We start from the raw sequence: 72,089 nt of genomic DNA on the forward strand, positions 1-72,089 counted from the left end.
GACTTCACATTAATAACTACATTAATTACAGCAGTTGACACTCAAATTAACTTCAACAAAAAAATAACAACCACAAATTCAATCAGTCCTTTATTTAGGATGAGAATTTTCCAGTTAAGAATAGTAAAGATGTTAAATCCTGTCTGTGCATTTCTTCATGAGCTTTCTCTGCATTGTGTTTCTCAGAGCCACAAGTTTTTACTCATTTCTCTTTCTATTTACCAAATATTAAGCATGGAAAATGAATATCAAATAAAGTAACAGTGACTGGCATTTACTCCTAACTTAGTGACAGCAGAATATGGAAGTTCAAAGAAATGATTAATTAACTCAGTAAAGCACCAACCATGTACGGTAACACCAATTTGAAGGCATTTTTACCAGGTTGCTTTTTCTTGACTAGACTATTATCACTTTATTTTAGCTGAGATTTATGTCCAAATCAGGGAAAACTTTGATCCTGATATTTTTTTGGAGATCAAAGTTTCACAAGTAACACTGAGCTTTACAAGGTCTCAATGCAATGCATACTGCTGTAAAGTATTAAACTAACGCAAAAGAATAATTTGCATTGGTGCTGGGAAATGTACCTTAGATATATGCAGGTACTCCAGTGCTCTACTGTAAACAATAATCAAGTTGAAATATGGAAAGAAAAGTGAATCTTGTATGACAATACACCTCAATCCACTCTTTTTCTTTTTTTCTGAGCATTTTGCTCCTAGATTTTAAAAGACCAGTTTGCCTGTTTGTGTAAGTAAATTTGTTTGTGCATTTTATTGTTTTTTCTTAGTATTTGTTGGGGAAAAGGGAAATGTAAAAGCTATTTTCTTGGTCTTTCTTGTTCTTTTGATTGCTGAATGATGCAGAATATATATTACTATTTTTTTTACACAGGCTCAATTCATGTGTATGACATCCAAGCAGATGCTATAAACATTATGTCACTTCCAACCTCATAGGTTCAGCCAGCAGAATGACATTTAAAATCATGGTGATCAGAGCAGAACTTTGATTCTTCACTTGTGAAAGGAGATAGAGAAGCCCTTCCCATCTAAAGTAATTATAACTCTATCTGAACACTGATTTTGAAATAAAACTACATATGAAATGATACCTTTCTAATTAAAACGATTCTGTGGCCCTGCCCTTCTCTCTCCCCCTTTCCCCCTCTCTCTGTCTCTCTCCCTCCCTCCATTTTCTTCACTCTGTTCCTTTCTCTTCCTTGTCCTCCTTCTATTTCTCTCACCCTATATTTTTCCATCTTTTCTCCTTTTTCTATCTTTCTTCTCTCCATTGTGGTATAAAGTACTGGAGAAGCTTTGACAATTACAATGTTAAGTCTTTCATCAATGTGGTATATGTCTTCATTTATTTAGTTCTTTAATTTTATCAAATGCTTTATAGCTTTCTACATTTATATCTTATACTCTCCTGGTAGATTTATTCTCAGGTATGTGATAAATTTCATGCTATAGTAAAGAGTATCTGTTATAAAATTTTATTTGCTAACTTTTTGTTAGTGGTATATAAAATAAATTGTGTTGAGCAAACTTGTTAAGTTCAATAATTCATTTTAATACTGTGCTTGTGGATTTTTTAAAATTTTCTATACCCACTCATATCTTCTGCAAATAATGAGAGTTTTACTTTTTCCCTCTCTAATCCTTATACCATATGTCAGTTTGCTTGCTTGTTTGTCTTTCTTTACAGCATTACTGGGACCTCAAGTTGAGTATTGAAAAGGAATGGTGGTCCTGGGCACCTTGCTTTTTTTCCCCTAATTGAAAGAGAAAGTATTCAATATATCCAGTTAAATATATGTTATGGATTTTTGGTGTAGATTTTGTAATATGTGATACACATTTTTTTGTAGATTTTTAACCCATATCCAGGAAATTCCTTTCTACTCTTAATTTTGTATGCATTCTCATGTTCAGAAAAATATACCGAATTCTATCAGATGTTTTATCAAGCATCAGAACTGGACTCAGCCTGGAAATTTAAAACCTGATAGAAATTCCTACAGTAGCCACCTGTGCCTCAACTCTTTTTGTGTGTAAATATTCTAAATTAAAGAAACAATTTCTCTAATAGTTGTAAGATTATCCAGATTTACCCTATCTTCTAATTTCAATTTTGTTTATTTTCACTCTTAGGAATGTTTTTAAAATCTACATTTTAAAATTTATTACCATTAAGTTATGTATAATGTCATATTATGCTAGTTTTAGTAACTATAGTATTTTTAGTAATGTCCTTTAAAAATTCTCAATATCAGTCATTTGTATGTACCATCTCTTTATTTTTCAATGATCAGTATTCTTGGGAGCATATCCATTTTATTACTCTTTACAAATATCCAACATTTGTATTTGTTGATTTTTTCATTATATACTTTTTAAAATCAGTATTTTCATCTCTATTTCCTTCTTTCTTTTTTTTTTTTTTGCGGTACGCAGGCCTCTCGCTGTTGTGGCCTCTCCCGTTGCGGAGCACAGGCTCCGGACGCGCAGGCTCAGCGGCCATGGCTCACGGGCCCAGCCGCTCCGCGGCATGTGGGATCTTCCCGGACCGGGGCAGGAACCCGTGTCACCTTCATCAGCAGGCAGATTCTCAACCACTGCACCACCAGGGAAGCCCTATATAAGTTGTTTTGACGTTTAAAATATTTTATACTTTAGCTGTTATTGTTATCTCAACATTCTGAAGTATTTAAGAAATTGTAGTCATTGAATTAAAAGTTGGAGTTTTGTTATCAGAAATTTCCTCAAACATTTGTGATTTGAACATACCCTCTGGAGGCAAATAAATTAATGGACTTTTATATTATTATTTTTAGTATATTCTTGATTCTTACTTAAAAGTGTCTTCTCCCACCTTGATACTTTCCAAAGAATGCTACCATGTTGCTATTTTTTATTGCTTGGGGTTATTTTTGAAGACTTGGGTATATATTTCTTGGTTGGATCATGGCATACTCAGCTGTGAATGTAATGAGATCAATCCTAGGCATCCTCATATCAAGGATCCTCTTTTACAGCACCAGGTGTATTGGGATATCTACTCTACATCCAGACCATACTTCTGGTAACACACTGGCTTTTGATAAACGGATGTTGATAATAGTGAGTGTTGACCTGGGCCAACAATATTATTTTCAGCTAATTTTTTTCAGCTATTTGAACAAGATAAGGAGTGTGTGGCCACACATCAACAATAGCCAGAAGGAAAAAGATATGTTCTGTTTCTCACTAGAGTCACTTCAATGAGATGTCAATCAAAGTATGTTAGTCTAGTTGTCAGTACCCACACTAATACTGAAAGAAGCATTAAGCTTTACAAGACAATAAAGACAAGCTGGAGAGGTACCAGAAAGTCATTGGTTTTAATCTTAGTTAGATTAAATATTCAATTTGACAAACTAAAAAAAAAATACATCTTAAAAAAAATAACAGAAAAGCTGTTGATTTTCAGGTCATTTCTCTAAAGGATCAAGGGAGGAGGGACTGGCAACTATTCTCCTTAAATGCTACCTTAGTGTTGGTAGTTTGCAAATATGGAGCATTTATTGTTTGATTTTTGTGCCTTCCTTACAACCTAAGTTTGGCAGAAACCCTACAGCATATTCTCAGGGAAAAAGAAAAAAAATTTAGACATTTCAACCATCTGCCAGATATACCTATCAAATTATTCATTTCTCAGGCTGCTTAAGGTTATTTAAATTCATAGCTTTTCAAACTACTGACAAGGTTTGCACACTGTGAAGAAAATGAATATTGTTAAGGGTTAAATGGACAGCTTCACACTTTAAATGCATTATATATTCACCCCAGGCACTCTCCTACTGATTTTTCTCTTTATTGTTTTATTTTACGATCAGGAACTCTTCCTAATTGTGGACCATGCTGACAATCTGCATGACAATGGAAAGATTCAAACAAAAGTGACCCAGGTATAGGACAACAGTTGCGTTATACCTAAGGAAACAAGATTTCACATAAATTTTAGATATACAAACAGGGCTTTGAGAAAGAAAGGTACACAAAGTTGAATCCACATTCTGCCTTGCTGGGCATATATACCCTACTCTATGCAATTTGCATGACTTGACATGTAGACAGGCAAGATCACCTTTAGAAGTGGTCGTCATTAAAATGCAGACTGTCTATCAAGAGAAATGGTCTCCCAGAAATCAATACCTTAAAAACCCTTGTGGCTAACTGTTCTGCCAGGCACTTTCAAATTTTTATAACACTGAAAATAGTGTAGAGTAAGTAGAGGTTTCATTTCTTTGATTTCTTTTTATCACATTCTGTCAGTCCTCGATCAAATTTCATAACTCAAAGACATACATTTACCACCAGGGGTAGTTCAAAGGGATGTTGACCTTTGATTTACAAAACCCCTTAGATTTACTCTGTGCTTTTCCTGAGAGGTTCTCCCTTTCCACATACCACCAGAATTTCTTATACAAATAAGAAAAAGCCTGCTGAGTTCAGGACATGGCTAATGGCTGAGCTGGACCTTAGTCCCCCTGGTGGCCAAGGGGTAATACTTCATGATCCTGCTTTTTGTTGACTGGTTTGCAAAACTGGTTTGGGGAGAGATTGCAAAGTATTGTAGTAAACTCTGATGCAAAGGGGCAATCATGCTGTGAGTGTCTGACAAGTATTGCATGTTTGTAAATAATTACACTTGGACCACAAGATTTGGATTATGATGCCCTTATCATAAAACCTTGTTCTTTCCTGTTAGACACACTTGGCAAAAGACATTCTAATCCTCCTTCAGAACTAAATAAATCAGCTTAGGCCAGTTACTTAACTTTTCTGAGCCTTGATTTTTCTTACCTGTAAAATAGGGCTAATAATTCTCTCCAGGTCATAGAATTCCTGGGTACAATAAATGAGAGAATATATTACAAGGACTTGGATCCATGATTTTGTAGACTGTTGAAAATGAGAGCTGTGATATGATCGTTGATATGATGATATCATTTTTCAAAATAATTGCTATAATGATTACTGATAGTTGTAAGGATAGTTCTCATCAGTTTCATGTAAAATAGAGTTACATTCTTAATTTATGAATTATGAATATTGTTCATTTATTAGAAGTCCTCAAGTTCAGATATATAGAAAGTGGGAATTGTTTTTATTTTTCCTTTTGTCCATAGAAAGAAGATTACAATTATGAAGAGCCAAGTCTAGGCAAGCTCACACAAGTCTGAAACTAAAACAATGTCCCTTTGCACTGAAAACAATATAAAACTGTGTGGTTATGATAGCACTCATTAAACCAAAATACTCAAATTTTATATAAAATATGCAGTGTTATATTAGATATTGTTGTTTCAGTAAAATTTGCATTACTTAGAGGATAATAAATAAACAAAAATGAGATTTCTACAAAGATTGGGGACATTTGATTGCTTGCATAGACCTTGAAGTTCAGAGGCAGTAGAGCATACATGGGTTCTGGTGTCAGATGTTCAGAGTTTGAATTCTGGCTCCATCACTTGAAGGCGATTGTGACCAGGAAAAGATTCCTAAATATCTGTTTCCACATCTGCAATAGGGGGATAACAATAGCTTCCATCTTATAAGGCTTTTTAGAGAATTACATAAATTCATATGTATAAGTGTATGAAAGATAACTGACAGCCAATAATAATAATACTAGCTAACCCTGTATGTTCTTCCTCCACATGCATTGTCCGATGGATGTTTGATGACATTTTTAAAACTAACGAATATATCAGTTGAATATTCTTAAAATGCTTAGGCCTGGGATTATGGTTACTGATTGATCATCTTCAAGATAATGAGGAAAGAACAAACAGATGTTCTCTTCCACCCTTGAGCCTTAACAATAATCTTGATATAAGGCAATAAGGCTTCTGTTAGATACAAACAGGATTTCCTAAACCTGGAATACCTCGTACACTGAAATGGATTATTGAAGGAAGTAGTAAAATGTATTTCTTTGAAGAACTTAAAAAATGAGTTTGTTAAAGGTGAGAAGGATGCTTTAGAAGTTGATTATACCTGCAGGCCAGCAGATGAAAGATTAGACTATTTTACTTTTCTTTTTACAAGTCATCTTCAGCAACATGGAGCAGACTGAGAAGACTTAGACCCTAGACTATTCTCCCCTATATCCTAGGGCAGATACTGTGGACACAGACCTATGTGTAGATTCTGAAAACCAGCAGTCAGAGGAGAATGTATGGAGTGGGGAGCTTTCTCCCTAATGTAACTGGCATTACATGATTGCAGGCTGGAATGGGAAGCAGTGTTTCTATAGTACTTATCCATTTTATCCCTCCTTTATCCTCTCCAAAACTATAAACAGCTTATAAAAATACACTCAATTCAGCAAGATAAAAGCAAACTAAAAATAATTATGTGAGCCTTTCTGGACTTTGGGGAGGTGAACTTGGTAGAGAGTGTCAGGGATGAGATTACTGCAAACAAATATTGGCTGTGTGGTCCTGCATAATTGGTCGAAGTGGATGCTAAATTTTTCTAAAGGCTATCAAAAGGTAGAAAACACAGTTACATAATTCAGGTATTCAAAAAATACAAACAGACAAGCCGATAAACAAAAAATAATGAATTTCAAGTAAAATATAACGATTCCTCTTTCTAGGTTCAAACAGCAGCCTTCTGTTGCTCACAGAAATGGATTTCACAGAGTTGGCTGATTTTTATAATGCCCTTCAGTGTTGGCTAATGGTGGACAAAACAAGTGCAACATAAGCTACCAGGCAAGGGTTGGTCTGTCAGTGAGTACCAGGGCTCCAGTATGTGGCTGGGATCCAGAGGCCACACTCTCTTCCCTGGTTAGGGGACTATGATGAACAAAGCAAAGGTGCAGACCTAATGGCATTAGGGAATTTCTCAGGTGAAAAAATAGGGACTAAGGTAGAGGAAAGAAGACAGAAATCCAGTTATCCAAACTGGGGCACAAAATGAAGATGCTGTCTGAGGAACAATGCCTAATTCCAGTTATAGAGCTGAGAGACAAGGTCAGAGTCAAATCAGAAGTGAGAGATTCAGGATGTGTAGTTCCCAAACAGTTGGCTGGGAAGGATTTATTAAGTCCATTCTGATTCAAGTGAGAGTAGTGCTAGAATAAACTTAGAGGTTGAGGTACAGCAACCCTAGCTGGAAGGCGTGACAGAGTATTATTGTAAGATATTATGAGAGTACTTGTTCTGCCTTTCTTTCGAAACAAACCTAAAATCTCAACAGACTCAAATAGAGAATACTGTAAATGGACATAAACACATTAAAATTTTTCAGAAGGCAATTTGAAGTTATTCCTTTGTCATTAAGCTTGTTTTGACTACTTGTTTTGAGGCTCTAATAACTTTGATACAACTCCAAGATGTGCCACTATTTCAGAAACCCTATAACTTCTTCATTATCTACACTTCTATTATGATTCAATTTGCCTTCTAAAGCCCTTTAGTCTTTCTTTTTGCTATTTCATTGCTTCCCTTCCCTACTACTTATTCTATAAAGTATTGCTTTTTCACACTTTGACCATATTATTCCTGCTTACAGTATAGGACAATAAAATTTATTATTTAACCCAGGTGAAAATATTACTTCATCTGTTTTCTACCACATTCTATATAGTTATACTCAATATTTTAACTATCCTCTGTTGCTTTAGTGTATTGTGGCAGGCTGTGCAGAAATTAAGTAACACAGCCCAATAGGTACAGCGATAAAGAAAAATAAGTTTATCTAACGTATTGAAAAAATATTTATCTCTTCTGAGGACTGATCTAAAGAAAACAAAAAGGAAAACTCAAATATATATTTTTAAATTGCTGTCATCACATAGGTGGCACTGGTAGCAAGGGAAATCATTTTGTGCTTTAGAAAACAATGGTCTGCTGCTACTTTTTCTTTCTTGGGTAAGAAAATTCCCCTGAAGGTATACATATGAGGGTGAAGTTCAATAACATTTGGAGTTGCCTGACTTGGTGTCAGTTTGAAATTTCAGATTTCTAAATAAAATTGACAAAGTCATTTATAGAAACTTCACATTTTTATCCTTGGGACTAATAGCAGCAGGGAATAGAAGCATCTAACCAGCAAGATAGAAAGAAAGGTCCTATGATGCTTTGTGATTTTTAAATGAAAATAATAGAAGATGAAAGCAAATCTTTATTTCGTCTTGTTTGTGATGCCTAATAATTATGCTTGAGGGGATAAAAATACTCACTGAAAAAAGAAACATTTAAAAACTTGATAGGCTAAGCTATGCCGATTCAGGCTTGACTACAATTCTTTGTTAATCCTTTTAGAAAAGGACCTTCTGAAAATGGCTTGAGGTTGAGTTATTTTTATTTTCTGGTAATTCATTTATTCAATATTGAGCAACATTTTACAATTACTATATTCAAGGAAAGCAATGGAAGATACAAGAAAAAGATATGGTGTCTATTTTGTCCGTAAATGAGAAAATATATTCCTACCTTTGTAATCTAAGTACTTAGCATGCTATTTATAAAGTACGCACCCAAATTTTGTTGAATTTTAATGAAGAATCTCAGTCTGGTAAGAGAAAGGAATAGTTGCAATATGCTAAGAAAAGTCTGTAATAGTATGCATGGAACACAATGGATGCACAGAGAAAGAAGTTCACGCTCCTACTCAGAGAAGTCAGCCCAGGTAAGAGGAGAGTTGAGCTGAGTTTTACAGGAGGTGTAGGTGTTTATCCATGAGTTAAGGGAAGGGAAGAACAAGCCATGATACGCAAGATGCTTGTATTGTAAATCCATCTTGTGTTGTTTGTATCACTGACTTTTAAAATTTAGAAGGTATCTTCTAGAATAAAGTGAAAACAAATGATAACTTATCATATTTGGAAAAAGATGAAAGATGTTTAGAAAAAGTAAATGTGGGGCTTCCCTGGTGGCACAGTGGTTGAGAGTCCACCTGACGATGCAGGGGACGCGGGTTCGTGCCCCGGTCCGGGAAGATCCCACATGCCGCAGAGTGGCTAGGCCCGTGAGCCATGGCCGCTGAGCCTGCGTGTCCGGAGCCTGTGCTCCGCAACGGGAGAGGCCACAACAGTGAGAGGCCCGCGTACCACAAAAAAGGAAAAAAAAAAAAAAAAAAGGTAAATGTGCTTAACAAGTAATACAATATTCAAGGCATCAGGAAAACACAAACCAAAACAAATGAGATGGCATTTGCAAGTACTGACAAGACTTTTAAAATCATAAATCCAAGATTGGTTGAAAAAACCAATAAAATGGAAAACATTTCTGGAAGAAATTTTGTCAAGCTAACTCACGACACACCTTAAACATATTTGACCCAGCAATTCTACTTCTAGGGGTTTATATAACCCAGGTATGTACCAATATTTATATAACAATGGCATCATTAAATACTTATTTATAAAAAAGTAAAAGCACACCAAATATCCAACAATAACAATGGTCAAGAAACTTGAATACGTCATCTAAAGAAATACTACCCAGAACTTGAACAGTATGTCTTTTAAAACATTTGATGTCAGAGAAGGTTGCTGAAAATATAATATTAAGTAAATAAAAAGGATACACAACAGCATATTTGTAATGACATTGATGTATTCAAGCAAATGTATTTATTGCAACATCCACTCTATTCAGCCAACAGCAATGGTCTTGATTTTGGATTCATGAGTAAAGATTCAGTTCCCCCAGCAGCAAGATTATCTTGTGTTAAGAAAGGACATAAAACAGGCAACGCAATAAACCCTGTTTACCTAGAGACCAACGATTCTCCCTTCATTCCACAAATTATTTCCCTCCCTCTATGTACATACCATTTCTCCAATCAAGAGGTGGAGATATATCCTTTCTCCTTGAATTGGGCTGAACCTTTAACTGCTTTCTGGTATTCTGGGATTTTGAGTCTAAGCATCATGAAAGCCTGGCAGTTTATGCTTCTTCCTTACTGTGATGTGACTGCTAAGAAGCTACATGGATAGCTTCATGTCATGAATCAAGGTGCCAAGATCATAGCCCCAGCTGAGTTTCTGGGGAATATTAGCATCAGCCATGTGAATGTCAATACTCCATCCCCAGTTGAGCTGTCCAGGCTGATGCTACAAGGAGCAAAGTTGGGCTTTGCTCCTGCCCTGTCCGGATGACAAATAAATGGTGCTGATTTAAACCACTAAGTTTTGATACACAGCAGTAGAAAAACAAAACGAGACAACTCCATAGTGGAGCTGAGATCTGAATTCCCTTCCACGAGACTTTTGAATGTCCCATCCACTTCAACCACTTTGCATTTGGGATCCGCATGGATACAAAATTCTAGACTCGTTGGGTATCAACCACCTCAGTTCAGGGATGCTAACAGATCTATGGTGACTTCAGCTTTTGTGCCTTATAGTTATGTAGTCTCTTGAGGAATACATGATTAACTTCCATTTACTAGTACAACCACATTTCATAAATATCATTACTCAATAAACAATCTGGGCAACAAGTTTCAGGTGTTTGGAGATCCTGTACATGCTACTTTGGACAGCTTCTCATTTTTCTGGGATCTTAGTATATTCCAAAAAGTTCCTTGAATTATCATTAAAAGGAGTATTCAATCAAAGGACAAATCCTCAAGTGTCACGAGGTAAAGGAGGTAACTGCTGTTTATCCTTTCTTTCCATCTATCTAACTGTATTTATATTGGGCTCCTTCAGGCTTTCACTGAGTGACCTCTCTGTGACAGAAAGCCAGATTCATTTTTTCAGGAGGCAGTCACTTCTTTTTTGACAACTTGTGTTTCTACACTGATTACCATGCAACAGTAAAACCCTATTGGGTTGGTGTCCGGGCTATTCCTCCTATCTATAAATGGTGAATGGGTGACCAGATTGGTAGGTTAGGGAAACATGTCAGGGATGCTTCACACAGCCTTTCTGCCCCATTTCTCTAAAGAGCCAGAAGGACAGCAGGAAGCATTCTGCTCTGCTCCTCCTTGACGGCATTTGTCAGAATAAGCCATGCTACCTGGGAAGGCCTGTGGTGACACATTACTGCCTGTGACTGTATAGACATGTCTGTTTAATTATGGGGTTTCTTATTAGGAAGTCAAATATTGTCCCATATCTAGTCAACATTCTTCAATATAAAATTTATGGGGGTGACCATATATGTTGTTGTCTGTACTCAGAGACTTGAGAATGAGCGATGGTACCAAATAGAATAAACAAGTGTTATTGTTTAGGCAATACCAACTTTAGCACCAATAAAGCTGATATATATATATTCTGTCTGATTTGTTCTTGTGGTTTATCACTTAATTGAGTCAGGCCTTATGATGGGAAGAATAGTGTTATTTTTTTGATCCCTTAAAATCCTAAAATTGATAATTTCTTTAAATTTTCTAGCTTTCAGAGCAATGCCTTCCAAAAGTGAAATACTTAGTCAGTGTGAAAAAAAATCTGGAAAATTATACTGTCAATATTGCTTTTCTTCAAAGGGTAAGATTTTAGGCTAATTTCAGTATGAATTAACTATATATATTGAAATTATATATATATAAATATGTATATATATATGGAGAGAGATATTCCGTGTTTGAATTTTTACAAGTATTTCATTTTTACAAGTATTTCTTTGATAATCAGGAAAAAGAAATTAAAGAAAAAAGTCTCATGATAAGCAATGAGTATGCTTATTATGTAACAAGCCTTACATTATCTCACTTAATCCTATTAAGAACATATGAAGAAGATCTCATTTCCCTGTCTTATTAATAAGGACACTGAAGTTCAAAGATATTGTGCCCAGGTAATGATGAAACCAGAATTTGAATTTAGGCCTATTTGGGCCCACAGTCCACGTGGCTAATTGTGGTGTTACGCTGCCTTACTCTTCAGCTCATGATGGCTGATAATTGAGTTGGGAATTGATAGCTCATTTCTCATTTCACTCTATGTTATATGGTTGGTTCCTGTGTGAAGATAAGTGCACCTGAGCTCAGGTCTCAGATCAGCAGTGAGCATTCACTTCTAATTACCAAGAATATCTAGTATCATATTTTCATAGTCATAGAACAATTCCTTCACATCCTAACATACACACTCCAATCTCAGTGGAAATTTTACTATGTCTTGCTTTCTATTTAGTCCTCATAGGACTGATTTACATGTCTTGGATATAGCATTTTACATATTTAGCTGTTTCTCAATTTTGTAATATTCAGCACATTGTCTGTTGGTTTTGTTTTGTTTCATAACTTACTGTAGAATCAACAAATGTGTGGATGCACATGAGCACAAGATTGATTAAGCACAACGTACTACATTCAATCATGTGTGCTGACAATCGGAATTAAATTTCACACCAAATCTTGTTTTCCATGTAATAGCTCACTTATCTTTTTAAGGGAAAATTTACTTATGCTGAAAGATCAGCTGTGAATTAATTAGATTTAGAGAGGCCAGAATGAAGGCCTATGGAAGTAACTGTGTGATCTTTTACCTATACTACAGATGTTATTCATTCAACTCTAAACATATTCTTCTTAAAAACAGATGAGTTTTATTGAAAAGAAAATGAACCTACACTAGGAAAATATGTATTGATTTTTAAATATTAGTGTTTTAATTGGCATTGGAATACTCTTTGCTTTGGACTCAAAATAGGAAACTGATCTTACTCTGAAGTAAGTTGCTGTGTAGTGATCAGCTCTGAAAGAAAGTAGTGAAAATCAAGAAAAGCTGCTAGGAGGAATGAGGTTGAATGAACGCAATATCAATAACATGAATGCTGCCCATTGGAAGGAGGGCATTTGGGGTGCCTTTCTAGCTTACCTACTGAAATTCTTACTTAGTCATTCTACACCTTGATTTTATCCATTATGAAGTAAAGATGATAATAAGGAATGCATTCCGTAGGAAAACTTTAAAGAAAATAGAATTGTTTTGAAATTTCTTATAATCAAATATAGCACAAATCTTCATAAATATATTGATATTAATTTTTGAAACAGAAATATAATGATAATAGCCATCCAAAGATTGTCCCTTTAACTAATTTGTCTACTAAGTTTAAGTATGGCCACTTGTTATATATTTTAAAAGTTCACGTAAATTTCCACTAAAGATTATGACTTGCATACTTTGAAATATTATTTTTCTTTAAGTGACAACTTATTTCTCTAGTAAACAGATATTTAATGCACAGAGTACAGATAAAGAGAGTTACTTCTTACCCATAGGAGTTCATTATCTTGTTGGGGGGTATAAGCATCACCCTGTCAGGAAAAAAATGGATTCTTTATGAATGAAAATTGCTTAGGTTCTCTAGGTTGAAGCAAAATGAAATGCTTTTCTTCTAGAATGATTAGGCAACTTGTGAAAAATTGATAAAAGGTTTTTCTCTTGTGCAATTCCTATTTTTAAAAAACTCTAAGTTGCCTATGTTTAATATAAAACATCATATATTAAAGTAGTAAAAGTTCATCTAGTGCCAAACACTTAGAGGTTTACAAATATTTTGGCACAAAGAGCTAGGGAGTAGAGGGTTCACAGCAAGGGGTCAATTCTTTTTCCCCCTTGACTCAAATTGAGTTGGTGTTTATTGTTTAATGTAGAATGTTTTTAAAAATATAATGAAAAAATGAAAGCATTCTCTTTTCCAGAGCATTTTACTTTAGTCTTAGATCTCAACTTTAAAAAAAAACCTTGACATAAAAATTGTATTAATAATTCATGGACTACATTAATGGCTGAGTTAAAACTTTAACAAGTTGGTATTACAAAACTGTCAAAAACGTAACAGCCCTGCCTTCTTTAATTTCAACTGCTTCTGATGAAGCGTAGGGAAATGCCTTATTGGTGTGCAGTGTTACCAATTATCTGACAGAGCCAGAGTGTATTTCCAGCTAATCAGAAATAAGAGTGCAGAATTAAATCTCCCGTGTGAAACTCATCATTTACATATTTATGATTCAGAAATGATAATAAGGCTAATGAGAAACTCACATACTGCCTTTAAAAGTCAAGTCAATCTACAGTTAATTTTCAACAGATAAAGCTCCTCATACATGGTTGCAGAAAGATGATGTCTGTTGATAACAATTTATTTTAATTAAACATTACAAGTTGTATAGACATATCCATACATCATATAAGGGGGTTTGTTTTTTTAACTGCCACCTTTGGGCTAAGACTGAGATACAAGGTTAATGAAAATGGGTGTAACACAAGGAGTTTATACAAATAAAATGCTTTGGGGAAAATGGTGATAAAATATGCCTGCATGCACACACCTAACCCCAGCACTGCTTTATATGTGTCTGCGAGGGTCAGAGAGGAGGTGACCAGTTGTAGTTTGTGAGGGCTCTTTAAAGCCGTTGAAAGCTTGGAGCTGTGTGTTGCATACACATTTCTGAGTTGAGGCAATACGTCATATGCTATGATTATGCTCATTAAGTGACACTATCTTCAGAGCCAAGGCATTTGAATATGCTCACTGCTGCAACATCATTAACAAAAGAGATGACATGCTCCCACCCTTACATCCACTCTCACTAAGAAATTCCTTATACAAGTCATTAATTTGTTGATGCTGGCAGATGACCCTTTCTGTGTATAATATGGGTTTTAGTTCTCTGTGGGTGTTCTTATTTGTGCAAGTATTTGGGGGCACTTTAGCAGACCTTATTTTCAAAGCATACTTTTTTCCTTTGAGGTGGCTTTAAAATAAACTTGAATTGAAAAGTTTTAGTACCATAAAGTGTGCTTATTTCTATTTTACTCTCCTTTTAAGCTCATATCCTAAGAATTTTTGCATTGAATAACATTGCCCTGTGAGAAAGAATAGAGACTTAGTGTAACACTTAGTGTGTTAGAGTGCTGTGTAACACCTACTGTTTTCAACATCATTATGATGATAACAAAATAACAATAAAGAATAACAATAACAATAACTTATATAGTCATGGGAACAATAGAGGACAAATATAGCTCTAGAAAAGGAAAACATCATCATATCCACGTTGCTGTATTCGTTTTCTATTGCTGCATAAGAAATTACAACAAATAGTGGCTTAAACAATACACATTTATTATTTCAGTTTCTTTGTGTCAGAAGTCTGAGCACAGGCTAACTTGGTTCCTTGCTCAGGGTCTAATAGGCTGCAATCAAGGTGTCTATTGGACACCTCTGAGGCTCATTGTCTCTTCCAAGATAAAATAGTTATTGGCAGAATTCAGTTCCTTTTAGTTGTAGGACTGAGGCTGTAATCTCCTAGAGGTTATCTACGGTTCCCTTCTATGTGGTCCTGCTCCATAGACAGTTCACATCATATCAGCTTGCTTATTTAAAGTCAACAGAGGAGTCTACTGCTCCAGTCCACTAAGACAGTGTCTTATGTAATGCAACATCATCATAGGAGTGACATCCCATCATCTTTGCCATATTCTATTGGTTAGAAGCAAGTCATAAGTCTTGCTCTCATTCAAGAGGACAAGTTTGTGAATCATTGTGGGTGACCTTACAATGTGTCCAGTTGTCCATCACAGTCACTGAAAGGCAGCACAGAACACTAGTTAAGAATATAGACCCCTAGCTTACACATGCTCAAATATCAGCTCTATCATTTACTAGCTATGTGACATTTGCAAGGTACTTAACCATTGTGTGCCTCATTTTTTTCATGCTTAAAAGAAGGCTAATGATGAGATCTGTACCTAATCTTGTTGTGAGGATTAAGTGCATTAATTCATTTTAGACACTTAGAACACTGCCTGGTACATAGTAAGTTCTCGATAAATATTACTGTTGCTGACTATTATAGTGGAGTAAACAATTCTCATTTCCATATTCTTTAGGGAAGACATAACACTACATACATATATATATATGTATATGGAAACCTTCCAGTGAAATGACAAAAGTCATACTTTACCACTACATTATTTCCTTTGTGCCTACCAAGATATCTATGATTTTAATCATTGAGTTTATTATTTGTGCTATGCCCTTGTATCTTGACTTTTGGAGGTTACCCCATGAATAAAGTTTATGCCCTGAAACCTCATTTGCTCCAAACATAGCAATGCTAGATAAAATTAAAAACAAACAAACAAAAAACCAACAACAAAAAACAAAAACAAAATTGATCCAAGTGGAGTAAAAAAAAAAATTCATGCCTAAGATAAAAGACCTGGAAAATGTTAAGCAGCTGTCAAGGAAGAAATGACTCTATAACTAGAAGCAGGAAGAGATACCTAGAGTATGGCTATATGGACCAAAGGTGACTGAAAACATTCTACGTAAAACAGGGCTGAAGCTAGGCTAGGGTCTTGAAACTAGGGACTGAGTTTGGACTTCTCCTGCCAACCTCAACTATGATGGCAGGTGAGGAAAAACAAATCTATTTTTTATATGAGAAATGAACTAAAACATACACAGACACACACACACAAGCTAGACAGGCAAAAGGAAATATGGAGAGACCCTTTCCATCAGAATCTAAAAAAAACTGGCTTGATGTCTCTGCGCTTGAATCTGCAACCTTCCCAATAACCCACAAGGCAGTAGAAAACCTCAACTGGAATTATAAGGTCTGGTTATGGAAAGGGGGACTGGAAGAACTGTGGAAACAAATGCAGAATCACCTGGCCATTTGGAATAAGCACAGAGGAAAAGAGAGAGAAAAAATTATAAATAAAAACAAAGGCAAATAGCCTCCACCTAAAATGAATTTACAAACAAAAAATGTTAAAATACACTTAGAAATATAATACCAAAAAAGATAAGTAGAACATGAATTTACTACAGCGAAAATTAATTTCACATAAACTTTTTTTTTTTTTTTTTGTGGTACATGGGCCTCTCACTGTTGTGGCCTCTCCCGTTGTGGAGCACAGGTTCTGGACACGCAGGCTCGGCGGCCATGGCTCACGGGCCCAGCCACTCCGCGGCATGTGGGATCCTCCCAGACCGGGGCACGAACCTGTGTCCCCTGCATCGGCAGGCAGACTCTCAACCACTGCGCCACCAGGGAAGCCCCCACACAAGCATTTTTAAAAAGTATAAAAAAAGCATTTTATTGTGGCCAGTGAAATAAAAGTAAGACATGACTTCCATAAAAAATACAAAAGTTTGAAAAAAAATACAGATAGAAATTAGACTAGAAAAGGTTAATAGAATATGAATTAATTTAAAATATTTGAAAACAAAATTATTTATTTAAATAAAAAATAAAAAGGATAAAATTTAGAGTTAACACAGTAACAAAAAATGAGTGAACTGGAAGGTATACTAAGGCTTTTTAAAGAAAAAATATAAAGAGATTTTAATAAAAGCAAAGAAAGATTTTTTTTAAATACAAAAGAACATTTAAGAGACATGAAGGATAGACTGAGAAACACCAAAATTTGTCTAACAGGAGATTTGGAAATAATAAATGGCAGAAATAATGACAGCATATATTTGAAGAAATAATTATTGAGAGTTTTCTAGACTTAAAGGGAGACATGAATTTCCAGTTTAAAAGTTCATTTCAATTGCAGCTCTATTTACAATAGCCAGGACATGGAAGCAACCTAAGTGTCCATCAACAGATGAATGGATAAAGAAGATGTGGCACATATGTGCAATGGAATATTACTCAGCCATAAAAAGAAATGAAATTGAGTTATTTGTAGTGAGGTGGATGGACCTAGAGTCTGTCATACAGAGTGAAGTAAGTCAGAAAGAGAAAAACAAATACTGTAGGCTAACACATATATATGGAATCTAAAAAAAAAAAAAATGGTCATGAAGAACCTAGGGGCAAGATGAGAATAAAGACACAGACCTGCTAGAGAATGGACTTGAGGATATGGGGAGGGGGAAGGGTAAGCTGTGACAAAGTGAGAGAGTGGCATGGACATATATACACTACCAAACGTAAAATAGATAGCTAGTGGGAAGCAGCCGCATAGCACAGGGAGATCAGCTTGGTGCTCTGTGACCACCTAGAGGGGTGGGATAGGGAGGGTAGGAGGGAGGGAGACAGAAGAGGGAAGAGATATGGGGACATATGTTTATGTATAACTGACTCACTTTGTTATAAAGCAGAAACTAACACACCATTGTAAAGCAATTATACTCCAATAAAGATGTTTAAAAAAAAAAAAGTTCATTTCAAGTACCAAGCTGCATTTTTTAAGGTAAAAGTAAGTCCATACCAAGGAACACTGTAATAAAATTATATAAAGTCGAAAACAAAAGAAACAATCTTGAAGCTGAATGGAAAGGAAAAAAACAAGAGATAACTGAACAAATGGGTATCATTAGCAACAGTAATTTCTAGAAGAAAATGATGTATTTGCTTTAAATAATCAGTTAACTATTTCTTTGGATTTAGTCTGTGTTCTAATTAATCTGTATATCTTTTGATATGGCTACTATTATTATTCCCATTTTACAAATGAGGGAATTGAGGCCCTGAGAAGTTAAGAGACTTTCCTAAACTTATATAGCAGTTAAAAGGTAAAAGATATTTATCTTATGTTTTTATAACCAGCTTAATTATTATTTGACAGTAAGGACTAAATCAATATTTTCCAAGATCATATAACAGAAAGAATTTAGCACCCTACGTCACTCAAATAACTCTTGGAAATTGCACTTAATTAAGAAGATGAGTGAACCCAGAGAGAATGCACAGGATGTAAGTAAGAACAGAAGCATAGAGCTTGACAAATGATGTCAGTAAATTTGCTTAACTGTAAATTTGATTTACAGTCAAATTTTACTGACTGTAAAGATAATAACTATTTTCTGAATTTAAAGAGGTAAAATAAAAACTCTGAAATATTAAGATGTGTTAATTGGGATGATAGTTATAAAGGAGAGTTAAAGCATAGCAAGTTTTACTGCCATTTTGGGAGGAAGACAAAAATACTGAATAACAGTTGACTTTATTAGATAAATATGTCAAGAATATATATTAAAATTATATTCTAAAAAATATATATATTATAACTTATATATATTATATATTATAAATTCCTGGTAGTATATGGATAAAAGAAGATTATGGGTTGTAGAAAACAGTACTAATAGTGGCAGAGAAGGAAAAAAAAGAAGGGTAAACCCAAAATGCACAATAAAATGGTGGGAAAAGTTAAACAATATCATCACAATAAATGTAAATGGATTATATACACCTACTAAAGTACAAAAAGACTTTTTAATAGGAAAAAACTTATCTAGCTATACCTGCTTTAAAAAAATCACAACACAAATAAAACCACATTGAAATGTTCCTAACAAAAAAATGGCAAAGGATATACTGAACAAAAACTGTTCAGAAGAATGCTATTTGCCAATAAAATAATAGGCAAAATTAAAATTAAGGCAAAACATTAACATAGATTAAAAAGTATATGGCGTAATAATCAAAATAAAATTTACATAGAAGGCATAAAAATTATAAAATTTTACGTACATAACATAATTAAGAAATCAATAAAGTGAAAAATTTATCAGACACCGATAAACCAAGCAGTTAAAGAAAGAAATCGTTAAGTTCAACATATTTTTATACAAAACTGACTATAATTTTAAAGAAATGATTATTCACTAAACACATTTTTAACTGTAAGGCAATTAAAATAGAAAGCAACACTTAAAAGATGGATTTAAAAAATAATTTATGCTTCAAAATTTTAAAAGCTTTCAGAAATAACTTAGTTTCTTTGAAACTTCACTTCCTTGAATGCTTTTTATAAATCTACATGTAGTATTTTATATTCCTTTTCTTTTTTCAGTTTCATCTTGTTAAACACTTGGCCCTTTTGTTTCAACCTGACAAAATCATCTTAGATATTAACTCACTCTATAACCAGTGTAAATTTTATTCCTCCATGATTGGTGTCAGTTTCTATATTAATAAAAATCTCTTCCATACACTCCTTTGAATCATTTATAAAAATGATAAATCAAAAATGAAAAATGTTAACAGAAAGGACAGAGACTTAAACTAATGTATCTAATTAGTGATGGAATAATGCATTAACCCTTTCAGATTATAAAGATTTGTATATTAATTATCTCTTTTTTATTCTCTGATACTGCATAAGATAGGAGTAATATAGCTTCCCTTTTAAGACTGTGCCCAATTATGGCCCTAAACTTTTTTTACTTATCCATAACATGACCAAGAAAACATTGATTAAAAAGGAAAAAGATTTTGCTAAAGGCTTAAGGGAGCAAAGAAGAAATAGACAATAATACACGCATCTTCTGACATGCAGATATAACTTGTTTTTTGAGGCATACAGATTTTTCTTTGTTGACTTAGGATATAACAACAACAAAAAGAGAGCGAGAGAAAGAAAACTTTCCAGAGTACTGACTTTCCAGTTCCTTATTTCCTTACTTGTAGGATAAATACTAATCATAAATTTCACCTCTAAGGAGTATCCTCAGACATCTAGATCCATTAGTAAAGGTCAAGAAAGAGAGCAATTTTATCCCCCTTACAATTTTGTGACTGATTCTCTAACTTTGTATACCTCATCAAGATAGCTATATTTTAAGAGACCAAAATAACAATAATATTCCAAAAGAGTTCCACTCATATGGTCATGGAGGAAATTATTCCAGAAATACAGTGCATTATTTAAGTGTTAAGGAGCTTAGGTACCAATCCTCACTGGAGTCAAGCACTGTAGTGTGAGTCAGAGCAAGAACAAGATTTTCCCCTCTCTGGGCCTAAGTTTTCTCATCTCCAAATCATGGGGTTGGGCTAATTTAGGTATAAGGCTTCTTCTTATTCTAATCTTTTACTGGGCTATGATCTTCCCCACTGCACCCCATCTGTTCAAAGCTTGGCTCCCCATAAAACTCAGAAAAACATTCTCTCTATATATCTCAGCTATCTAGAAAAATTTCTTCTTCTTCTTCTTTTTCTTCTTCTTTTTGTAAATACCTCTTGGCAGGAATATCTCCATTTTTTCTGATTTAAGCTCATGGTCTTCTTCCTTTAGTGGCTTGGGTCTCCCTTTTCATGGGTGTCCCAATTGTGTATCTGGTTTCTCTGCAGCTATGTTTAGTTGGTTGGCTTTTTTACTTTCTTGATAGAGAATTAATTCCTCTCTGGCCTCTCAGTCTTTGTGAGGCAAATAAAGATTTCCTTTTATTGCTTGAATTGTCATGTAGGATGGTTTCTGCTATTTCCCTAAGCCTCTTGAAGGTAGGTTTTTAGCCAAATGCAATTATTCCCAAGTGCAATCGGCTACATGACCTCAATCTTCTTCAAGCATATCCTTAGCCTACAGTGCTCTGCTGACCCTGCAAAGCTTTTATAATCCCTTCTCTTAAATATGCACTTCCAGAGGTAAATCATTAACTTTCCACTCAAATTGCTGTATCACCAACTTTTGTTCACATACACTAAAGGACATCAACTACCTGACATAAGCGTTCAAGTCCTTGTTGCAGTAAGGTGATATCCTATGACATCTGTGGAATTTTACTGCCTGGTCATCTCCCTCTTCAGTATGCTATGAATTGGTGGGAAACATAACTAAATCTAAGAAAGTCAACTGTAATTTGGAAGATCTGTACAATAGATTCTAAGTTAATATATTAATAAGTAGCAGCTATTTTTTATTTGCTAGTGAAATACATACCTTGTCTTAGAGGGGTAGTGACATTTTAACTTGTCAATTAAGAGTAATTACACAGTAGAGGGAGAAAAGAATGACAGGATATAGTATGAAAGTAAGAATAAATAGGTTGTGCTTAGAACATGTAGAGACGTATTACATGATGAGGTTAAAATGACAGGCTGGTAAATATTATCAAAAATATAATCTTAAAGAGTTATAGTGAGGGCTTCCCTGGTGGTGCAGTGGTTGAGAGTCCGCCTGCCGATGCAGGGGACACGGGTTCGTGCCCCGGTCCGGGAAGATCCCACATGCCGCGGAGCGGTTGGGCCCGTGAGCCGTGGCCGCTGGGCCTGCGCGTCCAGAGCCTGTGCTCCGCGACGGGAGAGGCCACAGCAGTGAGAGGCCTGTGTATCACAAAAAAACCCACAAAAAACAAGAGTTATAGTGAAAGGCAAACTTTTCCTTTGAGGAGAGTAACATAATCAGGTTTGTGTTCTAGTATGATCATGAAGAGGATAAACTGGAGGGAAAGAGACTGGAGGTGAGATAAAGTTCGGAAATGTGAACTGAGGTAGTAACAGAGGAGAGGAGAAAAAGATGCTTTAGGAGTTGATAATCACCAGATATGGAGATGACAAAGAGATACCTAGAGGAATTGAGAGGGTGAGGCCATGTCTTATTGTTTTTTTTTGATTTGAGGTTTCTCTCTATTTTATTTTTTAATTGGAGTATAGTTGCTTTACAATGTTGGGTTAGTTTCTGCTGTACAATGAAGTGAATCAGCTATATGTATACATGTATCCCCTCTTTTTTAGACTTCCTTCCCATGTAGGTCACCAGAGAGAACTGAGTAGAGTTCCTTGTGCTATACAGCACATTCTCATTAGTTATCTGTTTTATACATAGTAGTGCATATATGTCAATCCCAATCTCCCAATTCATCCCACCACCACCACCCCACCACCTCACTTTCCCCCCTTGGTGGCCATATGTTTGTTCTCTACATCTGTGTCTCTATTTCTGATTTGCAAATATATTCATCTGTACCATTTTTCTAGATTCCACATATATGCATTAACATATTATATTTGTTTTTCTCTTTCTGACTTACTTCACTCTGTATGACAGCCTCTAGGTCCATCCACATCTCTACAAATGACCCAATTTCGTTCTTTTTAATGGCTGAGTAATATTCCATTGCATATATGTACCACAACTTCTTTATCCATTCATCTATCAATGGACATTTAGGTTGGCACATGAAAACATGCTCAATATTAGTAATTATTAGAGAAATACAAATCAAAACTACAATGAGGTATCACCTCACACTGGTCAGAATGGCCATAATAAAAAAATCTACAAACAATAAATGCTGGAGAGGGTGTGGAGAAAAATGAACCCTCTTGCACTGTTGGTGGAAATGTAAATTGATGTAGCCACTGTGGAGGTTCCTTAAAAAACTGAAAATAGAACTACCATATGACCCAGCAATCCCACTCCTGGGCATGTACCCTAAGAAAACCATAATTCAAAAAGACACATGCACCCCAATGTTCACTGCAGCACTATTTACATGTCTTATTATTTAGTAAACAAGTAGATGGTGAAGTTATTAGCATAATTGAAAAGAGGTGCAAGCTTATGGGAACCAAGGGAAGACATGATTTCAACTTTAGCAGTGTTGAATTTAAGACTGAAAATAAAAATGTGAGTATTAGGAGAAGGCTGAGATGTAGAGGTATGGAGTTTGAAAGGTGGCTGAAAAACAAAGACACTCCATGTTAATAATTGTGTTTATAAAATGAATGACAGTCTTTATGGATACAGAGTTTAGATGTCACTATTATTAGCAAAGTCACTTACATTTACTTCTTAAAACCAAAGACAACTAAGTCTGTAAATGCTGTAATTGTATGTTCATTTGACTCCAAGAATGTAAACTTTTTCTTTAAGATCCGTATTATTAAAGTGTCCTCAGCATGCTCCAATAACACATTTGCATGCTTTAAACACATTGCTTAAAATAATAAATATAGTGCATGAGGGCAAATTACATATTAAAACTATTAGACAACATATAAGACCAAGATACTCTTAATTGCTTATTGTTTTTCAACCAAGAAATTCTGTCTTTAGAAATTTTGATTAAATTTGACTGAAATGTCTTAAGTGAAAAATGTAGTGTTTCTTCCAATATCTGATTTATTTATCTATTTTTAGAGTGGCAGGGAGTTTCTGTTTCTGCAGGGCACCTCTGTGCTTCAAATCCCTACACTCAGTCTTGATGATTTCTTTGAACCTGTGCCTATTCTATTTTTCCACATTTCTTCATTCTATTAGATCTCAATTTTTTGCCTTTTATAAGGAGTAGTAGCAGAAGACTTGGTGTAAGGTAACTATCTACTGATTTTTTTGACATAACAGAAATAACATTACTAGACATGTAGCATATTAATATTACTAATATCATTAATTCACACTCTTAAAAATTCCTTTGCGATTCCTTTCCTCAGAAGATTTACAGCACTCATTCTTTCATATAGAATCCTGGTACCACACACTTTTGGTTCATCTTCTATTATCCCGAGCTTGATAAACCATAACCACTCACCCAAAATCATATTCATCATATGTTTATATCATCCAGAAAAGTATATATTTTTAGCTACCTTTTTTTGTTTCACCTGAGTCTTTCAGGATATACTCAGAGGGCCTCAAGTTCACACCAAATAAGCCCATTAAAATATGTCCAAAAAAGAGAAATTTCCTTCTTGAGAAAAATTCTGGGAGTGACCTCTTAAAAATAACACTTTCTCTCCTAGTTCTAACATTACAAATTATTTAACAGTCTCATCGTGTGGCAAATTATAGTGAATAAAAATTTTCTCAATCTATGAAATTCTATTAGGTGGTTTTTCCCCTTAAATATGTTCCAAAAATAAAAAATAAAACATGGGTCACTTAAATGATTCATTTTGTGTGAATGAGATATATTACAAGAAACATTCTCTAAGCAATTGATAACAAAAACATAAAAGTGGTTATTTCCTTTCAAGAACAAATTCTATGTTCCTTAAAATTGTGATAAAAGATAAAATATTTTGGAGTTGTGACAGAGATGTTTATTTAGGGAATAACACAGAAACAGAAACTGTCCATTAGAAAGTGTAGAGTCCAGGAATAGAGCAGATGTGAGAAATGGTGAAGAAGAATGCACTGAAGAGGGAACAGTCCTGACTAAAATCAGTGGTGCTATTGTACACTGAAAGTATTTTGACTTTGTGCTGTCCCAACCACTTGAAGTATTTTGTGGTAGAAGGAATCAGGATTATACCCTGACGTGAGTACTATTTCCTCTAGGAAAGATGGGGACATCATGGATGAGTTTTCTCAGTATAAGAGGTTTCTGCACCTTGGAGAATCTTGTCAATCTATCGAAGAAAAAATGCTAAAGAAGACAAATTTAATGAGACCAAAACCTCTATGGAGAAATATAATTTCCAAATCCATAGGAACAATCTAAAAATAAGAGACAGCCCATTCTCAAAGAAATGATAGCAGCAAGGAATAACCCTGGAGCCTCAAAGATGAAAGCTCAGATAGAAATGGAGTGTCGAAAAACCATTTTCTCACAAGGGGTTATCCATGGTACTGACCACCCCATGGCAAAATCCCTTAGGATTAGAGATCTTAACTTTTCCAGGAAAACTGTCTATTCTAATGCTCATTCTGCTTGGACTTGACTAACTCTAAAACCATCTAGTTTACTTAAAACTTATTTTAATAATATATTCATGTGTTGAGCTCCCATTTTATCTCAGGTATGTATGACTTATTTTTAATTGTCATAATCTTATAAAACTAAGATTATCAATAACAAAATTAAGATTTAGTTTATAAAACTTGCCAAATATTATACAAATACTGACTGTATGCACTGAGATTTGAATCTTGGTCTATCTGAACTTAATCACGTAGTCTTTCTTATATGGTACAGTTTGCTTTGCCTTGAGAGAATAGAGAGCTAGGATATAAAAGGAAGGAAAAATGCATTAAGCTAGTCATAAATTTTAAGGTCAATTAAGACTTTCTGTTATGTAATATTTACATTTTCTGCTATATAAGGACTGGAGAATTCCTTCACTTTTAAGAGACTGAGACCATGGATAACTATCACAGTGTGAGATACTCTGGGCAGTGATTTATGCATATGTTTAGAGTCACACTGAGCTCTTGTTTTATCCAGCATTTAAGTCTAGAAGAGACAGTCCACTGAAAAATGGAGAAAGGGAGACACTTTGGGGAGTGAGGGGCAAGCTCAAATGTACATGAGAATGAACCCCTACAGATTCGATGATATCAGCAGTACCAGACACTTCTGAAGGGGAAAAGTAATGGTTTGTTTAGTTGTTTAAGACATGCTTGTTCTCATCTGAGGACATTTTTAATAGAACTTCAACTATTCCCAAAGTTGAAACCTACAGTGGCTAAAGTAATGATTAGTTGTCAAGGTATCTCGAGTATACAAGATTTACCCAGAAATCTTCATATGTAATTCCAATGAGAACTTTTGCATTTTATGATTACAATACTCATCATGATCAAAATCAGTATAACCTGTAACAGTTTATTAAATTAAATATCAAATTATGAAGAGCAAAGCTTGAGTTATATGTATTTTATTGCATTAACATTTCTTAAGGTATATGAATGGTAACAACCTATGTGTTACCTTAAATACTATATATAGCAGGATAGAAGAATTTGTAAAATTTTGAAAAATGTGTTTTTAAGGCAGTTGAGAGATAATCAAATCAATAAGTTCAAAGCATGTTTTTACTTTATAGTTTACATGCATATTCAATCACTCCACATCTAAAAAATTCTTTAAAAATTATTTACAAAAAGATATATTTTCTTATCCTCAACCCTATAGATAGGTGGCCTATTCTTCCTAGTTTGGAAAGTGAAATCATTTTAGGCTGTAATGTATATTTGTGAGGTTTGAATACTTGTTGAAAATAATGTATGTCTAAAATTCTTAAGATAAGGACATAAAGTTTGGTCTATATTAGAGGTTTTTATAATAATTTGATGCTGTATTTCAACACCTAGTACTGTGCTGATTAGCACTCTTTATAGATATTTAACATAATGGGGTGAAGTTAACTATTTTAGAGTAACAATGATTCTTTTATCTTACTGCTATTCTTTTTTAATTTCAATCTGTGTGCTATGGTAAAGTGGAAAAGATATTTTCACTCCTCTAGAAATAAGTACCACATTCCATGGTACCATGAGACGAATTAGTTCAAAATATTATTTTTCTCTATAAGCTTTAATGCTAAGCTAATAAGCAACCAAATGTCTCGAGTGAGCCATTAAAGTTATTACCCGTTTTATTCATTCACCATGTATAGGCTAGGCAAAGAAAGAGGTCCAGAAATCTGCATAGGTTTCATTGAATCTTTGCCTGGATACAAGTCTGTACAGTGTTGTAAAACCCAACACTGTTGAGTAAGAATAACTTATGGGGAAAGAATACTTAATAGGATTGCTGTATGGAAAACAATTCCCAGAGCAAACACAGAGCAGGTAATCATTTATGTTCCTCCCAAGCCAGAGTGGAGAAACATCACTGACTTTACAGAACAGAAGGCCACATGAAGAAGTGGGGATGAATTAGCCTAAGATGAAGACTAAATTTGATCTCCCCAAAACAAAACATTTCAAAATTTGTGAAACATAGCTAAAGAAGTATTTAGAGGGAAATCTATAGCATTTAAAGCTTAAATTATAAAAGGATCATCTTAAGACGGCTGATTTAAAATTTCACCTCAGGAAACTACTAAATAAGGGTATTTTAACTACAAAGAAATCGAAAACACAATTCAATAGGATAAAAAAAATCCACGACATCAAAAGTTGATTCCTAGAAAAGATCAATAAAACTGATAAATCTCCAGTCAAACTAATTTGGGGGGATTTTTTTTAAATCCACAAATTTTAAAAATTAGAAATGGAAGAAGAGGCATAGCTATAGACTCTACAGAAATTTTTAAAAAAGTAATGGAGGGAGGAATTAAGAAGGGGCATAAAGAAACTTTTGGGGCTGATGCATATGTTCTTTTTAAAAAACTTTTATTGGAGTATAGTTGATTTACAATGTTGTTTGTTTCTACTGTACAGCAAAGTGAATCAGCTATAAGTATACATATATCCCCTCTTTTTCAGATTCCCTTCCCATTTAGATCACCACAGAGCATTAAGTAGAGTCCCCTGTGCTATACAGTAGGTTCTCATTAGTTATTTGTTTTATACATAGTATCAATAGTGTATATATGTCAATCCCCATCTCCCAATTCATCCCACCCCTCCCGTTTCCCCTCTTGGTGTCCATATGTTTGTTCTTCTGCTAACACAGGTATATATGTGCTACAAAACATCAAATTATAAACATAGATATGCACCACTTATTGTATGTCAATTACTTCTCAATACAGATGTTAATAATTTGTTATTCCTATACATAAAAATATTACTGGACATATGCTGTGGTATGTGTGTACATGCATGCACATGTGTATGTGAGTGTTGTGAATGTCAATAAATATACATTGCAGTTTTACTAAGAATTACTTGTAGCATTTACTTCTGAATGATCTTTCCCTATCATTACCAAGAATACATGCTATCTCCTTAATTATCTTTACCTTATATTACAAGGTAGTGACATAGCTTGGATTTCTAGTTTTCTGACCTGAAAATTATCAACATAATTAATACTGCAGCATATATATGATTAAAACATTAAATTTTGCTTCAGTAAATAGAAATTTCATAACTGCATATGGCTGTTCCAGGGAATAATTTATATTTATTTTGCATTGACACAAGCAATGCTAATTTAATCAATGAAACACCCTTTGAGGTAGTTATTTTTATTATCTGATTTTACAATTAAGGATTCTGAGACTTAGAAAAGTGAAGTAATTGTATGAGCAATTACACATAGCTTATAAATGTTAGCAACTAAGTCTGGTTGACTGAGGGTCTGCATCTTTATTTACCTACCAGCCTATACTGCCGTTACTGCCATGGAGGATGCCTGTAGTTGGGTATTTTAGCTCAGGTTGCAACATGTGGAAAGAAATTAAAATCATGGAGTATTAATGGAAATTGATCATATTCAAGAAACATTTACAGAATGCCTGTTATATTCAATATATTGTGCTACACCAGAGAACCTAGAAATACTGTTTCATCTGGTTAGGCACAGAATGAGTGATAAAATGTTCAATACACATATACACAAAATCTTTGTTATTATTTTATTTGTAAACAGAAGTCAATGTCTGGACTCAGCATGAGGAAGTTTGACATAACTTTTCCTGGTTGCTGGATTTTTTGTTGCCCATTTTCACTGCACGTGTTTAATTTAATTAGTTGATATAAATGTACTTGTATCAAAAATTGTTTCATTTCTTTTCTTTATTGTTATTCTCACCTCTTGGTACTTCTAAATTCCGTACTAGTTGTGACTGTCATTTATTTATGAATGTAGCTCTGATTCCTGCTGGTTCTTGTCATTCATACAGACAGCTCATCAGAATCAGAGGTAAAAGCATTCTTAAATATGTGAGTCAAAGGAAGCATATTTCAAAGTCAGTTTCTGAAGCACCTGTATTAAGGTCTCTTAGGGTGAACACTAAAATGCAGATTCCTGGCTAACCTCAAATTGACTGAATCAGAATCTCTGTTTGCTATGGCCAAGGAACCTGGATTTTATCAACCTCCCCAGGTAATACTATAATCAGTGAGGTCCAGGTCAGAGAAGCTGGCCTCAGGAACGAAAACCTACTGACCTCAAAATACACTGTTATCAAAAACTCCCTTTTTTCTAAAAGCTACTCCTACGATGCTACCTTTTCAGATCTTGTTTCTAGAGACGTCTTCTCGCTTTCTCTTTTAATATTTATGTCATCTAGATGCAACCCACTCACTCTGCAGAATGCTAACCCAGTCTAATGGTTTTTGTCACTTTTCAGAAATCAAAAGCATTGCCATTAAGTTATAGGTTATTTTTAAAGGCCAGGAGAAAACAAACAGGTTAATTCTCTGAAATCAGGCACTCGAATATCCCTTCATCACTGATCCTCCCCTCTGAAAGGACTTTTCTTCATGAAATTTCACAACCGTGACAGAGAGCCATGAGATCTCAGATTTGCTTTGAACAAGAAACTTTTCCTACAGCTCCTAATTAAAAGGAAGTTTCAAACCTACAAATTAACAGTTTTAATATGCTGTTCCTGGGGATTAACTGCTTCATTTTAACAGGAATTCACTGTTAACACTGCAACTGTTTATTTTAACGGCTTGATTTTTAAATTCCAAGAGGAGTAAAACTAGTTCAAAATGATTCCTGTAATTTTTACCATTGGCCTAACAATCTTTATGTAGAAAATTTTCTTGAATAACATTATTCTCCTTTCAAGAATTTTATCTCCTTTACCTAAAACAGAATAGACTTAGAAGCAATATCTCTTTTTTCTCCTTTTCTTTTTTTGGACTATACTTTAAAACTACCTTTGCATGTTGCTACACCTCTGACAATCGGGTGAGGAGAAAAGTTTTAATGAAAATCTTCTTTTTAAGTCAAACATTTACATATGTATTTTTTAGACAACATATTGCAGTTTTCAGAAATAAACTTTAAAAATTGAGCCACAAGATAACCAATTTATAACAGTAGATATAAAAACATGTGATAAATCTCTCAAAAAATCTAAAATAAATACATAAGACCAGCTTTGTAAAAGCTGACTTCTGACTTACAGAGTTTTGCTTATTCAATTGTATCCCGAGAGGACACAGAGTTCCTAATAATCAAGAATGATATCAAATTCACAGATAATCCAAAAAATTCCTCATAGTCTCTAGTTTTAAAGATTTTCTTAAAGAAACCTTTCTTTAAAGCTGCTAATCAGCAGCCAGAGTGACTGACTTAAAATGCATCTCAGATAATTATATCTTACATACTTATACCAAATGTCATTTTCTACTATCCATTCTTTCCCATTTTAATGTTTCCATCATTTTTAACCTATTTCTACCCACATCCTACAGGAAACCAATCTCATTCATTTCTAGTTTATTCCCTCTGTTTGTTTCTGTTTACTCTTTCTGTTCATTTCTTTATATAAAAATAAGCAAATATATATTTACATATTTATACATATATGTATATGTAATATACATGTATATATGTTTATATAATTATACATATATTATACATATATGTTTTATGTTGTATATATTTTCTAATTTCTTTCTTATAAAAAATGTAATGCCATAGATAGTCTTTTGCTGTTTTCCCCTAAGAATATGTATCTTGAAAACTTCATATTAAATAAACTTATGGTTATGGGGGGTTAAGGGGGGGAGGGATAAATTGGAAGATTGGGATTGACACATACACACTACCATATATAAAATAGATAACTAATAAGGATCTACTGTATAGCATGGAGAACTCTACTCAATATTCTGTAATGGTCTATATGGGAAAAGAGTCTAAAAAAGAGTCGATATATGTGTATGTATAACAGATTCACTTTGCTGTCCACCTGAAACTAACACAACATTGTAAATCAACTATATTCCAATAAAAGTTTTTAAAAAATAAAATGTATGTTGATATTAAAAAAAAACTCCTTCATATCAGTTCACAGACCTATACTGTATACTTTTATATAAATAGTTGCATTGTACTTTGTAATGTGTACTATAGTTGATTCAACCACTTTTCTATGTATGGCCATTCACTTTATTTTCAATCTTTTGCAATTACAAACAATGCTGTAATTAATAACCTTGTGCATATATGTTTCCATATTGTTGGCAGTATATCTTCATGGTAAATTAAAAAGGTGGAAATGTAGGATCAAAAAGGAAATGTATGAGAGAGTCCTTCCTACAACTACTCTAACAAAAATTACTAATTTTTAGTGATTTTATCAGCAATTTACATTTTAATTTTTGCCAATGTGCGGTCTTAGAAATATCTCATTATAGTTTTTATTTATATATCCAAGTATGACTGAGGTTAAACATCTTTTCATATGTTTATGAGATATATATATATGTGTGTGTGTGTGTATATATATATATATATAGTAAATTGTTCATGTCTTTGCCCATTTTTTTTCTGTTGGGTAGGTCTGTTTTTACCTCACTGTGTAAATGTTCTTCATGTAGTAATGATATTAGCTTTTTATATCTGTTATATTGTGCTAAAAATTTCTCCTAGTCTTTCTACTTCCTTTTGCCTTTCTTGACTGTGTGTTTTTGCTATGGAAAGTTTTTTAAAAAAATATTTTATATAGTCAAATATGTCAATCTGTTCATTCATTGAATCTGGATTTTAAATCATAGTTAGAAAACTATCTTCTACACCTATGTCATCAAATAACTCATCTGCTTTCTTTTAGTACTTGCATAGTTTCCTTATTAATATTATTCTACATTTAGATTCCTGATTTATTTAAAGTTTATTCTTGTTTATTATGTGAGGTATGGATCTAATTTCATCTTTTTTCAATGGCTAATCATTTGCCATGACTCTAGCTGTGTTTTTGTTTGTTTGTTTTTTAAGTCCATCTCTACATCAGTGGCATGAGATGTCAACATCATTATATATTAAATATCTATATGTACTTGAGTTTATTTATGGACTTTTTATTCAGTTCCACTCTTTTCTTTGTCTATTCATGCACAAATAACATCCTTTTTGGTTTTATTGCATGTTTTCATGTTTAGGAGGCTAGCATACCATCACAGCTTTTTGTTTCTAGTGTTTACATGGTTATTCTTGAACGTTAGTTTTTCTATGTCAATTTGAGTATCAAATACTCTAGTTTGAATCAAACTTGTTAGTATTTTTATTTGGATTGAATTCAATTCTAATTGGAAATGATTTTGTATGAGATAACATAAGGATGACTTTGCATGTGTTATCTCCATGTCTTTCAATCAAGTTTTTCATAAAATTTTTGTGCTCTTACTGTTAAGTTTATATTGGATTATTTAATGGTTGTGTGCTCTTCTTATAAACTTATGATTTGCCTCTGAAGTGGAGGATGGTTTTGTGGGACTGAGCCCCTAACCTTTGGGGTCTGCACTAATTCCATATAATTATTGTCAGAAATAATTAAATTGCAGGGCACCCAGCTGGTGTCCACAAAGAAATGAAGAATTGTTTGGTGTGATAGTCTCACATATTTGGTGTCAGAAGTGTTTGTGAGGATAGACAAACATAGATTTTCTTTCACTTATATACATGGAAAGTCTAGAGAGCTTTATAGTGCTTCATTTTTAAGTACGAATACAAAGCACAGAACAAAATTCACTTTTAAAAAGCCTCACATAAAAATGACGATAACATAAATAAATGGAGGTAAAACAATGGTAGGGATAGAAGAATATTGCAAATAATTATAATTAATATTCTCATAGAGACAGGAAGATATTGTATCCATGCAATAAGAACAGAAGTTATTGCAAAGGAACAATCAGAGAGTAAAACATAGCCCTGGAAAATTAAAGTATGTAGGCAGAAATATAAAAATTTAATGAACAGTTCAAACTATATGGCTGAGAAATAATCCTAAAATGGAACCAGAAAGGCAAAGGCTGCAAAATAGGGCAGAAAAGTGAAAATCAAACAGTCAATGTAGGAAGCACAATATCTGATTAATTGGAGCTGGAAGAAGGAGAAAACAATGCACCTATTAGAAGGTAAATTATCCGAGGAAGTAAATTTCCATACTTAAACACTCCGGGTTTTCAGAATAGAGAACCACTATGATGAATGAAATTTTAGGACACCGGAGATAAAGGTATCTTTAAAAGTTTCAGAGAGAGATTGGATTCATTGCTTTTGGTTGTTTTGTTTTGTTTGAGTAAAGGGAAATGAGAGTATCATGCCACTTTGGTGCTCTGATGACTGCTCTGTCTATATATGTTTCCAATTTTAGGTAGTTCTTACTGTTTGCAGTCCCATGAAGATCTATCCCCCAAATACCTAATATTGCTATGTCCTTTGTCACTTTGGCTCCTAGAATAAGAATTTGAGGCTGTGTGTGTGTCCTGAGTAAAATTACCATGTACATATTATGCTTCCCAAACACAATAGCAAATGTATGGGGACATATGGCATTGTGATAGAGTGCAGGCTTAGATTTGAATCTCTGCCCCAATTCTTGCTGAGCCAATTACTTCCATGAATCTCAGAATAATAATACTTTCCATGCTTTAACTCACAAAGCTTTCAAATGAACTGATGACCATAAAAGCATTTTAAAATAATTCTGTATAAATATTCTGTTATTCAAATAATATAGCATATGTTAATTTATCTTAAAAATATTTTCACCTTAAAAGATCAATCCATAATATATAAGATAGGGGACTGCCCTTCCCAAATCACCCTAATCCCAAATTAGATGTTTATATTTATACATATGCTGCTTTATCAGCCTGAGTTGTTAGGACATTGTTTTAGTCACCACACTGATTTTTTTTTCCTTTTTCCATTGCTTTCTGTTCTGTTAACCATTTTTGTAAAATTCGGCTATGCTGGTACTTCCTTATTGATGCTATATATCCTACACTGAGAGGATTTTACCTCATTGTCCCTGACAAGCAGCTAATAGTATGCTTTCTCTTCCTTTTCCCAAATTCTGACCCATTAAAAACAATGAAAAAAGGGCAAAACTATAACATTTTGTTAAGATGAGTCAATTCTAATATTGGAAATGATTTTGTATGAGATAACAGAAAAACTACATATTGGTCTCTGCCTGCTGGCACAAGCTCCTGAAACCCTTATAAATTCCTACGGGATAAGAGCACCAGGAGCATCTTTTGTTCTACTAAGGTGACTCTGGATGGGCTCCTGCATGGGAGCAGCTCACCAGAAAGACCAAGCCATGATTAGAAGCCTGGAATTTTCTGCCCCACTCCGCTATCCTCCAGAGAGGGGAGAGGAGCTGGAAATGGAGGCAATAACTGACCACTCCTAGTTGAGGCAGCCTCCATAAAACCCAAAAAGCATGGGGTTCGGAGAGCTTCCAGGTTGGTGGATGCATTCACCCCAGCAAGATGATGCACCCCAACTCCATGGGGACAGAAGCTCCTGCACTCAGGACTCTCCCAGACCTTGCCCTATGCATCTCTTGCTCTAACTGTCCATCTATATCCTTTATCATATCCTTTAATAAACTGGTAAATGTAACGAAGTGTTCCATTGAGTTATGTGAGCCTCTCTAACAAATTAATCGAACCCAAGGATGGGGTTGTTGGAACCTTGTTGGAAGTGCTGAACTATAGCTTCTTGGTCAGAAGTACAGACAATGACCTGGACTTTTGACTGGCATCTGAAGGGGTTGGCTGTGGATGAGGGAAGGTTGTGGTGGGGACACACTTGTGGGATGGAGCCCTTAACCTGTGAAATCTAATGCCATCTCCAGGTAGAAAGTGTCATAATTGAGTTAAAGTCTCGAACACCCTACTGGTGTCACAGAGTTGTTTGTTGTGGGGAAAAACCTCCACAAGCTTGGAGACCAGAAGTGTCAGAAATGAAGTGTTTTGCGTGAGTAGTAAAGGAGACACACAGAGAAGAAACACACAGTGGGGAAGAACTAGGTTTTTCCCTACATAGGAAGGAAAAAGACTGGGTTGTTTTTCTATTACATTTTGTTTGTAATCTATCCAGAAGCCAAACATATCCTGACATTTTTATAAAAGATTCAGTATAATACACCTTTAATTTCCAGAAGATCTCAACATTGTCACTGGTTTTTACACTGGTTTGTAAAGTAGACTTTGGCAGCTTGGGTGTTTGTTTTCTTTTCCTCCCTATTGAATAGTTTTCTAGATATTTCTGGATAGTTTCTGTTTTTGATGACATTTACTTGGCCAATAATTATCAGTGTTATACTTTTTTTTTTTTTTTTTGCGGTATGCAGGTCTCTCACTGTTGTGGCCTCTCCCGTTATGGAGCACAGGCTCCGGACGTGCAGGCTCAGCGGCCATGGCTCACGGGCCTAGCCGCTCTGTGGCATGTGGGATCTTCCCGGACCGAGGCACGAACCCGTGTCCCCTGCATCGGCAGGCGGGCTCTCAACCACTGCGACACCAGGGAAGCCCATCAGTGTTATTCTTGAAAGTGAATGTCTCATATAATGTATTGGCATTGTTTCTACATAGCAATGTTGACATATATCTGATCTAATAAATTAGCATAAGCATATAGCAGGAATATTTGTCAATAAAATGAATTCATATTCTAATGTATGGACTGACATAATTTTTGTAGAAAATATCAGACATTATATTTTTATATTCAAAACATTAAGCCCCAATATCTCCTTTTCTTATTTTCTTATAGCAAAATCTTGATTTATGTTAGAAATTGCCATTCAGTGGGGGAGAAGGAAAGAGTCACAGGAAAATGAAAGGAATGGAACATGAATATCTTTAAGATGAGTATGGTAATCTTATATTTTTGACCCAGTTAGGTACAGAAAATTATTACTCAAGTGAAGTTCAAATGATATTTGTTCTCCCTTCTATGAAAACTGAAGTCCATTCTTCCAGAATAAGTTCTCCAAAAACTACTTAAATGATCAAAGTATCAAACATAAAGAAAATCTTTATGTTTAAATCTTTTTTCTATAAATATAAAATCTTTTATGTTTATATATCAGCCCTATAAAAATATAAAAACATAATGAACATTAATATTATTACAGATTTACTATTAGATATAGGACAGTTGGGGCTAGATTAAAGGACATAATTTAAAGTTGACTCAGAACTCTCCTTCCTGAGGAAGTAGGTCAATATTCCTAACAGAAAGTAAGTACTCAAGAGCAGGGATTTTGGTGTATTTGGTCCAGGGCCCAAAACATTACATAAAACATAGCAATCACTCAATTAACAATTATTGATTTACTAAATCATGAAATCAATGAAACATTGGGATGAATAAATAAAATTCATGGATTACAGGTCAAAACATTAGCAGAACTTACCAATTATCCTGTAATTTGGAGGATCAATACTGGAGTTCTGATTGAGTTAAGGTGAAGGCCTTTTCATTTGGACCCCATTTTCAGAGGGGGTTAACAACACTTGGTGGGATCTGCACCTGTGGTTGAAAGCCAAGAATAACTCTATTGAGCCTAAAGTCCTTGAGCTGCAGAGTTTCCTTTTACATGAAGTTTTTCCACTCTGAATGGCCACATTTTGATTTTTCCCAATTGAGCATAGTCTTCTCTTAATGGAGCAGGCCTTCTCCAGTTAAAGAGGCAACAGCATGAGGGAGAATGCCAGTTTCAGATATGGAGAGACCCAACATAGATCCCAGGTCACACTGACTCAGCAATTTAGACTATCATACAAATAATATGAATCACAAGTACATTTTAATAGCACCAGATTTTCACTATCAGGGAAATGGATGACAACATAGACGATAAGACCTGAAAGATTAAATAATGAGCCAGTATACCAACATGAAAAGGGAGCTATTAGATTTACAGACATATATATTTGTATGAATTTTGTATGTATGTATGCAGAGTTCTTAAAATCCCTTTCCTTCTTCCTTATATTTGCAAATATCTGATTATTTTCCCCCCAAAACCTCAATGGTTTATTGATAAATTTCTGTACTGAAAATTGTTTAAAAACAAAGTTATGGGGCTTCCCTGGTGGCGCAGTTGTTGAGAGTCCGCCTGTCGATGCAGGGGACACGGGTTCGTGCCCCGGTCCGGGAAGATCCCACATGCCGCGGAGCGGCTGGGCTCGTGAGCCATGGCTGCTGAGCCTGTGCGTCCAGAGCCTGTGCTCCGCAACGGGAGAGGCCACAACAGTGAGAGGCCCGCGTACCACAAAAAAAAACACACAAAAAACAAAGCTATAGCCTGTTCTTGGCATCTGGGAATCTGTGTCTGAGTGAAAGCAATTTAAAATTAAGAGTCTAGCAAATCACTTTTGGGAATTCACTAGAGAACATGACTTCATATGCCTGATAAAATACGATGAAACAAGTAATTCTAAAGCATAAGTATTGCATTGACAAGGTAACATTGAGTCAGGTTCTTAAATCTAACAGTAAATCAGGGATCCATCATTTAAGTATGTGCCCTTCAAATTATGAGCCATTTAATATGTAAGCATATTAGTGCAAATGGGACTAAATAGCAAGGGGCTTTGGAAGTGTAAAATCTGTAGGAAAGAAATTTATTTTATATGATGTAGGTGAACTATTGTTAATGTGACAAATTTGCCTGGCATGGAAATATAGCTTTTTTTCTGTGGACATGAATGTAAAATTGGAGGTGCTGCGAAGTTTACCAATAAGCACCTGTAACTATATTGCTGAAACTTTCCAAATATTTCCCATGTCAATTTTTATATTCTTTCCTTTATTGTCCAAATTCATCACTCTGACAAGAGTCAAATAACTTTCTTTATCACTGTCTTTCCAATCTCAAGCAATATATGCATCTGGAAAAGTCAGTCATTCTCACCGACCTATATTCTCTAAAAAAAATCTTTCGCAATGAGGTTGACATTCCCAATACAGATTTTGTAACTACTGTGTAGTCTCTGTGACTTTTCACTGTGAATACCAAAAAATGTTCATTTATAAGCAATCTTTAAGATTAACAAACAAGAGTTGGATTAAATAAGTTACATAAATCTTTATGGGAAAGCAGTGGATTCTTTTGAGAGCTTGACCTGAAAGTGAAAGTAATTTAACTATGTGCATGCATTTCCTTCTACATGGCTGTATTTTTATATATGGCTACACATAGACATTCTCTTTTAAATATATTCTCAGAAATGACCAAGGTCTTCTATTTAAACAATTCAGTACATCCATGACCATTCAGGAAATGATAGCCATTTGAGTATTATTTCTTTAAAAAGATTTTTAACTAAATGACCCTTAAGGAGTCTTGATAAACTGCAAAATAAATCAATGAGAAAATACGGGTAAAACTAATTGAAATTGTATAGGCACTAAAATACAAGACAGCTTATTCTATGAAGAAACTATGACTAGATTTTGTTTTGAGTTTTTTTTTTTTTCTCTGAGACAACTGTCCAGAACTCTTGTGAAACAATACAAGTACTCCGTATTCAAAGTGAAGAAAAAGGCTCAAGGAAGCTATAACCATGTAGGCCAGATTCAAGGTAACATCTACAACTAACTTTGAAGCATTGTAAAACTGATTGATAGTAAAAGAAGAGCAAGATAACTGGAGTTGGTATGATTCACTCACTAGTTTAATTCCTTTTGTGAAAATTATTCCTTTCCATTATCACGCTTTATTTTAATTGTAAATAAAAACCATTTAAAATTCAACAAGTATTTATTGTGTTTACCACTTATCAGGCACTATTCTTTGCACTGGTGATACTTTGGTGAAACAAACAGATAAAAGATCTCAGCCCTTGTGAAATTCTGTATTTTCACAAAAGGAGGCAAACAATAAAATACAATGAAGAACCTAGGGGTAGGACAGGAATAAAGACTCAGACGTAGAGACTGGACTTGAGGACATGGGGAGGGGGAAAGGTAAGCTGGGATGAAGTGAAAGAGTGGCATGGACTTATATATACTACCAAATGTAAAATAGATAGCTAGTGGGAAGCAGCTGCATACCACAGGGAGATCAACTCAGTGCTTTGTGTTCACCTAGAGGGGTGGGATAGGGAGTGTGGGAGGGAGACGCAAGAGGGAGGAGATATGGGGATATATGTATAAGTATAGCTGATTCACTATGTTATAAAGCAGAAACTAACACATCATTGTAACGCAATTATACTCCAATAAAGATGTTAAAAAAAATACAATGAGTATGGTAAGTGAGATTAGAGTGCCAATGGCTTGGTCATGCACTCAATCCACTTTTAAACAGAAAGGTACAGGTAGGCTACTACTACATTGCTAAATTCACTTATGAGTTCTAGTAGAAAATTTTTTTTGGATTTGTTAGGATTTTCTACATAAACAATGCTGTTATATGTGAATGAAGACAATTTTACTTCTTCCTCCTTAATATTCATAACTCTATTTCATTTTCATGCTTATTGTACTGGCTAGAGCCTCCATTATGATGCTGATTAGAAATGATGACAGTGGATATCCTTGTTTTGTTCCTGTAAGGGATAAAGATTCAATATTTCACCATTAAGTTGCTGACTCTATGTTTTCTGAAGAAGTTACCTTCTATATTTGGAAAACAATCTTGTTATGCATCTATAATGTTAAATTTTAATGTTAAACTAACCTTGCATTCCTAGGGTAAATCTACTTGGTCATTATGTTTTATATTTTTATGTGTTTCTGGGTTCCATTTGCTAATACACTGTTTAACATTTTTATATCCATGTACAAGAGGGATGCTGGTCTCTGATTTTCTTATCTTGTAAAATTTTGGCACATTTTAGTGTCATGTTTGTGTTGGAGTCATAAAAACAGGTTGAAAAATACTTCCTTATTTTGTATTTTTGTAAGAGATTTTGTGAGATTGGCACTATTTCTTAGATGTTTGATAGAATTCACCAATGAAATCATATGGCTTTGTAATATTTTTTATCAAGTTTTTATAACGAGTTCAATTTTTAAAAGATACAGGAACATATATATTTTTACTGCTTTTTATTTCTCTTCCCCTCTAGGGTTTAGCCTTTAGCTAAATTTCTAACGTCCTCAGTTGCACTGTCTGAGAGAAAAGAGAAGGGAAAAGGAAGAAGAGAGAAATAGAAATCATTTTTTTGGTTAGGAGCACAATCTGTGGTAACCTCGACCTTGAATCTCTACTGCCCACCAGCAACTGGAAATAATTTCTTGGAGAACTAGTTCTAAAATCCAAGGACATGTGTTTAATCAGTCTAGCATGGATCTACAAGTGGCATTCTAGACTTTCTTTATTCAAGACATAAAGAAGATTAGCTAATATGTTTGCCCTCTGTATAGAAGCGGCACAAGGGAGCTACCAGAGATAAGACAGACTCTCACAGATATTTTAATGTTTGTGTAGGACTTATCTTTAAAAGAACTCAGCATATTTAAAATAATGAACCAAAGAAAACAAGCAACCTAAACGGAGATTTAGGTCACAATAGCTGAGGAACTTCATTGAAAATAATCAAACAAGGCTGATCCACATCATGCGCTTTGTGCCTGACTCTTGGGTCTTACTCAAAGCTGGCAGTGCAATTTTTCTCTTCCAAGCTTGACCCACTTGTGCATGGTGCTGATAATTATTTCAGTCTAAATTCTGTATTTTAGAAAGCCTCCCAAATTTTGCATAGTGCTGCATAAGACAATCATTAAAAGAGATACAAGCTTAAGCAATCATTAAAAGAGATACAAGTTTAAGTGTAAACTTTTTATGGGAAATCAAATAACTTATACGATAAAATATCTGTGTTTGAAGTTTGTACTTAAGATGGTCTGGGGCATCCATCAGTTGAAGTGTATGGTCCTTTATTTTCTCAGATTAGCTACTAAGCCAGGAAAAAGTTATGTACCATATTGATTTTTCCTGTAAAACTAGCAAAAATTATTTCTTATAGAGGGTCATTTATTTTTAAATGGGGCATAACAGTTGTTGCAAAAGGCAAAAGTTGACTTTGGAAAACTAAGTGAAAGGAAAAGAATCCTTCCAAAAGCACAGAACTTAAACTACAATTGGGAAACTAAGTTTTCCCAGTTAGTAATTAAAAAGTTATCTACACAGCCCTATATAGTATTTTAAAATCAATATGCCCCCTAATTCAACAGATTAATAAGAATATTGAAAAAGGCTTATTTTAAGTTATTCAAAATTATTTTGTCTGTAACTCAGTAATTATAAACATTACACAAGAATATAGAGCTGTAGCAATAAAATCCAGTGAGAAAAGACATGATATCCATTAGTGAGGTAGCAACATAGTGAGTCATATAATGTATATTAAAACTGATCATTGGTTATTGGCCAAAAGTTCAACAGTTTCATTCATTTTAATTCTTTGCTATTAAGAAAAACTGTGCTAAATATTCCAAAATATTGCAAATTACCAAAGGGTCATTAACTCAAAAGTTATCCATATGATGATTACTAAGAAAAAACTTACTTAATGAATACAGAGACATTTTAATTAAATCCTTTGAAAAGTAGAAATGAGGGATATAAATAATTTAATAGTAGGTAGATGAACTAAGGTAAAGTCAGTGAAAGAGAAAAATGAAATTGGTTATTAAGAGTTGTGTCCTCAACTGACAGGAAGAGTCAGCAATACAAGCTGATTAGTGTTCTTAAGATTAATAAAGTATAAAGGGAAATATGAATGCATGCTATATTGTTCATCATTCCATAAAGTTATTATTTTGGGAAAAAGTAACAATTATGTATAAGTGTTTTTTATATATATATATGAACATATATAGATGCAGGATACATAAAATAAAAAATTGATTCTAATTTGAAAAAGTTAAGATATACACCAAGCAAAAATAAAAATCTCTACTAGCATACAAAAGTTCTTTGAAATATTTTATAGGATAATAATAACTAATAAATTATTATTTAAGTAATAGTTATAAAGTTTAATAATTTTAGAAGTGAAGGCCCTAAGACTTTCATGAAACCCATAATTCCTCTGACATATGTATTATTCCAGACAATAATAGATGAACATTTTCCTCAAATTAGTAAAATTATGAAATTAAATATAGGTAAAATTGTACAAATTTGCAAATAAAGAATTACCATTCTCATGGTTTTCATTTTATAAACATATCTTAATGTAAGAATAAGCTAAATAAAATCAGCAATAAATTAAATTTATAGTGAACCATGATCAAAGAAGTTTATTAAACTTTTGAAAAATAATTTTTATTAAGAAAAACAATGTAAGTAATGTAATTTATATATCTACACTTCATGAGAGAAATAATGATCTTTATAGAGCCTGAACAAACTTCCTGATTAAAAAACAAAACAAAAACAAATTAAATAAATTGTATTGAACCAGGGATGGAAAGATCTTAAACAAAATGAAGAATATCCTCAAAAGACCCAACTTTGTATTTAATAATGAATGAAAAGATATCTTCCCACTGAAACCAGTATCTAGAAAACATTAAAACCCGTATCATGATGACTATGGAGGAAATAATAAAAAGAGAGATTTTGTATACGATAGGGAAAAAATACAGTATTATCAATACACAGATAATTGTTTACTTAGAAAACTCAAGAGGATCAACTGAAAACAAGCTTGAGATATGACAGAATTAAGTAAGATACATAATACAAAGAGGTGAAAGTAGCAAAAAATAAAATGCTGAAAAAGAATATTTTATGTATGGATATTCATTATTTTATATATCCATAATAATTTAAGGAACAGATCATCAGTGTAAGGATAGAACTATAGATAATTGCAATAAAAAAGAATATCCTCCCCAAATGCCTAATATATTAAAAGGTAGTAAATATTAAAGATATTACTTCAAATAAGTGAATAAGTCTAGACTATATTTTCAATCAATGGTTGAGAAAATGAATTAATTATTAGGTAAAATAAAGTGATATCTTATTCACACCATACAATGCATTTTCTGGGTTTACTAATTATTTTTTTAATGTAGACATATAAAAAATTAATCCACAAAATATGCAGAAGAAACATAGTTTTTACTCATTTACTATCAAAGTAGTTACAGACTTTCTGACATAAAAGGAAAGAAACTATAAATAAAATATTTTATAGATCTGAAGACACACAATTTAAGAAATTGTGTCCAAAATACCAAAATCAATCAGATGGCAGTGAAAAGTGGGTATTTTTTTCACATGCTAATGGATAATGGCCTTAGAAAATAATGCTAAAGATATGTTTGCCAGTTTGCAAAATAAATTTAAAAAGAGCCAATTATTTGCTAAAAAAAGAAACATTAAAATATGTTGGCATTGTTCACCTATTAACTTGCAAAGGTAAAAAGCAATAAAAGCCAAAGTTTTCAAGGTATGTGAAACCAGTACTCTCATATTCCTTTTTATCAAAGACTATGATGGTCAAATTATACATTTATCTTATATAATCATCTCATAAAGCCTACCTCTAAAATAGTAATATCTTCATTTTAGGTGAAGGGAAGCAGTGTGGTAGAGTTTAAATGATCTACTCATGGTCACGCAGCCAGATGCAGAACAACATTAGGACCCATGCCTAACTCCAAAGTCCTTACTTTTCTATATGCTTTCCTCCGACCCACATATTTGTTCTCTTAATTAAAGCACAGGGAGGCAACAATAAAGTGGTAGGGGTTTCTGATTTGAACTGCTAACTGTAAACCCTTCTACTTCTTCTTTATTCTAAAATATTCTTTAGAACAATCAAAATAACAAATAAAATAAGGGAGCAAATTCATAACGTGGAAAAACCATGAAGAATGCCATAGCTGGTCAGAACCATGAGGAATTCTTGGAACCTATGACAGTTAATTAGATTTATTCAGAAGCCTATGGAACTGAGGAGGCTCCAACACGATAGAAATAAAATGGGAATTAAAATAAATACAATAAAGTAAAATAATGAGTACTCTCAGAAGAAAAACAGGATATCTTCAAGATTAAAGGTAGCAGGGCATGGTAGAGGAAACAGTCATCAGTTAAAGAATTAAAGGGCTATGCATATAAAACAGATTTCTCCTATGTGCATCTAGATGTTAAAACATCAAGCACAGCCAGCTTTTCAAATGAAAGAGGAAATCCTGACCCTGATTACTTTCTGAGGATCTGCTGAGAAGAGAAATGTTAGGTCCAGAGTTAAATAGCAGCCAATACAAAAGACTGAGAGTTTCTTCACTCCCCACACCAGCTAATCTGACACCCTCAAGACTTTTCCTTTGGCCACATATTAGGCACTTGCCCCCCAGCTTTGCAACCACTAGAATGGGGACCAGGATATCTATCACAGATGTAGCCCTCACTAAGACTGAACCAGGGAATTTCATGTGAGCTTGGGGAAATATCCTCAAACTACCAATATTGATCAATACAGACCTTTACTTTTAAACATGGCACTACAACAAAGAATCACCAAGTTTTTGAGGAAATCAGAATCATGAAAAGGAGAGATAACCAATCACAGAAAAGAGAAAAATTAATATGTGGAATGAGTGTATATTAAGGAAATAAAAGATATATGTATGCAATTCAAATCCATTGAGATTATTGAAAGGTTGTCATACGGACAAAAGTAAAAGTTACTATTATACAAAAAATAATTAGAACATTGAAAATTAAAAACATAATGGGTGAGATTTTAAAAGTAAATAGACAAAAAGCAAAAAATCTGAACAACATAACTGTAGAAAAAGTGAATAAAGGAAATGGAGAAGAGGGAATAAAAAATAAATTTTCCTGAGCTGAAAAAACCCTCAAGCATGGATGTTAGTGGTGGTGCTGAAGGAGATCTACAGACCTAGCGCAGACATTTAAGAATTCCAAAGTTAAAATGCTTCATAGTAGCTTCCTATGAAGAAAGCAGGCAAACAAAAGGTGACTGTTGTCAAAGGGATTAGAATTAGACTAGCATCAGATTTTTGTTTTGTAACTCAGGATGTTTGAAAAAAATGGAGAAATATTTTAAAATTCCAAAAGAAAATTGTAAATGTAAAACTTTATAGACTGCAAAAATATTATTCACTTTTGGGAGGAAGAAAATAACGTATTCCAACTTGGAGGTTTTAATTGAGGTCAAGAACTACTGAACTCATAAAACACAAAAACGCAGTGTTGAGCAAAGAAGCCAGAAAAAATTAGAGTTGAAAATACATAATGGCTGAGATTGTGAGTGTAAACCTTACGACAATCAATAAAATTTACATCTATAAAAGTAGAAGCATATTGAAAATATAATAAAGACCAGAAATTAAAACTCCAGAAGAATTCAACAAAATATGGGATATTGGAAGGAAATGGAGAAAGTGACAGCTTGCAAAAAGTATTTTTATTTGGAAGGAAATCTTATAGTTGCTGATTAGTTCACCATGTTGATAGAGAAATATGTTTAAATATTAAACAAATGTTTAATATAAATGTTACATAAATAATGGTGGAGTCACCATATTAGCACTCGATTACCAACCTCAAGATTTTTTTAATATGAGAAAAATAAGCTGTCTTTTAAAATTACTTATTCTTATATGCAGTGGAACCTCATTCTGACCGACATATTTTATATCTGGGTGAAAAAAATAAGCTCATCATGGTTTTTTTTTTTTTTTTTAACATTTGAGATTTAAGCTTCAAATTTCTATTTATTTTTTATGATTACCTTAAGATGTAATAGGAAAACCATAATTCAAAAAGAGCCATGTACCAAAATGTTCATTGCAGCTCTATTTACAATAGCCCGGAGATGGAAACAACCTAAGTGTCCATCAACGGATGAATGGATAAAGAAGATGTGGCACATATATACAATGGAATATTACTCAGCCATAAAAAGGAACAAAATTGAGCTATTTGTAATGAGGTGGATAGACCTAGAGTCTGTCACACAGAGTGAAGTAAGTCAGAAAGAGAAAGACAAATACCGTATGCTAACACATATATATGGAATTTAAGAAAAAAATGTCATGAAGAACCTAGGGGTAAGACAGGAATAGAGACACAGACCTACTAGAGAATGGACTTGAGGATATGGGGAGGGGGAAGGGTAAGCTGTGAGAAAGCAAGAGAGCAGCATGGACATATATACACTACCAAATGTAAGGTAGATAGCTAGTGGGAAGCCGCCACATAGCACAGGGAGATCAGCTCAGTGCTTTGTGACCGCCTGGAGGGGTGGGATAGGGAGGGTGGGAGAGAGGGAGACGCAAGAGGGAAGAGATATGGGAACATATGTATATGTATAACTGATTCACTTTGTTATAAAGCAGAAACTAACACACCATTGTAAAGCAATAAAAAAAAGAATCATAAAAAAAAAGATGTAATAGGAGGTCATTTTCCCCCTCTCATTGTTTATTGTATTCCATTTTCCACTAGATACATATTTCTTGCTAAAATGCATCCTTTAGTAATATTTAAATATCCATTTTCTTTGTATTTCAAAAAAGACCTGTATTTTCTCCCTCACTATTAATGATAGTTTAGTTACCATTATTTCTATAAATGTATAAAATTTTAAGTTAAATTTTTTTATGACAGTAATTTGAAGACAATGTCTTCTTAAATTCAATGTAACAAATAGGAAAGTTAAGGTCAATATGATTTCTGTTATTTAAATAGTCTGTTACTTCTCATTAGGAAGCTTTCATAATTTTTCTCTTTTACTACAGGGTTCTAAAATTTTGCTATGATATGTATAAGAGTGGTTTTTGTTTATCTGGCTTGGGACTGGTTGTGCTCTTTCCAATTGAGGATTATGCCTTTTAAACAACACATTCTTTTTTTTTTTTTAATATATCTTTTATTTTTGGTAAGGACAATTTAAGTTCTACTCTCTTAACAAATTTCAATTTTATAATACAGTGTTATCAATTATAACTGATAACTGTAAACAATATATTTTTATAAGATTTATGTTGGAAGAGGGATAACCAATAGGCTTAATTCTTCTTGAACTGGAAGTGCATCACCTATACTTTCAATAAGTGGATATGTGTGCTCAAACTTCCATCTGAAAAATGCTATGGTTTGACTTTGTCCCCAGGTAACCTGAGCTGATGTGGCAAGTAGCCCAACTGTACAAACATAGAAATTCTGAATAATACAACAATTTTCAAAATAAATAACTTCCTTAAAATAAATTGAAATTCCAAGTGCTGGAAACAAAGAGCAAAATCAAAACCAGTTCAGGAAGTGAGCAGGTAATGCCAATGGCCTTCAGGTGTTTTGGACTTAGCTATAGACCCTAGATCCCTAGAAAGCAAAACACCAGAAAGGAATCCCTAAGATAAAACTTGCAGCTCCAAAGAGCTGGAGCACCTGTGAATAGGGACTGGAAATATTATTCCCTTTCTTGGGAATCAACACAAATTCTTGTATCTTTGAGTCACAAAAATCATCTCTGAGGAATCAAGTAGAACCTATTAATATGTAGAAGGAATTGTAAGGTTAAAAAGTAAAATGTAAGTGAAGTCGGGGTCACTGACTCCTTCAGAGTCAAGGCAAACAAAGGAAGTGCACTTTTTATTTCTGGGCAACATACACTTGTATTAAAAGAAAAATAAATATGACCTCACAATAACAATATTAAAGTTTAAACAGGAAAAGCAATCAACAGCTGAAAGTTTCAGTAAATACAACAAACAAAAAATTAGTATCCCAGGAATGGAATATCAGAATGTTCTGAAAAAAAATATCTAAAAATTCAAAGTGATCTTGATGGCTAATGATCCAAAGCATCAGTTTTTTATATTGTTTAGTGTTCAATAATTATAGATCTTCTCCTGTGACAAAATTAAATTTTGTTTTGATCTATAAAAATAAAATAAATTTTCACAATTATTATTTCTTAGAATAGTAAAAAATAATATTAAAATAGTGTTAAAATGGTCATACTACCCAAAGAAATCTACAGATTTAATGCAATTCCTATCATATCACTGACATTTTTCACAGAACTAGAACAAATAATCCTGAAATTTATATAGAACCACAGAAGACAAAGAATTTTCAAAGCAATCCTGAGGAAAAAGAAAAAAGCTGGAAGCATAATGCTCCCAGACTGCAGACCATACCACAAAGCTACAGCAATAAAAACAGCATGGTATTGGCACAAAAACAGACATATAGATCAATGGAACAGAATAGAGAGCCCAGAAATAAACCCATGCATCTATGATCAATTAATCTTCAACAAAGGAGGCAAGAATATACAATGGGGAAAAGAGAGGATCTTCAGCAAGTGGTATGGGCAAAGCTGGAGAGCCTCATGTAAATCAATGAAATTAGAACACTCCCTCATACCATATACAAAAATAAACTGAAAATGGTTTAAAGACCTAAATATAAAACATGACGCGGTAAAACTCCTAAAAGAGAACATAGGCAGAGCACTCTTTAACATAAATTGTAGCAACATTTTCTTGGATCAGTCTCCTAAGTCAAAAGAAATAAAAGCAAAAATAAACAAATGGGACATAACTAAACTTAAAAGCTTTTGCACAGCAAAGGAAACCATAAACAAAACAAAAAGACAACCTACAGGATGAGAAAAAATATGTGCAAATGATGTGACCAACTGGGGCTTAATTTCCAAAATATATTGTACAGCTAATACAACTCAATATTGAAAAAGCAAACAATCCAATCAAAAACTGGGCAGAAGACCTAAATAGGTATTTCTCCAAAGAAGACATACAGATGGCCAATAGGCACACAAAAAGATGCTTAACATCGCTAATTATTAAAGAAATGCAGAACTGCAATGAGGTATCACTTCATACTGGTAAGAACGGCCATCATCAAAGAGTCTAAAGATAATAAATGCTGGAGACGGTGTGGAGAAAAGGGAACCCTCCTAAACTCTTGGTAGGAATGTAAATTGGCACAGCCACTATGCAGAACAGTAAGGAGGTTCCTTAAAAAAATAAAATTGTGTTACCATATGATGCAGCAACCCCACTCCTGGGCATATATCTGGGAAAGACAAAAACACTAATTCAAAAAGATACATGCACCCCAATGTTCATAGCAGCACTATTTACAATGGCCAAGACATGGAAGCAACCTAAGTATCCATCAACAGATGAATGAGTAAAGAAGATGTGGTGTACACACACACACACACACACACACACACACGCAATGGATTATTACTCAGTCATATACAAGAATGAAATATTGCCATTTGTAGCAACATGGATGGACCTAGAGAATATTATAGTAAGTGAAGTAAGTCGGACAGAGAAAGACAAATACATATCACTCATATGTGGAATCTAGAAAATAATACAAATGAATTTATTTACAAAACAGACCCATAGGCACAGAAAACAAACTTATGGTTACCAAATGGGAAGGGGGGCAGGAGGGATAAATTAGGAGTGTGGGATTAACAGATACATACTACTATATATAAAATAGATAAGCAACAAGGATTTATAATAACCTATAATAGAAAATAATCTGAAAAATAATATATATATATATATAACTATATCACTCTGCCCTACACCTGGAACTAATTCAACATTGTAAATCAACTATGCTTCAATAAAAAATTAAAATTAAAAATATATTTAAAAATCAATGTGGTTGAAGGTGTGGTTCAATCATTTGTAACAAATATTCTTAGGCTAAGTAAAATAGAAAATTACAAAAGATTATCTTCATGCTTTTTGTTCCAAGGAAGTGAAAACAATTTTTTTCCTGAAAAGCTTAACATAGTATTCCCACCATCCCCTTTACTAATATATACAAGTAGCTAGATTAAATTATCTGACCATGAATAGTAAATAAAAAATTGCTCTTGAGTCTGAGAACTGGTCACATTTTATGAAACTCCATCAGGATTTTTACAAAGCAAGGATTTTTCTCAAAGATTTAATCACTTTCTGTTTTTCTATTTGGTATGTCATATTTTTGTATATATATGTATAAGTATAAAATACTTAATGATAAAGCAAATTGACATATGAGCAGAGTGGCTTGTATAACATTAGAAAGTATTCAATAAGTGGGAAGTCAATCAGGTAATATATTCAAATCAAATTTTATTTTCTGCCAACAAATTAGTTAAAATATAGATTTCTAAACAAGGTATTTCTATATTTTTCATAAAATAAATAAGGCAAGGATGAATTTGGTTGATTGAAACAGCTAGAATATTCAAATCAGAATTGGTCATATTTGGAGGGTAGCGGGTTGAGCACCTCCTTTTTCCTAAAATCAAGATATACAGAGAGGCTTACGGGAAGATGGTGGAAGACTAAGACGCGGAGATCACCTTCCTCCCCACAGATACACCAGAAATACATCTATACATGGAACAAATCCTACAGAACACATACTGAACGCTGGCAGAAGACCTCAGACCTCCCAAAAGGCAAGAAACCCCCCACGTACCTGGGTAGGGCAGAAGGAAAAAGAAAAAAACAGAGACAAAAGCATAGGGACGGGACCCGCTGGGAGGGGGCTGTGAAGGAGGAAAGGATTCCACACACTAGGAAGCCCCTTCGCGGGCAGAGACTGCGGGCAGTGGAGGGGGAAGCTTCGGAGCCGCAGAGAAGAGCACAGCAACAGGGGTGTGGAGGGCAAAATGGAGAGATTCCCGTACAGAGGATCGGTGCCGACCAGCACTCACCAGTCCGAGAGGTTTGCCTGCTCACCCGCCGGGGCGGGCGGAGCCTAGAGTTGAGGCTCAGGCTTCGGTCGGAGCGCTGGGAAAGGACTGGGGTTGGCGGCATGAACACAGCCTGCAGGGGGTTAGTGCGCCACGGCTAGCTGGGAGGGAGTCCAGGGAAAAGTCTGGACCTGCTGAAGAGGCAAGAGACGTTTTCTTCCCTCTTCGTTTCCTGGTGCGCGAGGAGAAGGGATTAAGAGCGCTGCTTAAAGGAGCTCCAGAGACAGGCACGAGCCTCGGCTAAAAGCGCGGACACAAGAGACGGGCATGAGACGCTAAGGCTGCTGCTGCCGCCACCAAGAAGCCTGTGTGCAAGCACAGGTCACTATCCATACCCCCCTTCCGGGGAGCCTGTGCAGCCCGCCACTGCCAGAGTCCCGGAATCCAGGGACAACTCCCCCGGGAAAACGCACGGCACGCCTCAGGGTGGTGCAACGTCATGCTGGCCTCTGCCGCTGCAGGCTCGGCCCCAGCCTGAGTGAGCCAGAGCCCCCGAATCAGCGGCTCCTTTAACCCTGTCCTGTCTGAGCGAAGAACAGACGCCCTCCGGCGACGTACACGCAGAGGCGGGGCCAAATCCAAAGCTGAGACCCTGGTAGCTGTGAGGACAAAGAAGACAAAGGGAAATCTCTCCCAGCAGCCTCAGGAGCAGCGGGTTAAACTCCACAATCAACTTGATGTACCCTGCATCTGTGGAATACATGAATAGACAACGAATCATCCCAAATTAAGGAAGTGGACTTTGAGAGCAAGATTTATGATTTTTTCCCCTTTTCCTCTTTTTGTGAGTGGGTATGTGTATGCTTCTGTGAGAGATTTTGTCTGTATAGCTTTGCTTCCACCATTTGTCCTAGGGTTCTGTCCGTCCGTTTTGTTTTGTTTTCTTTTCTTTTTTAAATTTTTTTCTTAATAATTATTTTTTATTTTAATAAGTTTATTTTATCTTCTTTCTTTTTTTCCTTCCTTCCCTCCTTCCTTCCTTCCTCCCTCCCGCTCTCCCTCCCTTTCTTTCTTTCTCTTTCTTTCTTTCTTTTTTTCTTTCTTTCTACTTCTACTAATACTTTATTTCTACTTTTTCTCCCTTTTATTCTGAGCCATGTGGATGAAAGGCTCGTGGCGCTGCAGCCAGGAGTCAGTGCTATGCCTCTGAGGTGGGAAAGCCAACTTTAGGACACTGGTCCACAAGAGACCTCCCAGCCCCACATAATATCAAACAGCGAAAATCTCACAGAGATCTCCATCTCAACACCAGCACCCAGCTTCACTCAACGACCAGCAAGCTACAGTGCTGGACATCCTATGCCAAACAACTAGCAAGACAGGAATACAACCCCACCCATTAGCAGAGAGGCTGCCTAAAATAGTAACAAGTCCACAGACACCCCAAAACACACCAACAGACGTGGACCTGCCCACCAGAAAGAAAAGATCCAGCCTCATCCACCAGAACACAGGCACTAGTCCCCTCCACCAGGAAGCCAACACAACCCACTGAAGCAACTTTAGCCACTGGGGACAGACACCAAAAACAATGGGAACTACGAACCTGCAGCCTGCAAAAAGGAGACCCCAAACACAGTAAGATAAGCAAAATGAGAAGACAGAAAAACACACAGCAGATGAAGGAGCAAGATAAAAACCCACCAGACCTAACAAATGAAGAGGAAATAGGCAGTCTACCTGAAAAAGAATTCAGAATAATGATAGTAAAGATGATCCAAAATCTTGGAAATAGAATAGAGAAAATGCAAGAAACATTTAACAAGGAACTAGAAGAACTAAAGATGAAACAAACAACGATGAACAACACAATAAATGAAATTAAAAATACTCTAGATGGGATCAATAGCAGAATAACTGGGGCAGAAGAACGGATAAGTGACCTGGAAGACAAAAAGTGGAAATAACTACTGCAGAGCAGAATAAAGAAAAAAGAATGAAAAGAACTGAGGACAGTCTCAGAGACCTCTGGGACAACATTAAATGCATCAACATTCGAATTATAGGGGTTCCAGAAGAAGAACAGAAAAAGAAAGGGACTGAGAAAATATTTGAAGAGATTATAGTTGAAAACTTCCCTAATACGGGGAAGGAAATTGTTAATCAAGTCCAGGAAGCACAGAGTCCCATACAGGATAAATCCAAGGAGAAGTACGCAAAGACACATATTAATCAAACTGTCAAAAATTAAATACAAAGAAAACATATTAAAAGCAGCAAGGGAAAAACAACAAATAACACACAAGGGAATCCCCATAAGGTTAACAGCTGATCTTTCAGCAGAAACTCTGCAAGCCAGAAGGGACTGGCAGGACATATTTAAAGTGATGAAGGAGAAAAACCTGCAACCAAGATTACTCTACCCAGCAAGGATCTCCTTCAGATTTGATGGAGAAATTTAAACCTTTACAGACAAACAAAAGCTGAGAGGGTTCAGCACCACCAAACCAGCTTTACAACAACTGCTAAAGGAACTTCTCTAGGCAAGAAACACAAGAGAAGGAAAAGACCTACAATAATGGACCCAAAAAATTAAGAAAATGGGAATAGGAACATACATATCGATAATTGCCTTAAATGTAAATGGACTAAAAGCTCCCACCAAAAGACACAGATTGGCTCAAAGGATATAAAAACAAGACCAATATATTTGCTGTCTACAAGAGATGAACTTCAGACCTAGAGACACATACAGACTGAAAATAAGGGGATGGAAAAAGACATTTCATGCAAAGAGAAACCAAAAGAAAGTTGGAGTAGCAATTCTCATATCAGAAAAAATAGATTTAAAATAGAGACTATTAGAAGAGGCAAAGAAGGACACTACATAATGATCAAGGGATCAATCCAAGAAGAAGATATAACAATTGTAAATATTTATACAACCAACATAGGAGCACCTCAATACATAAGGCAAATACTAACAGCCATAAAAGGGGAAATGACAGTAACACATTCATATTAGGGGACTTTAACACCCCAATTTCACCAATGGACAGATCATCCAAAATGAAAATAAATAAGAAAACACAAGCTTTAAATGATACGTTAAACTAGATGGACTTAATTGATATTTATAGGACATTCCATCCAAAAACAACAGGATACATATTTTTCTCAAGTGCTCATGGAACATTCTCCAGGATAGATCATATCTTGGGTCACAAATCAAGCCTTGGTAAATTTAAGAAAATTGAAATTGTATCAAGTATCTTTTCCTACCACAACGCTATGAGACCAGATATCAATTACAGGAAAAGATCTGTACAAAAAAAAACACATGGAGGCTAAACAATACACTACTTAATAACGAAGTGATCACTGAAGAAATCAAAGAGGAAATCAGAAAAACCTAGAAACAAATGACAATGGAGACAGGACAACCCAAAATCTATGGGATTCAGCAAAAGCAGTTCTAAGAGGGAAGTTTATAGCAATACAATCCTACCTTAGGAAACAGGAAACATCTCGAATATACAACCTAACCTTGCACCTAAAGCAATTAGAGAAAGAAGAACAAAAATCCCCAAAGTTAGCAGAAGGAAAGAAATCAAAAAATCAGATCAGAAATAAATGAAAAAGAAATGAAGGAAATGATAGCAAATATCAATAAAACTAAAAGCTGGTTCTTTGAGAAGATAAACAAAATTGATAAAGCATTAGTCAGACTCATCAAGAAAAAAGGAAGAAGACTCAAATCAATAGAATTAGAAATGAAAAAGGAGAAGTAACAACTGACACTGCAGAAATACAAAAGATCATGAAAGATTACTACAAGCAACTCTATGCCAATAAAATGGTCAACCTGGAAGAAATGGACAAATTCTTAGAAATGCACAACCTGCCAAGACTGAATCAGGAAGAAACAGAAAATATGAACAGACCAATCACAAGCACTGCAATTGAAACTGGATTAAAAATCTTCCAACAAACAAAAACCCAGGACCAGATGGGTTCACAGGCGAATTCTATCAAACATTTAGAGAAGAGCTAACACCTATCCTTCTCAAACTCTTCCAAAATATAGCAGAGGGAGGAACACTCCCAAACTCATTCTACGAGGCCACCATCACCCTGATACCAAAACCAGACACGACGTCACAAAGAAAGAAAACTACAGGCCAATATCACTGACGAACATAGATGCAAAAATCCTCAAGAAAATACTAGCAAACAGAATTGAACAGCACATTAAACAGATCATACACCATGATCAAGTGGGGTGTATTCCAGAAATGCAAGGATTCTTCAATATACGCAAATCAATCAATGTGATACATCATATTAACAAATTGAAGGAGAAAAACCATATGATCATGTCAATAGATGCAGAGAAAGCTTTTGACAAAATTCAACATCCATTTATGATAAAAACCCTGCAGAAAGTAGGCATAGAGGGAACTTTCCTCAACATAATAAAGGCCATATATGACAAACCCACAGCGAACATCGTCCTCAATGGTGAAAAACTGAAAGCACTTTCACTAAGATCAGGAACAAGACAAGGTTGCCCACTCTCACCACTCTTATTCAACATAGTTTTGGAAGCTTTAGCCACAGCAATCAGAGAAGAAAAGGAAATAAAAGGAATCCAAATCGGAAAAGAAGAAGTAAAGCTGTCACTGTTTGCAGATGACATGATACTATACATAGAGAATCCTAAAGATGCTACCAGAAAACTGCTAGAGCTAATCAATGAATTTGGTAAAGTAGCAGGATACAAAAATAATGCACAGAAATCTCTGGCATTGCTATACACTAATGATGAAAAATCTGAAAGTGAAATCAAGAAAACACTCCCATTTACCATTGCAACAAAAAGAATAAAATATCTAAGAATAAACCTACCTAAGGAGATAAAAGACCTGTATGCAGAAAATTATAAGACACTGATGAAAGAAATTAAAGATGATACAAATAGATGGAGAGATATACCATGTTCTTGGATTGGAAGAATCAACATTGTGAAAATGACTATACTACCCAAAGCAATCTACAGATTCAATGCAATCCCTACCAAACTACCACTGGCATTTTTCACAGAACTAGAACAAAAAAATTCACAATTTGTATGGAAACACAAAAGACCCTGAATAACCAAAGCAATCTTGAGAATGCAAAACAGAGCTGGAGGAATCAGGCTCCCTGACTTCAGACTATACTACAAAGCTACAGAGAGTATGGTACTGGCACAAAAACAGAAAGATAGATCAATGGAACAGGATCGAAAGCCCAGAGATAAACCCATGCACATATGGTCACCTTATCTTTGATAAAGGAGGCAGGAATGTACAGTGGAGAAAGGACAGCCTCTTCAATAAGTGGTGCTGGGAAAACTGGACAGGTACATGTAGAAGTATGAGATTAGATCACTCCCTAACACCATACACAAAAATAAGCTCAAAATGGATTAAAGACCTAAATGTAAGGCCAGAAACTATCAAACTCTTAGAGGAAAACATAGGCAGAACACTCTATGACGTAAATCACAGCAAGATCCTTTTTGACCCAACTCCTAGAGAAATGGAAATAAAAACAAAAATAAACAAATGGGACCTAATGAAACTTCAAGGCTTTTGCACAGCAACGGAAACTATAAACAAGACCAAAAGACAACCCTCAGAATGGGAGAGAACATTTGCAAATGAAGCAACTGACAAAGGATTAATCTCCAAAATTTATAAGCAGTTCATGCAGCTCAATAACAAAAAAGCAAACAACCGAATCCAAAAATGGGCAGAAGACCTAAATAGACATTTCTCCAAAGAAGATATACAGATTGCCAACAAACACACGGAAGAATGCTCAACATCACTAATCATTAGAGAAATGCAAAGCAAAACTACAATGAGATATCATCTCACAACAGTCAGAATGGCCATCATCAAAAAAATCTAGAAACAATAAATGCTGGAGAGGGGTGGAGAAAAGGGAACCCTCTTGTACTGTTGGTGGGAATGTAAATTGATACAGCTATTGTGGAGAAGAGTATAGAGGTTCCTTAAAAAACTACAAATAGAACTACCATATGACCCAGCAATCCCACTACTGGGCGTATACCCTGAGAAAACCATAATTCAAAAAGAGTCATGTACCAAAATGTTCATTGCAGCTCTATTTACAATAGCCCAGAGATGGAAACAACCTAAGTGTCCATCATTGGATGAATGGATAAAGAAGATGTGTCACATATATACAGTGGAATATTACGCAGCCATAAAAAGAAACGAATTGAGCTATTTGTAATGAGGTGGATGGACCTAGAGTCTGTCATACAGAGTGAAGTAAGTGAGAAAGAGAAAGACAAATACCATATGCTAAAACATATATATGGAATTTAAGAAAAAAATATGTCATGAAGAACCTAGGGGTAAGACATGAATAAAGACACAGACCTACTAGAGAATGGTCTTGAGGATATGGGGTGGAGGAAGGGTAAGCTGTGAGAAAGCGAGACAGAGGCATGGACATGTATACACTACCAAACGTAAGGTAGATAGCTAGTGGGAATCAGCCACATAGCACAAGGAGATTAGCTCGGTGCTTTGTGACCGCCTGGAGGGGTGGGATAGGGAGGGTGGGAGGAAGGGAGACGCAAGAGGGAAGAGATATGGGAACATATGTATATGTATATGTATAACTGATGCACTTTGTTATAAAGCAGAAACTAACACACCATTGTGAAGCAATTACACTCCAATAAAGATGTAAAAAAAAAAAAAAGAAATGCTCAGCAGGATCTAAAAATAATTGTAAAAAAATATATATACAATAAAAGCATGTTTAATTATGATCCAGAACACACACCAACAAACGCACGTACATGAATTGGAAACTGTCATAACACTTTACTTATCCTTATATATATGATACCCTAAAAAATCTTTCTTCTATTCGATTTCGTTTTATTATAAATTCTTACATGCTGATTTTAACCACCTGATTGATTTTATGATCTACTAATAGGCCTTAAGAATCTGTTTTAAAAACCACTAATCTGAAGTAAGCTATTCATTTTACAGATAGAAGAGTAAAATCTTTGACAAATAAACTCACTGCTTTGAGAACTCATGCCAGAATTCAGTAAAATCCAGTTTTTATTGTTATTTCTTTTATCTTTGTCATAATGTATTATTCTGCTCTGTTTGAAAGCATAACCGTAATATATGTAAGTTAATTTGATCATTATGTGGAAAAATTTCATAATACATTTCTGAAATATAAGGGGCTGACCTCTTGCAGATTAATAGTGTAAAACTGCATTTTGTGGGAAAGTTAAGTCTTTTGCATTTTGAACTATAGCCAGTCATTTCAGAACAGAGTTGAAGTCACTGAAGGTTACATTCCAGGAAGTCTACAACATCAGAGGTCAAACCATTTGCTCTTTGCAGTTTAAGATCGTATGTCTTAAAGGATTAATCTCCAAAATATACAGGCAACTCATGCAGCTCAATATCAAAAAAACAAACAACCCAGTCCAAAAAATGGGCAGAAGACCTAAATAGATATTTCTCCAAAGAAAATATACACATTGCCAAGAAACACATGAAAGGATGCTCAACATCACTAATCATTAGAGAAATGCAAATCAAAACTACAGTGAGGTATCACCTCACACCAGTCAGAACGGCCATCGTGAAAAAATCTACAAACAATAAATGCTGGAGAGGGTGCGAAGAAAGGGGAATCCTCTTGCACTGTTGGTGGTAATGTAAATTGATACATCCACTAAGGAGAACAGTATGGAGGTTCCTCAGAAAACTAAAAATAGAACTACCATATGACCCAGAAATCCCACTACTGGGCATATACCCTGAGAAAACCATAATTCAAAGAGTCATGTACAGTCATTGCAGCTCTATTTGCAATACCCAGAACATGGAAGTAACCTAAGTGTCCATTGACAGATGAATGGATAAAGAAGATGTGGCACATATATACAATGGAATATTACTCAGCCATAAAAAGAAACTAAATTGAGTTATTTGTAGCGAGGTGGATGGACCTAGAGAAGGTCATGCAGAGTGAAGTAAGTCAGAAAGAAAATACATCCAATATGCCTCAGGGCATGGACAGTCCCCATTACTACTCCTGTTTCATAATGGTTTTTATACTTGATAATAACAAAGAACGATGACAAAAGAATTTATAAGAAATAGATAAAATTAGCAATGGGGATATTACTGAAGATAAAATATGGAGCCTGTCAAATAATGAGTATAATAAAATGACAAAATAAAACTTCAGTACACGTAAGAATATCACATTACAGATACAGTAGGAAATCTAAATTGAGAAAGAAAATAAAATAATAAAAAAATGACAGAAATTAACCTATAAATAGGTTGATATCACCTAAGACAAAGAACAATATAAAAAGAAATGAACAAAAAGGAAAAATGGAATGGGAAAAATTGTTAAAAAGTTATATAACCAAACCTGCCAGGTGAGCAAATTAAAAGAAAATGAAGGACAGGAGGACAATACAGAAGCATAGGAAGACCCTAGGTGTTTATAAAGTTAAGGACCAATAGCAGTTATGTAATTGCCTTCCAAACCTGATGACTCATGACAAGTTTTCTCTAAGGAGAATCTAACAAAGGAAATTCAACTCATTTAATTCATTTAACTTTTTCCTTTCCTTTTTTAAGAATAAACTATTTCAAAGAGAAATAAAAGTTTGTTTTCTTCATAAATGTAATGCATTCCAAATGTAAAAATGTTAAACAACAGTAAGCAAATTTTTTTCTACTGATATACCAAAAATTACTATCATCCATATTTGCTTCAGATCAGTATCTTAAAATGATATAAAACATCAGAGCTAAGGCTAGAGGTCTGCCTAAAAGATCTCATTTGCCTGGCTCAAACTCTAGAAATAACCAATATTTTACAGTGGTCATATTTCATTACATTTGCTTTCAATTTTACTATAGTGACAAAGACATTAATAACATGTAATATTGGAATTTGTTGTGATAGCTTTTTGAAAACGTACATAAATGTTAACTATATGCTATTCATTATTTTGTAACTTGAACATTGTTTTAAAATGTATCCATTGTTTACTTATTTATCGAGGACATTCACTTTAACTAGAATCTTCTATCTTGATACCTGAACATGTTATTTTATTTACCAATTTCCCTAATTAAATCATTTACATTATGTATATAAGATACATACATATACACATATATATTCGTACATATATAAATATACCAAAAAATGCAATTAACCTTTCCTTTTTTGCATTTTCTCTTTCTCATTAACAAGAAATTCTTTTGATGAACAAATACATATGGAATTGCAGGTTCATAAAGAACTTGCCTCTTCCTTTTACTAGATATCACCAAATATTTATATAAAATTCTCACCAATTTACACACTCCTACTAAAAGTTCCCAGAAATGAATGCTCCCAGTGCCTCACATCTTCATTGATATTTAATATTACCTATGTTTTATATTTATGCCAATCTGCTAGATCTGACAATGTAAATTATTTTCTTAACTTGAAATTTGCTAATTATTAGCAAGATTGAGCGTCTTTTCATGTTTATGATCATTTAGAGTTCCTTCTCTGTGAATTCAGTGTTCAAACGTTTTACCCATTTTAAAAATTGGGTTGCTTGCTTCTTCTTACTGATTTGAACACATTTCTTATATAGTCTAAATAATACTCTGTTGTTAATGAAAGGCATTATACTTATATATCTTCTGCTAGTATGGGGCCAGTCTTTTACATTTTTGTAAATATATATACATTTTGATATACATGATCTTATAATTAAATATTTATAGTATATTTAAAATGTTATTGTTATAAAATAATTCTATCATATTTTTATAATAGTTTTAAAGTTTCAGTTTTAATATTTATATCTTATTACATATGGGATTGATTTTTATGTAGATGCAGACAAGAAATGTAATTTTACTCTGCTATTTTAATTTTTCTTGTGTCTTTAGGTTTGTTCATTTTTCTTTTCTTCCTAACTTATTGATTTGAATATTTAGATCACTTTCCCCAGTATTTATTATTTTCTGATAAATGATAAGAAGAAAAAGAATTATTTCTGTCTTACTTCAGCTACTGTATTTTGGAGTTTCTTTTTACAGCAGTATATTATGAATGCTAGATAACAGCATTACTATTATTGGTAAACTTCCTTGTGTGTTCTAGCCTGATCACTTCCAATGTTTCTCAGTTGAGAGATGAACGCTCAAGATAGCATATCTTGACATTTTTCTTTATTATTTCCATGCTTTTAAACTGTAAACTATACTTTTGTGTGTGTGTGAGCAACTGACAAATCTATGAAATCAAGTGAAAGAAGATGTTAAATTCTTTATCATTTTATTATATTTATAAGGGAAACTTCATTATCCCTTTGGTACTTTGAAAGGACAGAGTGTGTTGTCTATTTGACCCATGACTGTCTCTCATTAGTCTGTGCCTGTGATTTCAGCCAGCCTATAATTACTGATGGAAATGACTGAACTATCATCATCTGAAGTCTAGGAGAAAAGTCAATTCTAATTGTAATTTGGTCATAAGTAAGGACTGTATTTATGTCACCATTATTAAATATATGTACTTTTATTATGACAGTGAAATTCACTTTTCCCTCACTTAGTTGTGGAGCAGCCCAAAATGCTAGGTACCTTGAATTTCCTAACTGACAATCTCTGATGTCAATTCAGTTAGACTGCCATTCTAGGTATTAAGCTGGTGCAATCATAAGGCTTACTTTGCTTCTTTCTCTTTCCTTAAGGATCACAATGCTGCATTGTTTAATTGCCAAATCCTGGAAATAATTTTTTTTGGATATTTTAGTTGTTTCATATGTTTTAGTTGTTTAGTTGCTTCATGTGTTCTGTTTAAGATGTGTCCTGTTTAAGAATCTTTTATTAAACAATAGTCATGAAGATCATCTCTTATGTTTTCTTTCAGGTGCTTCATTGTTTCATACTTTTCATTTGTATCTACAATTCACTGTGAATAAATTTTTGTGTATTGTGTGAGGTAATTTTTTTCCAAATAAATATCCAACTAATCTAACATCATTTATTGAAAAGATCATGTTTATCCACTGAATTGCATTAACACCTTTGCCATAACCAGACGACTGAATATATGATCCTAGGAGCATTGGTCCATTTGTCTGTCCTTGCACCAGAGACTATTTTAAATATGTTAAGTATTTAATCTGATAATGTGAGTCCTCAAACTTTATTCTTCTTTCAAAAATTGTATTATCTATCCAAAATTTCTTAATTTACAAATTCATGTTAGAATCAGCTTGTCAATTTATACACACATACCTGCAATGAATCTATAGGTAAATTTGCAGAGATTGACATTTTTACAATATTGATTCTATCAATACATAAACCTGGTCTACTTGTCTATTTATTTATTTCTTCTAATTTAGCTTACAGTATGTTTTTTAATTACTTGCTCCATCCCTTGCATTTTTACAAACTGGTAGCTTTATCTAAAAGCTTGATTATCTTCAATTTAAATTTCACTACCTTAATTTTAAGAACTTTTTATATTTCTTCTAAAAAATTGCGGAAGTAACATACATTTGCTCTGATCTATTGAGTATGAGGAAAATAAAAGGTTTTGCAGGAAACTCAGTCTTGTTGCAGAAAAACAACATTTATCCATTTATCATAATGTACAAATCTTTGGTGTCCTTTCATACAAATTTAGACTACTATATAGTCAATCTCTGTTGTGCTTTTTTATATGAATAGCATCATGTTAATCACATTACTGTTGAATTTGCTTTTGTTGCTGAAAAATAAAACATGAGCATTTCTGCAGTCAAAAGATTAGAGCTATGGCATTTTTTCTTGTATATGTGCAAAATTCTAATTCATAAGAAAGTTGTACAATCACTTCTCAGCATTTTGGCTAAGATCAACTGAAACATTTTCCTGCTTATGAACGTTATGCTTGTTTACAATTCAAACATAATGTGCATATCAGGATGATTCTTTCTACGTCACTATTTTGTGGTTGCTGTGACATCAAAGGCCTACAATTCCATACTGTTTTCAGAGTTGATTTTCATAGTTTCTGTCTATATATAGCTACATATTTCTTTGATTTCAGTAAATGGAATCCTGAAACACCACTAAAGTTCAACTATTTTATTTCACTGCTTGGTTGCATTTTGTATTTCTTTGTTTCTCTGAAGACATTTTAATATATTTCCATTTGGCTCTGAGACAGCTTAATGCCTCCATCCAGACCCTTACATCATTATTTTCTCTAATTTGAATAAACAAGAGTCTTTGCTCCACTGCACATGTCACTAAGGTTGTAGCTAAGTTTTTCACCAATCTCTTTATAATCTGATTGAATTCTGTATTTTCTCCATGTTCTTCCTTCTTGTAAAATATGTATATATTCCAGCTGAATATGTTTTGTGAATTTAAGGTCACAAAAATAGTTTTACTTGGAGCCTACTCAAATGAAACATTTGCTACTTAACTCCTTGCAATGAGGAAGAAGTCTAGCCTCAATGGTTTGTCTTAATTACTCTGAAATCAACAAATCTAGAAAACATTTATTGTTCTCAAGATTTAAAATTCTTACTCATGAACAATTTAAAAAATAACAGAAATAAAAAAATATTTTAATATTTGTGAACTAGAATATTTAGCTTTTGAATGAGAAAAGGCATTTGCAAAGATGTAATGAAGTGTTTATTTAATAAAACATATTGATATAGCTCATCTAATTTTGTAATAAAATAAAAATTCATGCTATAAGTTTGGCTTTATATAATAGTAAACTTTAGATTTTTCTTTTTGCTACATAAGTAGGCATGATCATTATAATAACTATTGTTTTCATACCTCCAAATAGTTTATTATATCTATTTATACTAGGCATACAATGGGTATTGAGCTATGTAAATCTGTTTATAATGCAGATGAATCAAACAGAAAGTTCATGAAAATAATGAACTATAATATTCTCTTTAACTACATTTTAAAAAAGCTTTTGGATTTCAAGTCATGTTATACGTGTCTCACTTAGATTCCATTCTTTCAGTGGTATATGGAAGATAAAAATTTAGGGTATGGGAACATAAAGCTCTCTTAAAGTAAAAACTAGGGAATTAAACCTTGTATTCATAATTCTTAGCTGAAAAACAGTATGCACCACCTCTTTGACTTCTATAATGATGGTAGATCTAAAATTGAGAATTTCTCAAGATTCTCCGGAAAGTGATGGTGTCACAGAGACAGCTTTCCAAAAAACTTTGGATCAGTCGGCAACTACTAGATATGTACCAAAATGACAGTGACATTCTTCCTTGTCTCTTTCTCTTCCTTTTTGTGATTATATTTTTCTCACTCTGTTGGTTTAAGGTTTGTATTGAAAACTCCTTTTGGGGAGCAGGAATCAGGGGCAATTGATATAGATCTTTTTGGTACCTGTCATTTAATAAACTGGGATCATGTAAAGATGCAGATTCTGATTCAGTATATCTGGGGTCATACCTGAGATTCTGTGTTTTAACAAGTTCTAGGGTGTACAGATACTACTGGTCCATGATTACTTTGCAGAGCAAGAATCTAGAAAGAGGATTGCATTTGGTATTGTAAGTGTTAGTAGCAAAAACAGTGAAAGTTAGAGTTAGTACAGCTTGAAGTTCCTATATTAAATTTTACTCTCCTATGCTAATACTATTCAGGCAAAATATAGCAAATATAAAAAGGAAACTAAAAAGCTAGACATGAAAGTATTCTTTTAACTAACTAGAATTATATCATGATTCCACATAACAAGAGTTACTCTTATACCAGAGAATCTTGCCCTTGACATGTTCTTCCTAATTATTGTATTAATCAAGAGTGACTAACTTCTTGCCAGAAAATATTGCTTCTTTATGAAGCCCTCTTAAGGTAATTATCTTGCAATGCAGTAAACTCTGTCTTTCAATAGGTGATAGAATATTAATAATCAAAAAGGAAATAGCTCCAAAATTTAATTACATTTCAGAATTCTCTGACTGCTGATTCTGTTTAGGTTTGCAAAACAGATGCAAAATATCATTAAACAAATTGTACAAGAACCAAAAAAAAAAAAAAATCAGAGAATGAATTCAATACAAAGTCATGAAGTTAATTATAGTATTATGTGGCTAAGCATTACATCTTATGGAGCTATAGATATCTCTGATCTGTTTGGTGATGTCCTAGAAAGTTAGCCATTCAACATATGCCATAATTGAGTCCACAAGAACAGCTAAAGAATGAAATAAGGAAAATAGTAGGCAAATTCATAAATTTTCTATTTATATTTCCAACCACAGACACATTCTTTATTTAACTAACAGATTGTGTATGTATAGGCCATTAGTGATCATTAATCTATGAAACAGTTCTTGAATTTCACAAGTAGGTTTGAATTTCACGAGTTGCATTTCACATCAGGGAGTCAAGATTATTCACCACTTTTATATGCTAACACCTGTGATCAAGGCATGAAGGCTGATAAACTAGCATTTAGCTCTTTGTATAACCACTTAAGCAGAAGGATAAGTCACGAATTTGCCAATTGCTCTCCCCTACTGAGAATATTAGCTGATATTCATAACATATGCACATGAAAGCTTGAAAATTTTTGTATACTCCCTCATCCCAAAACTTAGAGTATTAAAATGCTGGTGCCCATAATCAAATCCAAAAGAAGAAACTGGACTCAGTATTTAGGATAGCATCATTTCTTCACGGCTCTTTATTATGTATGGTAGAGTAGAGGCTCTGAGGAAACCAGGCATTGAAGTTTGGCAAGTTAACTGTATACTTTTTCTGAATTAAGGGAGACAACACTCATTTGTTTTTTTCTAAAATTTTAAAATAGGTGAAATATGCATAAACATTGCAGGTATGGAGTCTGTTCCTTCATTTCATGGAAAATGTGGATTTGTTTGTTTTTACCAAAATTGGTATCCTTATATCTCCATTGCTTGTTTCATGTTTTACATAAGACTCTAAGTAGAACATCACTGCTTTTATTAAGACAAGATGGTGGAGTAGGAGGACCTTGGGCTCACCTCCTCTCACGGGCACACCAAAATCACAACTAACTCTGAGCAACCATTGATAAAAAAGACTGGAATCTACCAAAAAAAAAAAATTCTACACCCAAACACATAAAGAAGAAACCAGGAGATGGTAGGAGGAGCACACTCCTGATATCATTAAATCCCATAACACCAGGGTGGGTGACCCACAAACTGGAGAATAATTATGTTGCAGAAGTTCTCCCACAGGAGTGAGAGCTCTAAGCCCCATGCCAGGCCTCCCAGCCTAGGGGTCCAGCATGAGGAAGAGGAGCCCCTAGAGCATTAGGTTTTCAAGGCCACTAGGGCTTAACTACAGGAGTTCCACAGGACTGGAGGAAACAGAGGCTCCAATCTTGGAGGGTGCACACAAGGTCCTGTGCACACCAGGTCCCAGGACAAAAGCAGTGACTCCTTTGGGGCCTGGGCCAGACCTACCTGCTTGTTTTGGTGGGTCCTCTGGGGAGGCAGTGGGCATCTGTGGCTCTCTGGGGTCATAAAATATGGTGGTGGACATTGCAGGGACCTACATGAACTCTGGCTGGGGGCAGACATTTTAGGTCCTTGGCACTGAGACCTGGTTCCACCCAACAGCTTGTAAGCTCCAGTGCTGGGATGCCTCAGACCAAACAACTGACAGGGTGGGAACACAGGTGCACCCATCAGCATGCAGGCTACTTAAAGACATCTTGAGCCCAAAGTCACCTCTAGACACACCCCTTGACACAGCCCTGCCCACCAGAGGGTCAAGGCCCAGCCCCACCCACCAGTGGGCAGGCACCAGCCCCTCCCTCCAGGAAGCCTGCACAAACCTCTAGACCAGCTTCACCAGTCAGGGGGCAGACACCAGAAGCAAGGAGACTAAGATCCTGCAGCCTGCAGAACTGAGTCCAAAAACACAGGTCAGACCCTACCCTGGGAGCAGGTGATCCCTGGTCTTGGGGTTATGAGAGGGGAGTGTACTGCTGGGGCACATAGGATATCCCACACAGAGGGTCACTTCTCCAAGGTTGAGAAACATGACTAATCTACTACATGCATAAAAATACAAATAGCAACCTAGACAAAATGAGACAGCAAAGGAATGTGTTCCAGACTAAGGAATAAGATAAAACCCTGAAAGAACAATTAAGTGAAGTGGAGATAAAGAACAACCAAACAAAGTTGAAGAATACAATAACTGAAATTAAAAATACACTAGAAGGAGTCAATAGCAGAACAAATGAGGCAGAAGAACGAATCAGTGAGCTGGAAGACAGAGTGGTGTAAATCACTGCTGCAGAAAAAAAAAAACAATGAAAAGAAATGAGGACAGTTTAAGATACCTCTGGGACAATGTCAAATGCATCAACATTCACATTATGGGGGCCCCAGAAGGAGAAAGGAGAGAGAAAGTGCCTAAGAAAATATTTAAGACATAATAGCTGAAAAATTCTCTAACATGGGAAAGCACAGAGAGTCCCATATAAGATAAACCCCAGGAGGAACATGCCGAGACACACAGTAATCAAACTGACAAAAATTAAAGACAAAGAGAAAATATTAAAAGGAATGATGGAAAAGCAACAAATAATGAACAAGGGAATCCCCACAGACTAGCAGCTGATTTCTCAGCAGAAATTCTAAAGGCCAGAAGGGAGTGGCATGATATGATATATTTAAAGTGATGAAAGGGAAAAACCTACCAAGAACACTCTACCCAGCAAGGCTCTCATTCAAATTTGATGGAGAAATCAAAAGCTTTACAGACAAGCAAAAGCTAAAAAAAAATCACACCACCAAAGCAGCTTTACAACAAATGCTAAAGGAACTTTCTAAGAGGAAAAGGAAAGTCCACAACTAGAAACAAGAAAATTATGAAATAGGAAAGCTCACTGGTACAGGCAAATATATAGTGAAGGTAGGAAATCATCCACATAAAATTATGGTATCAAAACCAGTAATTGTAAGAGGAGAGAACAAGTGCAGTATATTTGAAATGCATTTGATATTAAGAGATCAGTAACTTTAAACAATCATGTATTTATATAGACTGCTATATCAAAAACTCACCGTAACCACAAATGAAAAATCTATAATAGACATATGCACAAAAATGAAAACAGAATCCAAACATGACACTAAAGATAGTCATCAAATCACAAGAGAAGAGAACAAAAGAGGAAAGGAAGAAAAAAGACCTACAAAAACAAATCCAAAACATCTAACAAAATGGCAATAATAACATGCATATTGATAATTATGTTAAATGTAAATGGATTGAGTGCTCCAACCAAAAGACATAGACTGGCTAAATGGATATAAAAACAAGACTCATATATATATTGTCTACAAGAGACCCACTTTAGATCTAGAGACAGATATAAACTGAAAGTGAGGGGATGGAAAAGCTATTCCATGAAAACGGAAATCAAAAGAAATCCAAGTAGCAATACTCATATCAAACAAAATAGACTTTAAAATAAAGACTGTTACAAGAGACAAAGAAGGACACTACATAATGATCAAAGGATTAATCCATAAAGAAGACGTAACAATTGTAAATATATATGTCCCAAAACAGGAGCACCTCAATATATAAGGCAAATGTTAACAGACATAAAAGGAGAAATTGACAGTAACACAATAATAGTGGGGAAATTTTACACCCCACTTACATCAGGGGACAGATCATCCAGATAGAAAATCAATTAAAAAACACAGGCCTTATATGACACATTATGGACTTAATTGATATTTATAGAACATTCCATCCCAAAGCAGCAGTATACACTTTTTTTCCAAGTGCATACAGGACATTCTCAGGATAGATCACATGCTGGGCCACAATGCAAGTCTCAGAAAACTGAAATTATATCACATATCTTTTCACTATGAGATTAGAAATCAACTAAAAGAAAAAAACTGGAAAAAACACAAACACATGGAGGCTAAACAATATACTACTAAACAACCAATGGATCACTGAAGAAATCAAAGAAGAAATAAAAAAAATATCTAGAGGCAAATAAAAATGAAAACACAATGATCCAAAACATATGGGACACAGCAAAAGCATTTCTAAGAGGGAAGACTATAGCCATACAAGCTTACCTTAGGAAACAAGAAAAATCTCAAACAAACAACCTAAGCTTACTCAACTAGAGAAAGAAGAAAAAACAAAACCCAAAATTGGGAGAAGGAAATAAATCATAAAGAGCAGAGCAGAAATAAATGAAATAGAGACTAATAAAACAAAGAAAAGCTCAATGAAACTAAAAGTTGGTTCTTTGCAAAGTTAAACAAAATTGATAAACATTTAGCCAGACTCATAAAGAAAAAAGGGAGAGGGCCAAAATCAATACATTTAGAAAGGAAAAAGGAGAAGTCACAACCAACATCACAGAAACACAAAGCCCCATAAGAAACTAATAGAAGCAACTATATATATGCCAATAAAATGGATGACCTAGAAGAAATGGACACATTCTTAATATGTTACAATCTCCCATAACTGAACCAGGAAGAAAGAGAGAATACGAACAGATCAGTTACAAGTACTGAAATTGAATCTGTGATTAAAAAACTTCCAACAAACAAAAGTCCAGGACCAGATGGCTTCACAGGTGAATTCTACCAAACATCTAGAGAAGAGTTAACACCTATACTTCTGAAACTATTCCATAAAATTGTAGAGGAAGAAACATTTCGTAACTCATTCTATGGGCCCATCACCACCCTGATACCAAAACCAGACAAAGATACCACAAAAAAGAAAATTACAGGCCAATATGACTGATGAACCTAGACGCAAAAATCGTCAACAAGGGCTTCCCTGGTGGCGCAGTGGTTGAGAGTCCGCCTGCTGATGCTGGCGACACGGGTTTGTGCCGCAGTCCGGGAAGATCCCACATGCCACGGAGCAGCTGGGCCTGTGAGCCATGGCTGCTGAGCCTGCGCATCCGGAGCCTGTGCTCCTCAAGGGGAGAGGCCACAACAGTGAGAGGCCCGCGTACAGCAAAAAAAAAAAAAAAAAAATTGTCAACAAAACACTAGCAAACTGAATTCAACAATACATTAAAAGGATCATAAAACACAGTCAACTGGGATTTATCCCAGGGATGCAAGGATTCTTCAATATCTGCAAATAGTGTGATATACCACATTAACAAATTGAATAATAAAAACCATATGATCATCTCAATAGATGCAGAAAAAGCTTTTGATAAAATTTAATATCCATTTCTGATCAAAAGTCTCCAGAAACTGGGCATAGAGGGAACATACCTCAACATAATAAAGGCCATATATGACAAACCCACAGCTAACGTCATACAAGACATCATACAAGACAATGATGCCTACTCTCACCACTTTTATTCAACCTAGTTTTGGAAGCCCTAGCCACAGCAATCAGAGAAGAAAAAGAAATAAAAGGAATCCAAATTGAAAAAAGGAAGTAAAACTGTCACTGTTTGCAGATGACATGACAGTATACACAGAAAATCTTAAAGACACTACCAGAAAACTACTAGAGCTCATCAATGATTTCAGTAAAGTTGCAGGATACAAAGTTAATATACAGAAACCTGTTGCATTTCTATACACTAATGAAGATCAGAAAGAGAAATTAAGGAAACAATTCTATTTTACCATCACATCAAAAAGCATAAAATACCTAGGGACAAATCTACCTAAGGAGGCAAAAACCTGTACTCTGAAAACTGTAAGATGTGATGAAAAAAATCAAAGATGACACAAACAAAAAGATATACTGTGTTCTTAGAATGGACAAATCAATATTGTCAAAATGACTAACTACCCAAGGCAATCTACAGATTCAATGAGATCCCTATAAAATTACTAACAGCATTTTTCACAGAAATAGAAAAAAAATTTTTAAATTTGTATGGAAATACAAAAGACCCCAAATAGCAATCCTGAGCAATCTTGAGAAAGAAAAGTGAAGCTGAAGGAATCAGGCTCCCTGACATTAGACCATACTAGAAAGCTACAGTCATTGAAACAGTATGGTACTGGCACAAGCACAGAAATGTAGATCAGTGGAACAGGATAGAAAGCCCAGAAATAAACCCATGTGCCTATGGTCAATTAATCTATGACAAAGGAGTCAAGAATATACAATGGAGGAAAGACAGTCTCTTCAATAACTGCTGCTGGGGAAACTGGACAGCTACATGTAAAAGAATAAAATTAGAACATTCTCTAAAGCCATGCACAAAAATAAACTCGAAATGGATTAAAGGCCTAAATGTAAGACTGGACACTATAAAACTCCTAGAGGACAACATAGGCAGGAGACTCTTTTACATAAACAGCAGCAATATCTTTTTGGATCTGTCACTTAGAGTAACAGAAATAAGAACAAAAATAAACAAATGGGACCTAACTAAACTTAAAATCTTTTGCACAGCAAAGGAAACCACAAGCAAAACAAAAAGACAACCTATAGGATAGGAGAAAATATTTGCAAATGATGCAACTGGCAAGGGATTAACCTCCAAACAGCTCATGTAGCTCAATATCAAAAAAACCAAAAAACCCAATCAAAAAGTGGGCGGAAGACCTAAATGTCTTCAAAAGAAGACACACAGATGGCCAACAGGCACCTGAAAAGATGCTCCAAATTGCTAATTATTAGAGAAATGCAATTCAAAACTACAATGAGGTATATCACCTCATACCAGTCAGAATGGCTACCATTCAAAAGTCTACAAATAATAAGTGTTGGAGAGGATTTGGAGAAAAAGGAACCCTCCTACACTGTGGGTGGGAATGTAAATTGGTGCAACCACTATGGAGAACAGTATGGAGGTTTCTTAAAAAAATTAAAAATAGAGCTACCATATGATCCAGCAATCCCACTCCTGGACATATATCCAGAGAAAACCATAATTCAAAAAGATACATGCACCCC

The 72,089-nt window shown here is 34.5% G+C and overlaps 1 long non-coding RNA gene across 1 annotated transcript; it reads right to left on the reverse strand.

Moving 5' to 3' along the window:
• Window positions 1–2,594: 2,594 nt before the first annotated feature.
• On the reverse strand, window positions 2,595–36,850 carry LOC141278876 (uncharacterized). The gene is made up of 3 exons (XR_012332272.1): window positions 36,741–36,850; window positions 13,242–13,283; window positions 2,595–2,642 (listed from the first exon to the last, which is right to left on the reverse strand). It is a non-coding gene; the product is annotated as an uncharacterized lncRNA (long non-coding RNA).
• Window positions 36,851–72,089: the final 35,239 nt, after the last annotated feature.

Source organism: Tursiops truncatus, chromosome 6 (assembly GCF_011762595.2).
Source record: "Tursiops truncatus isolate mTurTru1 chromosome 6, mTurTru1.mat.Y, whole genome shotgun sequence".
NCBI classification, from domain to species: domain Eukaryota; kingdom Metazoa; phylum Chordata; class Mammalia; order Artiodactyla; family Delphinidae; genus Tursiops; species Tursiops truncatus.